The following is a 72,089-nucleotide window of genomic DNA, read 5'->3' on the forward strand; positions in this document are numbered from 1 at the left end:
TCTGGGGAGAGAGTGGGTTGTGGTTTCTGAGAAGCACCAATCTGATGCCTCCCTGTATGTTCTGATGCCAAGTTTTCTAAAAATGGGGCGACGGATCCTTTGTGGCTCACTTATTAATTTGGGGCAGCAACATAATAAGTGGAGCCAGGATTCCTTTTGGTAATTGCAAAGGTGGCAAGAGAAAGCACCATCTGCACATGCCCATTCTGGATTGAGGTCTGCTGTTCTTAGGGCTACTAGTCTCATAAAAAGGATTTTCCGACGGGCCTGGGACCCTAGTGCTTCACTTAGGTATGGTTGGGCTTTCCCCATGATATAAGATTCATTCAGTACCTTGGTGAGGGTGTTCTGGTGAAGAGCGTTTAGATCCAGTTCGAACGAAATATAGTGGACCTGCCGTCTCATGATATTTGACCAGGTCTTGTGCGGGATATCTGTTAGGTGCAGGCTTTGTGGTTCAATGTTAAGGGTCTCTATTGCTGTGCCCAGCTTGATGTGCCAGGGGGAATCCTTTCCTCTAAAGATTGATGCCAGATGATGTTTAAGAGAGTCATGGGGTGCTTTCAGGGCTCTGATGTAGTATTTGATTAGATCCCCCTGGAGTGCCAGTTCCGTTCCGCTGAGCCTTAATTCCAGCCGTAGCCTGATGTTCCTTGCATACCTGGGTGTTTGCAGCACGATTTTATGGGCTTTGACTTGTGCTGCTGATATGAGTTTGTCTAGATCTCCAGGAAATGCAAGATGCCCGTAGTTGATGTCCGGGATTAGTTTATCCTTGAGGACCTTCAGCATGGGCTCTGCTGTGGGGCTAGTTAAGCGTTCACTGAGGCTTCTCATAGATAAGACTACGCTCTTGGTTTTGGCAGTTAGATGTTTTGCTTGAGTTGCCGATGTTGCCCTCTCATGCAGCCAAACCCCAAGATAATTGTAAGCTGTGGTAGTGTCAATTTGGAGATCTCCAAGGTCCAGCGCGTTTGTTTTTTATGAGGATATCTGCCGAATACCATTATCTTTGTTTTGCTCTGGTTGACAGACAAGTGATTTTCCTTGTTATACTTTCGCAGCTCTTTTAATACTCTTTGGAGGCCCACCCTTGTGTGATCCATCACTACAGTGTTGTCTGCGTACTGAAGAATTGCCAGTCTTGCCATTCCCACTTTAGGTGGAACTAGACTTGCCTCTTTCAAGGCTCCCCCCATATCAGCTGTATAAAGATTGAATAGTAGGGGGGCTAAGACACAGCCCTGCTTCAGATAGTTGTTGGTTTGCAATCTTGCAGATAACGCTGTGGGGCTTAACTTGACTTGTACCCAGATCCCCTCATAAAGGGATATAATGGCTTTCAGTAGCTTTGATGGAACTCCCCAGTCTAACAGTTTCCCCCAAAGTTTGCCCCAGTCCACTCTATCTGTCTTTCACCGCTCCTTTTGAAAGGTAGGACAGGGTCATGATGTTGTCAATGGTTGCACTATTAGCCCTGAAGCCGGTCTGATAGAATGGTAGTATTTCGTTGTTGTTAGCCCAGTCCTATAATTCTCTCAATAGTAATTTGGCATAGGCTTTGGCTTTAACGCTCAGCAGGGCCACTAATCTATAGTTGGTGGTGTTGGAGTGGTCACCTTTCTTATGGATGGCAAAAAGAATTGAGCCTTTCCATGTTTGTGGAATTAATGCAGTTGAGTATGCATAAATGTAAAGAGGGGTGAGAATTGAGGTAAAGAATGTTTGAGCTGTTTTGAATACCAGGGCTGGTATGCCGTTTGGGCCTGGCGCCCCATCATTCCTCATATTCTTTATCTCCCTTGCTATTTCAAGTTCTGTGAAGCCTTTGCCCCAGGCATTGTTATTCCTGCTTTGTCTATATGCTCGGGGAGAGTATCTGCGTCTATCTTTGTTTCCCAGATGTTCTTAGGAGGTGCTTGCTCTGAAGTTGGTGTTTCTTTGTTATATAAGCCCCTTACATACACTTCCCATCTGTTGCTTCTAATGTTGTTCGCCTTGCCTCTGGGCTGAGAGCTCAGGTGGTTTATGTACCTCCATAATTTGGCGTTGTTCTTTTCCTTTAGCAGGGCAAATACTGTAAGCCATTTTTGTTCCATTTCTTTCCTCTTGTGTTCGCCTACTTCCCTCCTGTAGGCGGCTCTCAGTGCGCTTATGGAGGCCCCCTCTTCCAGTGAGCCTTGGTTTTTTCTGTTTTCTTAGTTCCTTCTTTAGGGCACCTTTGCATTGTCTCATGCTTCTTGGTATCTGTTGGTTCTTTGAGAAAGGGGCCTTGCAGGAAGGTCTTTTTTTGCCTGTTCTTTACCCAGCTTCTGCCACAGGTGATCCATTAGTACTTCCTAGTGCCCAAGAGTATCTTGGTTTATCGCCCACGGTCCTCTGGCTTCCTGCGTTGCTGCCCACTCCTGCATTTTCCCTTCAAGTTTGATTGTCCATTTTATTCTTTTGATGGCTCTGAATTGTTCCTCCTCTGTGGTTTCTCCCATCAATTTCTGGAGATCTGCTGTTTCCATTCCAATGTCGAATGTGGCACATAAAGGCCTATGATCGCTTTCTCCTCTATCGTCGACCTGAAAATCTTTCAACTTGTCAGGCAATTTCTCGTTGGTTAAAATATAGTCAATTGTAGATATATTTCGAAATGGTGGTTTAGGGCACCACAAGGGTGAGCGTAATTTCATCATGAGGTGGGTTGATTTGAGTTTAGCATTTTTGAGAAGACAGACGAGTGGACCCGCCTTGTGCCCTTTCTTTGGTGTGCTGGAACCTCCTTCCAGACTTCTCAGACTGAAATCTTCTGCAACGATTATGTGGTAATGTTCATATTTAAGTATTACATCTTCCAGCGTGTTGGTGAATGATTCAATGCTTGCAGCGGTGATTGCAGGGTTGATATAGCAGTTTATGAGCAGCAAGTTGAGCGATCGGTGGCCTTCCTTTAAACTGGTGATTGTCATTGCTTGCAGGTATGGGGAATTACTCTTATTTCTGTCATTCTAAGTTTATGCGCATGGCTTATGAAGATGGAAAGACCCCCAGATGGACGTCCAAAGATGGTTTTTTTGTTGTTGAATTTTGCCGATGTTCGTGGAAATCCTCTAAGGGTGTTGATGTTATTGATCATGTTTCTTGGCAGCATATTATATCCCCTTTAGCAAGGTATTCCTGTACTTCCTCGTTCCCTACTTTTTTGTTTAACCCTGCTATGTTCCATGATATAAGGGTTAATTCTTGAGGGAAGTCAGGGTTTTGCCCTTTGTGTTGCTCTGCCCGCACCAACTTTGCCCTTCCTCCGTTATTGAGTACTTGATTTTGGCTAGGGTTGCTGAAGCCAATTGACCCCGCTTATGGTCTGTTTTGGTTGCCCAATTAGTACTCGACGCAGATTGTTGCTTTGAAGGACAGAAATGTTTATTGGAGTATTAAGGCGTTCATTAATGTGTTCCCTTTGTTTTCTGTTATGACTGGTGCCTTTCAGAATTGATGTAGCTCCCTGGCCCCTGTTTTGTGGTTTAAGCACAAAGGGGTAGTTAGGTTGTCTAGGTTCTGATGCGTTTATGCCCCAAATTGCTAGTTGTTGTGCTTCTCCAAGAACAGCCCATTGCAGTGCTTGAACCTTGAAGCCCAGTAGCTTTGAGTCACCGTGGCTGTCACCTGGTGATCTTTTAAACTTTCCCCACTCTATGTTTTCAGATGTTATCTGGCACAAGGAATTGATTTGGGAAAAAGTCGGAGAACGTTATTTCTATTTAGGATATTGTGGGGGCCTTCCAAGTGGTACCTGGCAGTTAGCAAAACCTCGTAAACTGTAGGTGTTTCCACTGGATTTTTCGTTTGTGTGGCCCCTTCGTTGCACTGGCTGCATGCTCTCGAACTGTGTGGGGGGGTTTAATCGGTGATCGCCAATGTTGTTCGACTTCCGCCGTGTTGTTGGTTCCCAGCCGGCTTGCTATGTGTTTTTGCTCCTATGGTCGAGATGTGGTTTGCTCCGTGGTGCCTTTGTGATCCTCTTGTTCTATAAGGTCATTAGGCCTTATTTGTGTGCAGGCGTCCTCCTTGCCCCTTCCAACCCTGTTTGGTATCACCTGTGCGGTTGTTTATGGTAGCCCTGCTGGGTGTGATGTTGCTCCTGGGCCGCCTGGTTCTCCTTATCCTCGTGATCGGAGTCTTGTTGTGACGCGCCGTCTCTTGCCCTTTCCTCGTCCCTTTCTTTTTCTTTTTCCGTCAGTGAGCATTCATTCTTAGGCTTCTGTTTGAAATTAAAAATCGGATAGGGTGGCAGTGAGTTGCTTTTCTCGTTAGTTCTGTGACTATTTTGCATTGTTGCCAGAAGGGATCTGCTTTTCAGTTTTGCTCTCTTCTGCTGTTTCTTCAGTTTTTTCTTCGCCCTCCGTGTTAGAGGCGCTTCTGTTCTAGCTCCTGTTTCCCCTTCCGTGGTTGCTTTCGGCCCTTTGAGTCCCTTCGTCTCAGGGCTTGCTGAAAATTCTTTTGCTTCCCTATTTGCCAGGGCTGCCGGGGACTCCGGATTATTGGATTCATTCCGCGGTTTGAACTCCTGCCGTCCGCTACCCACTTGCTTACGCTGCTACTGCTTCTTTCTTTCACGCGCTCCTCACGCTCTCCGCAAAAAAACCCACCACATCCTGACATTGAAACAATGCCACCAGGAGACTTACTCATACACACAAAGATTTAATTAAACTCTATAGAAACATGACGCAATTCGTCATGAGGACATTTACAGTCCAACCAGCAATAGTTGCAACAATTGAACTCAATCTCAGGGTACAGCAACTAAAATCGTACCACAAATATTACACGCAGTGATGGGCAAAATGCCAACAAAATGCAAACAAATGCCATTCTGGGTAGCTCAGAAAATAACACAGTTAAAGACAGTATTCCCGAATACTACCCCGTATGGATAACACAGAATGCTAACAATCTGCTTGCCCATGAGGATAACACCAGAAGTAGAGAATTGTACCACTTCGGGTACAGTCTTTGCTGCCATTTATACCAGAACTCACGGTATTCCTTCATTAGCAGTGATACCCGATGTATTAAGACAAATACAGAACGAGTACGGAGCAGAGCTTGCTCTGAACTTAGGGATGAAGTAACTAGGCCCTGGCATCAGCCATAAATTTAGCTAATATTAAAGGGGAAGCAGCGTTAGTGGCTACCCGCCAACGCCTAAGGGAGTTCAGTCCTTTAGAACAGGAACATGAACAACCAAAAATAATTGAAACTGTGTATGCAGAATTGGGCAGAGAGAGTTTGGGTGGGAAAGCATTAAAACCACAGCTAATGGGCAGTCCTGAAAAGGACACTTCCAAGCAGACACCTGCTTCAACAAATAAGTAGGACAATAAAAAACAACAAACATTTAAGGGAACAGATCTCAACCCCAAGGTAGATCTCCTCCACAAGAGCCCTCTGAAAAGAGATATATTGTCAGGAATAACGAGAATATTAGGAAACCTGACATGTATCAGGACACTGATACATGTTTCTCTCGTTCCTTTCAGTGTTCATCAAAAAACTCTGAGAGGGAAGGACGCTCAGAAAGACAAGAAGAGCATACAAAGTCCAGAGACAAGCAGCACGCTCAAGATTACACTTCCAAAAACGAAGAGAAGCCAAAGCAAAAGCCACAGTTCAAAAAGAAGAAAGTTGCATGCCCAGAATTCTGAGGACTCGACTACTGAACGGGGAATGGGCTCAGACGATGCTAGACAGTGTGGCAAAAGTAACAATAGCTCACCAGAAGCTGATGGAATTTCTGGTAAAAGTGGACTTAAATGATTATACCAAGGTAGAAACACATGAGGGTGAGTATTCCACATAAAGTATATGCAATAACGCTCCAAATGGAGGGGGACAGGAGTAGAAAAGTTAGAGGTCTATTTTGGTAGAACCTTACTTTTGGCTATGACATTTTGTTTGCTGAACGAGATTGGCCCCGAGCATTCGTCTAGGATTGCCCTAAAGGAGACACAGTAATTCTACCAGCATTCTCAGACCATATTCCGAGGCATTTGCAATACACAAATGCGCGGAAGTGGGTGGTAGCCCAAGCTCCAGCATTATATTAAAACCATGTTGGATAGGATGAGGATTCAACCCACCACATAATTCCTTTAAAAAAATACTCCAATTGCACAGAGGCAGTATCCAATAAAACAAGAAGATAAACAGGTCAGGGAGATCTTAGATCAACTTGAGTACCAAGGGTTGATTGAAACATACACGTCTCCAATGTACAATCCTTTGTTTCCAGTCATGAAACCCGACAATTCATATTGTCCAGTTTTAGATTACAGACTTTTCAACACTTGCACTAACACATTTGCAGTTCAAAATGCAAACAGTGCTGCATTAATGAAAAATATTTTGCGGAAAAAATATAAAACAACACTTGATATCTCAAAGGGAATTTTTCTGCTAAAATATAGCACCTGGAAGCAGGTATTTAACAGCATTCTCAGTGCTAGGGTCCCAGTAGGCAAATTTTGTCGACTCCCCCAGGGGTATAAGAACAGCCCGGGGTTATTTTCGGCCAGAATAACTTTAGATGAAGAGGCATTGTCCTATGTGGATGCTATTTATCTGATGGACGATGACCTAGGTGAACACTTGAACAGGGTGAATACCATAATTTTGAGATTTGCATCTGAGGGCTACAAATGTAACTTTAAAAAATCTAAAATAGCGTACCTTAGTGTCCTATTTTTAGGATATGAGTTTTCAAGTAAAGGAAAAAGCCCAACAGCCAATTTTTTGGAAAAATGAGAGCTGCTCAATACTGGGATTCCTAAATGTTGATCAAACGTACATTTTGGATTACACAGAAAGAGTACAACCTGCCACAACTTAATTAAACCTGATTTCTCAGCAACAAATTGGACAAAGATATACTACGTTCCTTACAAGCTGACATGATAGCTTCAAAACACTTACAGACACGCATAAACGTACACAACCTGGTGATCCGTATAATTGCGGGTCAATCTGGGTGAACCTATGTAACATATAACGAAGGAGAAACAGTACCAATTGCATACAAATCACATTTGTACACAAATGTTGAGATGCGCTTCGCATCTACTGAAAAGATTCTGACAGTGGTACAGACTGCTGTAGTGAGCGAAAATTACATGTAAAGGGGTCCCAGTTGAAAAAAATGTGCCGTAACCAAAACGCCAGGTCTGTGCCGTAACCAAAAGACTTCAAAGTAGCAGACGCCCACCTTTCACTACTATTTAAGAAGTTCAAACAGTAAGACCCATCACGTTCGAAGAGTCACCTATATGGAATGAAGAACTATGAAGAATGCTATGGAACTCGTTCCCCTTGAACCAAAAGTTCAAATTCAGAATGATACTCAAAATTACACACAAGTTGCTATTTGACCAAATACAGACTTCTACGTCAACTTTCCTCGACAAGAGCATAGTACGATTTCGAAAAATCCTGATGCAATTCCAACAATTGATCGAACTGCTACTGGCTACTTCATAAACTTTGATACCTTTTCTTTAGATCCAAGTGAACCTGAAATGCCGACAGCCCAAAAAATATGCAAGCAGCAAGTTAAAGACTTTCTGAACTTTCTTAGAAAAACTTATCTGGTATCACCATGGGTAGAACTATGGGTAACTTCCTGGATTCTCTTCTTTCTTTTCTGGTTAAGCTTAGTGATAGTTTTTAACATGCTTATTAGTGGACAATACATTTGGCAAAGCTCTGCAGCCCAAGAAGTGAACTTAATTTTAATACCACATCAATCTTCTCATCAAGAACAAAGAGACTTGTCATCAGTGAACATTAGAGCAGTTCCTGTACCGGGTGGTATAGTTTGGGACAAGGTTGATTTCAATATATTTGTACCGACAGAAATTAAAAAAACTTCACATTTATTTTAAATAGTGTTAAGTGATATCATTACCTCAAGTACATTTTCCGATGATTGAGATTTTGAAACTGTTAACAACATGTTGTGTGATTTAGAAAAACTGCTGCATTTTCTAATAGTGAAACATTGGAGAGCTCAGCAGATTAAGAATCAATGTATTGTTATTAGCATTATGGTCATCATTTTTTGCATAAATCTGCTAATCCTAGAAATGTGTTCACATACCACCAGTGGGAACATTGTACAGCACCGCCGAAAGACAGTTCGAAAACATTTGCACACACTTTTCCATGTTTTGCAGGGTTTAATACATCCAACCCAGCCTCATATTATTATAAGGTTGCACCAACATCAGCACAGAAAAATATGTTAACAAATACCAAACAGATTTACTCTGCATCCTTTATTGCCCAGATGTTTGAACAAGGTTATGACTTATAGAAAGATACCATAGACTTAAAATCGGTCTGGGGTACTAGAGAATGGCAAGTGCAGGAAACAGAAGCGTTATTTAGAACGGGCGTTATCCCTCAACAGATCATGTGTTTGAACAAGACAGTGCAAAAGATGTCTTGCCTTAGACTAGCCAAGAACAAAGACTTGAACACACCTCGGCTGCCAACACCATCACTGACCGAGGGCAATGAAACATCACAAGAAGGGGTTACATTAGATGACATCATGCAATACAACAGGTCAGAACCCAATTGAAAGAAATGGTTGATTTGGCCCACAGGCACCAATAGTTGTCAAACTAGATTCATGGGTAGGACCGAAGGGTTCAGTATCCATAGGCCAGACCCACGCTATGTACAGGGAGAACATCCAAGGGTAGTGACATACTACAGTGTTGGGAAGTTGTGCCTTGATTGGCTAAAAACCTCAACACTCACAGAGGTGAAACAGTACTTATCCTTACTCACACAAGACATGGATCTTAGGGATTTTTTACTAGGTCTCAGGAAGCCACGTCAGAAACGTTTCATATATGCTGACATTTATGCTGCCTACACTGACATTTGGAAAATATCCCAACAAGAGGCCACAGAGAGAATGCGGAAAATAGACTGTATTAACGTAGAAGTGGTAAACAATGGGTTAACAACATTGACCTCCAGGATATATTTCTTAAGCAACATTGTATCTTCTGTGATAGACATACTGGAACAAGATTTGGCCATACTATAACACGGGCAATCTCAGTTACGTTCTATTATATTGTTGAGCTGGACGCTGCAATCTTTGCGTGCAAGCTATGTGCCTTGACGTTTTATCAACAGTACGTCTCTGTTTTCTGAATACAATCTAACAGCTAAATAGATAGAAATGACACAAAGGGGAGCAAAATAAACAATGCTGTGTATTAAAAAACTGGATGGATTACCATTTACAGTGGCAGAGTCACCGTCCACAAAATGGCTAATCCATGGCCACATAACTCTACCGATCACTACTTTTCAGTTTCAATATTGCCTTGAACAAAAGCAGGCAGGCAAATATGAAAAAAGTGGTAAGGAATACATTAAGGAATCTTGGGAATTACCATACAGATTATGATGCCGAAGTGGGGATTAAGAAGTCTTTCTGAGCGGTACAAACTGTGAGAATGCTTTAAGTGGATAGCTCGTATGTCAGGACATTATGCTGCACGGGGCTGTAATGGTTCTGTGGCAAACCTGTCCTGTCATCTGAGGGGTGCCCCAGCTGCCGTGATTACTCCAGCATTTGGGCTACTTTCGAATGGGAGTTACTTGATACTGAACAGTCAAGGCTGCTGTGAAATGCTCCCGGACATCAAATATCTGGTAACCGTGAATAATTATTTAATACGGTTTGATACTCTAGGCAGAATGAAAAGCCATGCTTTTACAGAACTGTGCCCTTAACCTCCGCTTAAGAGACTTTTGATCTCAAGATCGCAAGGGCTTCAGCTGAGATACAGGCACTTATCCATACAAACTGCCCTTTCCATTTCGTAGAAAGGATAAATCGTATCTTTAACATGTCTGATACAACTGGCATTGTCCACCTATTTAAGACCATAGGTTCTGGACTTCTAAGCACCTTTCAGACGGTACTTGGAGTTATACCAAACTTCATACACTCCGTATTCGGAAGCATCTTTGGGGGACTTCCACTGATCCTGTTTCTAAGAGCAGGGATCCTGATTGTCTTCTATCTGCTATGCAATGGACATCCCAGTCAGCAAGGAGATAGAAAAAGCACTCATGGAGCAGAAATACCATGACCAAATGGTACAACATCTAGGCACACCTCGTCTGAATGAACTCAGTGCATCTTGGTTCCTGTCATTTCGACCAGTCTGGATTGACTGTATCTTACCTGTCCTCTGATGCCTGTTTTGCGGAGAAGAATGCGTGTTAGACCTCTGTTTGACATTCCCATCATGTGCGCAACTGGGCGTGATTGCTCTACTGGACCAGATAGCCCATTTTCTGCTATGTTCTCAGCTTATTCCAATGTTGATGGAGGCATTCCTTGAGCCACCGCAGGAAGCAACTACACCTGTTGGTATGGACACCGGCTCCTCCACTGACACCCAGGCTTCGGACAGCTCACAGGCTGCCCCAGCACCGACTGTGGACAGCCTGCAACATCATCTGTGCTCAATTGACATACTCTGCGAGATGTTACAGGGGCCGTCTACTGCGGAAGCAAGCAACGAAAATGTTGTGTCTACCAGCCAGAAGAGATAAACAATTGCCGCACATTTGGCTCAGCGTGTGCTGGAAGAAATGTGCTCATATTTTAATAAGCTCAGTTTGGAACTCAGATACAAAATTGACAATCCTTTTTAACTATTTGGGCAAGAATGACTTTCTAATGCTTATAGTTGTTCGGACTATGACAACTGACTCTTTTTAGAGCTAGGGCCTGCAAAATTGTTTTTATTTTTTAATTTTTAAGTCTTTTGGACATTTTTAGATGTTTTTTAAACATTTTTAGCTAAAGAAATGTTTATAACACTTTGTGCGTACCAATGTCTAGTCAGAATGGTAGTACACCTATAGGTTACATATGTCGTCCAGTCAGAAGAGGAGTGGGTGTTACATTCCATATAGGTACCCTATATAGGCGCAGGTAACACTGCAAACTTTCACCTATATCCTTCCCTACATTTCATACCTAACGGTTCATATGGACTGACCTTTTACCTAGATACGACACTGCATTCAGAACGCAGGTTTTTCCCTAATTCGAAACTCATACATTATGCATGAGGCTTCTTGGAAGCACAGCAGGACTGACAGCAGGACGAACATATCCTGTATAATATCTATGTATAAAGTTCAAGCCTGACGTCATCCTTTAGGCAAGGTAGGACCCCTGGGGAGACCTGTGGGTATATATACATCATGTCTTGCTTAGACAGGCAGAGGAGACCGTGACTTCCCGGCTGTCACACTAACCAGAAACGCAGAGATTCCTGCATGCAGACACTCCAGCTAGCAGTGATCTTACTTCCCTCGTGGGGTGTCCAACTTGAGACCAGGAAGGGGTCCCATATTCTCTCCTTTCTCAGGTAATGGGGTTGGCTAGACCTTAGAGGGATTCTTGACATAATGCCTACACCAATGCTAGGTACGTTTAGGTACATCTAGTTAGGGAGCCATCGTAGGAGTACACACTTTCTTATCATGTGTTTAAGTACTTGTATATATTCATGATTACTGCAAAATGGTAGAACTGTACCATCCCTTTACTTATGTAGTACTGCTAATCATGTACTGCTGCTATCTAATGGTTGTTACAGCAAATCTATTCTATACTAGAATAATAACTGTTCAATGAATTCTTATTGACACACCCAGACTATTTATTCTGTGTACCTCTGAGACAAACAAAGGGAGCACGAGTGACTGAGCAAAAAGTAGTATATTGGTTTTTGGGTTTTTTCCAGCTGAACTTATCTTTTTTTCTCATTTTTCATTTTTTATTCTTTTGTTCCCAACAAAAACAGATGTACTGAAAGCAAAGTACAGGTCTAAATCTACATAGCATTACATTTTTGTTCAAAACATATCATAAGATACAAAGAAGCACGAAAAAAGAAAGCAGGCCATATCATCAAATACATAAAATTACGTTATAATAAAGTTATTGTTTCTCCTAGGTCACTCCTGAGTTACTCCATTGACCCAGTCTTTTAATGGATTCCAAATCTTCAAACCTAATTTTATACCTTTTTTACCTTTTTGTGCAGAGTGCCCTTTCAAGGTTGAATATATGAACCAGTCGTGCTTTCCATTGCAGAAAGTTGGAGGGAGGGGGGGGGGGCAAGCCATGCTGAGGCCACACATAATCTAAGCACAGACATAGCTATAAATAGGAACTCACTGTTGTGACTATCTTGCGTCGTTACCCCGAGTAACATTAGCTGAGGAGAAAGCAAAGTTTCTTCTTTCAACACAGTTCGCAAGAATGCGGAAATTTCTTTCCTTAATAAGTCTAAATTGGGACATGTTGCAAAAATGAGTTACATCCACATTGTAAACCTTGCACCTAAATCAGTGCGTTCCCTCTATTCCCCCCATTTGACAATTTTTTCGGGCGTTAAATACAAGTCAAACAAAGTCTTAAAATGCTGTGCCCACAAATTGGCAGTGCATAGTACCCAATTGCCCAATTCTATAGATTTTAAAAAGCATGAATCTGTTACACCCACACTAACTTGCCATTTCAGTGCATGTTTTTCTAAATCATCTGTTGCATCTTCCAGCAATAAGCTATAGAGAGAAGAAATTGAGAGTTTGGATGTATGACTTACGGCTTCCATCAATAATACTACTGAAAATCCTGTTGCACCACCAGCTTTTTTGAGAAGAAAATCTCATATTTGTAAAAACTTAAAAAAATTGCGGCGATCAATATTGAATTTTATCCTAAATTCTTCAAAAGAGGCAATGTGATCGCCTGTTAAGAGATCACCTATCCTATATACCCCTGCTTTCTCCCATCTCTGCAAAAGCTGATCTGATAATGCATCCGGTATCTGTGCATTTTGATTAATGGCGTGTGCCTATTGTATCTGCCAATCCCTCATTTTTTCCTAATCCCAGACCAGTTTTGAAATGCCACTATCAAAGTCTTAAAAAAAGCTTTATTGTAATAGCTAGGTTCATACATTTTTAAAAGACAACCATTGTTGCGTGAAACAATTAGGTACTCAAAGATTGATGGTACATAGTTAGAATCAGTTACTTCCTCCCTTTTAATACCAAACAGAGGCCAGTAATATTGTAAAGAAGCTGCTAAGTAGTAGAATTTAAAATTAGGTAATCCCAAACCCCCCCCTTTCCCCGGGAAGGTATAGGAAAGCATTTGATCTTCGTGTCCGCTTGTACGACCATATAAATCTGGAAACCTCCCTCTCAATCTGTGCAAACCAATCATTAGTAATTTCAAGCGGAATTGTGCAAAAAATGTATAACAATTTCAGCAGAATAGTCATTTTAATCAAGTTACATCTGCCAATGATTGAGAGTTTTAATTGTCCCATCGACACATATAATTTTTGATTTTACCAATCATAGGGGTGAGGTTTATGTCAATGATATCGTCGACCTTAGCTTTTATACGTATGCCTAAATATGTGGTCTCATCAACCAGCCTGCAATTGGCAACAGTAGTGTATCTGTTTGCTAAGATCTGGGTCTTGGCTCTGTTCAGCCGATAGCCTGAAAGTAAGCCAAAGCGATCAGCAAGTAATTCAACTTCAGCCATTGCTTTATCGGGTTCAGATGTGATTATTGCTACATCGTCGGCGTATGCCATAATTTTTACCTCTCAGCCATGCAGCGTAATAGGAGCGATATTGGGAGAAGACTCAAGACAATGCAGAATAGGATCTATATATAATGCGAACCACAGGGGAGAAGAGGGACAGCCTTGCCTAGTTCCTCTTTCTATAGAGAAGAATTCAGATTCCCCTCCCATCATTTGTAAACGGGCTCTAGGTTTAGCATATAAAACCTAAATGGCTGTAATAAAACCTGAACCCAACCCGTTAGCTTCCAGACACTGCCAGAGAAACTTCCATGACACACGGTCGAAGGCTTGATCAGCATCTGAAAAAGCTGCTGCTATGGGTTTCCTTAAAACATCTGCTGCATCAAATAGCGCAATAAGTTGTCTAATATGATCATCCGTCCCTCTCCCTTGAATGAAGCCATGTTGCCAAACTGTCACTAGTTGTGGCATAACCTTATTAAGATATGTATAAGAGACAATATCCCAACTGGTATTATTTGTAGACAATTAAGCAGAATATCTGTACAGTATTATCCAAATGGAAGCAAGGAGACTCAATTTGAATTTCGTATGTGCTCAAAGCATCATTTATATCAACATTTCAGAAAATCATGTAGGACAATTGCAATTAAAGTTAGTGTCGTCACTGCAATTAATAAATAACAAATGGTAGCCCAAAATTGTACAAGGTGCTCGAGTGCAAAGTGAGGGGCACTACGGCGACTCCAATCCCAACAAGGTTGATGGGTTTCTACTCCTGTTTCTTTACACAATAACCTTATTAAGGCAGGATGCAAATATTTTCGAGTATCGCTTTGTATCGCTGTTTAGCAATGTTATAGGTCTATAAGAGCCCAAATTCGGAGGATCCTTCCCATTCTTTACAAATATAATAATGTTGGCGGTCGCCCATGATGCTGGTGGTACTGCCCCATTTCTGACCTTCTTGAATAACTCCAAAACCTCAAGCCCCACCTCATTAATGAAGATCTTATAAAATTCTAATGGTAGACTATCCGTGCCAGTGGCCTTGCCTGATGGAAGATCTTGCAGAGCCGAATGAAGCTCCTCCTGCGAGATTTCAGTACCCAGGGGCAAAGCTTACTGCGGTATAGTTTTATCTTAGGTTGAAAATCACACTCATACATCGTCCCTGTCTCCTCTGATCTAGCTGCAGCTGAATATAATTCCTCATAGTACTCTTTAAAAGCTTCCCTGATTTCTATAGAATCCGTAACTAAATCTCCCTTGAGGTTCCTAATTTTCTTAATGTGTCCTAGAGCTATCTGTTGTCTTGTCTTAACAGCTAGTAATCGGCCAACCGTCTCACTATATTCATAGCATTGTTGCTTCTTGGCGAGATATTTCCCAGCTGTCTTGTCCAAGTATAAATCATTCAGAGCAGCTTTAGTAACCATTATCAAATGTGTAACCATAGAAAACTCCCCGCCTCTATTAACCATCTTGATTAATTCAGTCTCTAAAAAGGAGATTTTCTGATAGTAGCTTTTAATTTGTTCTGAGCTTTTTCATTGTTTAATCAAGCTATAGCGCAGTGTCTCCCCTCTCACGGAAGCTTTAAATGCATCCCAAATCATTCCAGGGGGTGCACTATCTTTATTAAAGCTGAAAACTCGGTAATCCAACCTTTCATATAACCCACATAATCCTGGTCAGTAAGTAATGCTCTCTCAAAGGTCCATTTATTCTGTGCACTTCTTGCTCCTGACATAGGAAATTCAAAAACCAATGGATTATGATCTGACATAACTCTAGGAAACTTCTCAATACTGGCATCCTTCAAGAGAGAGGGAGACACCAAGAAATAATCTAATCTAGCAAATTTAAGATGAGGTGCAGAAAAGTAGGTATATCCAGGCTCTGAACTTCTCAGCCTAGGCCAAGCGTCGACTAACGCTTGGGGCCTCATTTATGAAAAGTGCTGCATCGCTGCGTGAAAACAGCGATGCGTCCCTTTTCACTGTGCCCTCCTTGCGACACCAATGATTCGTCATATTTACAGTATGACGCATCATGGCGCAAGGAGTTACAGATACGTCAGTATTTCTGATGTATCTGTATGGCGCAAAAGTGACGCATTGCTGGAGTGTGCCACAAAAGTTGCGCAACTCCAGCAATGTGTCCTTTCACATGGGGCAAGCCCCATGTGAAAGGGCCTGTGTCAGTCTTAAACCTGCTGTGAGGCAGGCGTAAGAAATTGATGCATTTGTGTCCTATAAGTGGCGCAGTGAAATCTTATAGATTTCACTGCGTCACTTCCATGACCCTTTCTTGCGTCAAAACGCCCCCCTTGCATACATTATACCTGGCACAGGGTTTTACAAAGTGACGCATGTACCTAAATGCGTTACTTTGCAAATATGGGGCAACAAGGCGCATTTTTTACGCCACTGGTGAGTCACAAAAAGTGACGCACCGGCAGCGTAAATGTGACGCACAGCCTCATAAATGAGGCCCTATGTCTTTAATCAGGTTTTTAAGTGCCTTGGATGATTGGGGTTTCCCATTCTTACTTACACCCGCAGGTTTATCATACATACACTTTGATCCATTGATATTAACATCACCACAGATTATATAAGGCTCAGGCCAGGAAGGGAGCTCCCTAACTAAGAAGTTCAGCACAGAGGGATATTCTAGGACAGGGGCATAGATTGAGCAAAGAGTAAGCTGGCCACAGAACTGAATTTAATTTCCATCATTATCCATCTGCCATGTTTATCCACGTTTTATCTTACGCCCATGATTTTATTACTTTTGAGAAAAGCTGCCACCCCTTAAGTCCTAACATCCTGCGTGGTGTAAGCCGTTAAAGTGAAGCCTAAATTATCCAGTAGCTTGTAGTCTTTACAGGCTATGTTGGTCTCTTGAAGACAGAACAAGTCTGCATGCAAAACCTTAAGATCTTCTTGAATCCTTCTCTTACCCCCGTCATTCAAGCCACAAATATTTATAGTTGCAATACACAAATTAGCCATAATTCACTATTGTGTATCTCCCCAAGATTATCAAACAGTTCATGTGCAATCTAATAACCTCAAACATAAAATATCTGCATGACTCTGCTAACAACATTATATATATGTTTTCCTTCTTTCCCAGTATTTTTCATATTTTTCTTCCACATTGCTTTCTGATACCACAAACATCCAAAGAAAACATATCACTTTTTTTACCTGTAGTTTGCTTTCATCATAAAAAAACATCCCAACCACCCTTACCCCCTCCCTTGTACCCTGCACCCCACCCCCCCCCGCCCCCACCCTGTGAAAGCAGCCAGACCTCCCAGGTCTGCGTGATAGAGCGAGCGCGAAGCGTCACGGCACCTCCAAACCTCACCCCACACTATGTGTACTGTTTAACGTTTCCATTTTTTTTCTTCCCTTTCCTTTCCTTTATTTTAAACCTAACCAGGCACAAAAAGTCCCCAGTGCTGCTCCGAGTCACCTACCCCCTCAAATAAAATAAAATTGTTCCTTCCTTTCTCTACTTTGCCCCTTCCTATGCTTTTCTCTTCTCCCCCTGAGATTGCTCTTGATATTGTTTGGCCTGGATTTCTGAAGTGAAAAATCTAATCTAATTTTACGATCGTTTTTAGCCTTGCTGGAGCAAGCAGGAAAGCCTCAAACCCAGCATCCTGGAATGGCTTGATTAGCTGCTGTAGATGCCATCTACGCTCCACAGCTATGTGGCAGAAATCAGGACGTACGAAAAAGTTGCCCCTTTAAACTGTCGTCCAGTCTCTGGGCGGGCTTTCTCAAAAATACCCTGTCTCAGGGAAAAATTGCCAAAAAAACCAAAATTGCCCTCGGCTGACTAGTTTCTGTTACAACAAGGGGTGGTGAGGGACAGAGTCTCTGAATAAAGCAGAAAGCTCTCACCCAGTCAAGAGATCAGGGCTAGATCCAACACCGTTTTTTAGCTCACTGCACCATCCCAGTTTCAGAACCTGGCTGTATGCAAATTAGTCTGTTCCTGTCCCAGTGCATGATGGGAACAGGACAAACCAAACTACAAAAGCCAATTCTTACACTGGGAAGGAAACAAGCTCCCGGGGACCGGTTTCTGGCATTACAGCCGTCTTCGGCCCGGTTTGCTTGAATCCTGATGGTGCAATGAGCAAGGGTCTCACATCTGAGAATACCCTTCCACGCTTAGGGTGGACAAAAATATTTAAAACAAGGGGTGGTGAGGGACAGAGTCTCTGAATAAAGCAGAAAGCTCTCACCCAGTCAAGAGATCAGGGCTAGATCCAACACCGTTTTTTAGCTCACTGCACCATCCCAGTTTCAGAACCTGGCTGTATGCAAATTAGTCTGTTCCTGTCCCAGTGCATGATGGGAACAGGACAAACCAAACTACAAAAGCCAATTCTTACACTGGGAAGGAAACAAGCTCCCGGGGACCAGTTTCTGGCATAACAGCCGTCTTCGGCCCGGTTTGCTTGAATCCTGATGGTGCAATGAGCAAGGGTCTCACATCTGTCGTTTTTGGCCACTATAGGTGTGGCAGGGTATACTCAGACATGAGTCCCTTTCTCACTGCTCCATCAGGATTCAAGCAAGCCGGGCCGAAGAAGGCTGAAATGCCAGAAACCGGTCCCCGGTAGCTTGTCTCCTTTCTGGTGAAGAATTGGCTTGGTAGTTTAGTCTGCCCTGTTCCCATGATGCACTGGGCCAGGGACAGACTGATTTGCATATAGCCAGGTTCTGAGCTGGGATGGGGCAGTGAGATAAATAACGGTGATGGATCAAGCCCTGATCTTTGGACTGGGTAAGAGTGGTCTGTTTAACTCAGACACTCTGTTCATCACCACCCCCTTTTCTAAATCGTTTTTGGCCACTATAGGTGTGGCAGGGTATACTCAGACATGAGTCCCTTTCTCACTGCTCCATCAGGATTCAAGCAAGCCGGGCCGAAGACGGCTGAAATGCCAGAAACGGGTCCCCGGTAGCTTGTCTCCTTTCTGGTGAAGAATTGGCTTGGTAGTTTAGTCTGCCCTGTTCCCATGATGCACTGGGCCAGGGACAGACTGATTTGCATATAGCCAGGTTCTGAGCTGGGATGGGGCAGTGAGATAAATAACGGTGATGGATCAAGCCCTGATCTTTGGACTGGGTAAGAGTGGTCTGTTTAACTCAGACACTCTGTTCATCACCACCCCCTTTTCTAAATCGTTTTTGGCCAATATAGGTGTGGCAGGGTATACTCAGACATGAGTCCCTTTCTCACTGCTCCATCAGGATTCAAGCAAGCCGGGCCGAAGAAGGCTGAAATGCCAGAAACCGGTCCCCGGTAGCTTGTCTCCTTTCTGGTGAAGAATTGGCTTGGTAGTTTAGTCTGCCCTGTTCCCATGATGCACTGGGCCAGGGACAGACTGATTTGCATATAGCCAGGTTCTGAGCTGGGATGGGGCAGTGAGATAAATAACGGTGATGGATCAAGCCCTGATCTTTGGACTGGGTAAGAGTGGTCTGTTTAACTCAGACACTCTGTTCATCACCACCCCCTTTTCTAAATCGTTTTTGGCCACTATAGGTGTGGCAGGGTATACTCAGACATGAGTCCCTTTCTCACTGCTCCATCAGGATTCAAGCAAGCCGGGCCGAAGAAGGCTGAAATGCCAGAAACCGGTCCCCGGTAGCTTGTCTCCTTTCTGGTGAAGAATTGGCTTGGTAGTTTAGTCTGCCCTGTTCCCATGATGCACTGGGCCAGGGACAGACTGATTTGCATATAGCCAGGTTCTGAGCTGGGATGGGGCAGTGAGATAAATAACGGTGATGGATCAAGCCCTGATCTTTGGACTGGGTAAGAGTGGTCTGTTTAACTCAGACACTCTGTTCATCACCACCCCCTTTTCTAAATCGTTTTTGGCCACTATAGGTGTGGCAGGGTATACTCAGACATGAGTCCCTTTCTCACTGCTCCATCAGGATTCAAGCAAGCCGGGCCGAAGAAGGCTGAAATGCCAGAAACCGGTCCCCGGTAGCTTGTCTCCTTTCTGGTGAAGAATTGGCTTGGTAGTTTAGTCTGCCCTGTTCCCATGATGCACTGGGCCAGGGACAGACTGATTTGCATATAGCCAGGTTCTGAGCTGGGATGGGGCAGTGAGATAAATAACGGTGATGGATCAAGCCCTGATCTTTGGACTGGGTAAGAGTGGTCTGTTTAACTCAGACACTCTGTTCATCACCACCCCCTTTTCTAAATCGTTTTTCGCCACTATAGGTGTGGCAGGGTATACTCAGACATGAGTCCCTTTCTCACTGCTCCATCAGGATTCAAGCAAGCCGGGCCGAAGAAGGCTGAAATGCCAGAAACCGGTCCCCGGTAGCTTGTCTCCTTTCTGGAGAAGAATTGGCTTGGTAGTTTAGTCTGCCCTGTTCCCATGATGCACTGGGCCAGGGACAGACTGATTTGCATATAGCCAGGTTCTGAGCTGGGATGGGGCAGTGAGATAAATAACGGTGATGGATCAAGCCCTGATCTTTGGACTGGGTAAGAGTGGTCTGTTTAACTCAGACACTCTGTTCATCACCACCCCCTTTTCTAAATAGTTTCTGTTAGGTAGATTATGGCGGATAAAGGGGAACCAATGTACTCTCTGGATCTCTCGATCCCAGTCACACCCAATAAGCTCCGGGAAGGACTCCTTAAAAAGATCTAACACAAAACCCCAGATGTCCTCCCCCTTCAAGCCTTCCTTAATCCCAAGGACTCGAAAATTAATTATTCGCGGGCGGATTTCTAAATCCTCCAGTTTCCGCATTACGTCAGAAAGTTGAGCTTCATGAGCTTTCGTTTGCTCTCTTACAGCATTCAAATCTTTCTCAACAGGGACGTTCCTTAGTTCCATAGCATCCAGTCTTTCGCAGATTTCGCCGCAAGTACGCCCTACTTTCCGGATAGCTCCTTGCAGTTTTTTTGTACCCTATCTTGTCTTTTTTACGTCCTCTCTAGTCTCTGCTTGATGATCTTTAGTAGTCGCCAAAATGAGACTCGCCATCGATTTCCCATTTGTTTTGGCTCCCCAAGATGTTCAGAGAAGGAAGAGGTCCCACCCAAGGCCGAGGCTTGACCTAGAGGACCAATAATCCTGGTATCTGAATAATCCCATTTCAGACCTGAGGCACCATCATTTTTTTTCTGAGTCTCCTTGAGCCCTTTAGACCCTTTGGAAATCCTCTGTGAATCTTTATGGTATTTGCGAGCCGTTTTGGGGGCTTCATCTGTGCTAGACCCTGAAGTAGTGTCAACATGATCAGAATCACTACATGCTGCCTCTGAGTCCGAAGTACCTGACTGTGACTCTTCCGTCAAGGAGTAGAATTTATCCGGGCCATCCGAAGCAGCCTCAGATATAGCATCAGTTAAGGTTGGCTTATCAGAAGCCATGCCCCCCCTGGGCCCTCCTGTGAAAAATCAACCACCCCGTAGTTTTGAGGGTGTGACTCCTGAGCTTCATCGTGTAGAGATAGATGTGTTGAGACAGGGGTATTGAGACCACCAGCCTGAACCTGATCACAAGATATGCCTTTGCTGAGATGCCTAGCAGCCAGAGTCTCTTGTGGTTTCGGTGAAGCAGAGAGATGATCAATAACCACCAGGCTGTTAGGATTTATTTCCGAATCCGAATTCCCCAACGTAGGTTGTGGATTAACCAAGTTCAAGTCCACATTTATTTCTCCGTCCCGGGTTTAAAAAATGCAGTTATAGCCGGCTGGGGTAATGTTGAAGTAATATTTAAGTTGCTACCTTCTTGTGCTCCCCCTCCTTCTTCTACAGCTATTGGCATAGCACTTCTTTTGCCTGTGACTTGTTTTTTTTCCAGAAGAACCCTCCGCTTCACAGCGCCTGTGTCTAATTGCTTTTTAAGAGTACAACTCTCTTGGGGCTTACCTGCCGGTGCCTCGATGTTTGCTGGAGAGAGTAATGCAACATTAGTCCCAGCCACCTCTTTCTGCTCCCGTAGTTGTTGCATAGATTTAGGCGGCATTATGCCCAAAATAGAAAATCAGCAGAAAAAGGCTCTCTGTGCCTTCCAAATGATTTTGCCTCTTGCTGCAGCCAAAAGCTTAATACACTCCCGAACGGAGCACCAAAGGAAATTCGCCACTTGTATTCACGCAAAGTCTATTGCCGCTGCTCCGCATCTCAATGCTTCTGGCTCTGGCAGACCGCCTTATACCTCGCCGCTTCGCGGAGGTAGAGGATGCATGCCGGTGTCGGCAGCTGTTGAGGGCTATGCAACCCCGGGGGGGGGGGGGGGGAGCGCGATACTCCAAGCGATTTCACCTAGCATTGGCAACATCAAACAGGTAGGTTTTAGTCCCTCAAGGATATCTCATCCCGCAGCCAAAAATATGCGTTTGAGAGGACGGGTAGAGGGTCTGACACGAAGCCCTACGCCACCACCATCTTGCTTTCCACTCCGATGACGTCAGTAGTATATTGTTTTAACGATCCTGGGGGATCAGGGTTGTCATGTTCTGAGGTTGCCAGAAACTATTCTCTCCCCGATAAGAGGAGATTCTAATGGCATTGTGAGCTAGCTAATGCAAACAGGCTAATATATCCGGTGGGGGTGCTCGGGACCAGTCTGCCACCAAACCCACAGTTTATGTTATCTGAATGTGCAGATCCTGTATAGGATATATAGGAACTACACAACACCCAAAAAAGGTAAGTGTGCAAATGCAGGGCCGGCTTTAGCGCATAATAAAACGAAATAACAAGTCTTATAACATTTAAGAAAAAGCTTGTGATTCTGGTATTTACTAATATTTCAGAAAACAAAAGAAATATATGGATTTCCCCAAATGTCGATGCAAAATAGAAGTGTTAAAGTAAAAAGGGCAAACAAAGGACGATAGATTGTCTACGCAGGGAATAAAAAGTTTGGCTTCCGGCACTGTTTATTAAGGTAAGACACGAGAATACTGTGTGTATCTATCTGTAGTAAAAAGTATATCAGTTACATCGTTGTGCATCAAGAACAACTAAAATAATGTACAAAATGCCTTTTAGAAGCAACATACAGTCTTGAATAATATCAAAATAGAAATCTAAAAAGCTCAAATAATTCTACAAATAAGTTAAGAATTGCCCAATAAAAAGTCCTTATTTAAAAACATCTTAAATGCCTGTTAAAAAGTACGGCGGTTACCACAATAATTGGTTAAGTTGTTTCAACTCTAGGTCAGCATCTGTTTGCATCACCAAGAAGAATATGTTTTGAACTGCTTATGACCTTCGCTCCCTCCAAATTCTGTTTTGTACACATTTACAAACAACGGGGGACCCTAAAGTAAAGAATATCAGGTACCGTAACATAGGCTAATACTAATCTATGCCAATAAAGTCTAATTGTTACAAAAAGGCCTTCTGTGTTTACAATAAGATCATATTTGTTCTTTCAGTGTTCTATATTTTTCGACAATACCCAAAAGATAATCAAATTGTCTTTGGAAAATCAAATCGTGTACTCAACTAAAATAAGTGGAAGTGAGTAAACAATAAATTTAATACCAGAACCTTCTAATATAGGATTCTTGTTTTCTGTTTTATCTTTTTCTACATATCTGCTGGAATTTCTTCTATTTATCACGCTCTATGTCTTCCTTTAAAAGAAAAATATAAGGATCTTATAGGAAATCTAAGAGGTTAAGATAGGGATGATACAACTTAGAGTGCTTTGAATAAAATGTTACAAACGATTGTCTTTTTGACATTATAACGAATGAGCTTAGAAGATATCATGCGAAAAAAGTGACAAAACTGCTAATGTATTTTTTGATAACATACAATGTTATAATTTCTGAAATGAGAAACATGCGACCCTAAATGAATATAAATAAAATTGTCATAAAAATGAATTGTTTTTCGACCTTGCAAAAAATGCCTAGAAAGTATATATCATGAAATGAAATATATTCTCTCACATACTCATATTTGTATTCTATGTATATTTTCTCACTTTTCTCCATATAATCAATCAATCAATCAATCAGTGACACTTATAGAGCGCGCTACATACCGTAGGGTCTCAAGGCGCTGGGGGAGGGGGGGTGCCGCTACTGCTCGAACAGCCAGGTCTTCAGCTTCTTCCTGAAGGAGAGGTGGTCTTGGGTCAGGCGCAGGTCGGCCGGGAGGGAGTTCCAGGTCTTGGCGGCCAGGTAGGAGAAGGACCTTCCTCCTGTAGTCGCTCTTCGGATGCGGGGGACGGCGGCGAGGGCGTGGTTGGCTGATCGGAGGTGGCGTTTGGGTGCGTAGAAGTTGAGGTTACATATAACATATAGGTTATGTTATATGTAATATACCAATGACGGTCACCTGACGAAGGCCCTTTGGCCGAAACGCGTTGTGTTCCATTCTACCGCATTGCCTTCTTCATTATTTTCCATCGACTGAATATAGCGTATAGCACACTTTTTTCTTTTTGCACTGTTGTTGATATTGCTCAGTTTGTGTTTGTATGTACATTATATGTCACTGAATGTTAAATTATATGAAGTACATGTGTTTTTTATAAACTAATCGAGATAAAAAAGATAAAGATTTTTCTTTCAAAAAAATAACAAAAGTTAACAAACAGAAATAAAATAATCAAATAATTTTGATACATCACTGTCTCAGCAAATTATTATCAGTTAACATACAGCATGTGATATAAGGTCGATACAAGGGCGATATAATTATCATTAGTTTGCTATATACTGTCCTTTTCCCCAAATATGTTTATGTATTCCCTACAAATAGCAAACTGAACAGAACGTAGGGGTCCCCATTTTTTCCATACATATAGGAACTACACAACACCCAAAAAAGGTAAGTGTGCAAATGCAGGGCCGGCTTTAGCGCTGGTGGCGCCCTGTGCGACATTGTCTGTTGGCGCCACCCCATGACCACCTCTGCCACGGATTCCCTCACTAGCACCCTTTAACAGTGCCTCTCAAGTCTACATAACTACTGTCTGTTAGATTTGTTTAGTTTTATAGCGCCACTCATACCAGTGTAAGGTGTCAGAGCACTTTACACCACACACACATTGCACAGAGACAATCGTATGTGTGTAAATCAGTGTATAGGGAATGTTACATCAGGCAGTACTACAAGGTGTATTGTGGTGTTGTGTGGAAATGACATTTCATCAATACTGGTAGGCAATATAGTTTATGTTCTTATTCAGGAAAAGCACAAATTCAGAACTTAAAACGTAACATCATTGTTAGGGGTTCTCTTTCATAATAAGAATTGTTTTCTACCCAAATGAACCCTTTTCACAAGATTAGGATGATGAAAAACTGGGCAAAAAAAACATGTATCTCCAAAGTATATCTGGCAGTTTGCATGCAGCTCTAGGTAGACAGTTAATAGCTCAATGTTCTATATTAGGATACTGACTTATAAACAACATGTAACAAAAGGGGCTCTCTTACAGAAGCAGTAACCCACTGACCTCTTTACGTTATATGTACTTCCTTATCTGCATTCTACACGTTCTTAGCAGCAGACATTTTAACCCTCTGCGTTACCTTAGGATGAGTCAAAACTTCAACTAGACAAACCTCTGGTCCCTTTCCAGGAAGACGATTAATCACCGAACTTCTCTTGAAATTTTAACGGATGTCTCAAAGTTGCTGGAGGCCAGGAACGAGGCATCTGGTGCTTTTAAAATGATAATATCCATTTTCAAAAAAGACATGCACAAATTACCATCAACTTGAAGTTGATGGTAATGAGCATTTCCTAAATGCACAGTTCGCATTTAGGAAAGTCTACATGCATCAGCAAATAGGTATTCACAAATTGCGATTCCCTAAATGCATTTGCAATTTAGGTAATCTCACAAAAGTGTGATTATCTAAATTGCGAATGACAAAAGGGACATGCATCTGAAAAGGCCTTTTTCCATTCGAATTGGGCCGATTGCGAACGGAAAAAGGCTTGATGCATGTGCTCCTTAGGGCCTGATTTGTAATTTGGCAGACAGCCTGTCCTCCGCAAGGGTGACAGAGTACGTTACTCCATTGCCCTGACAGTGATGTTGCTAACCAAATTATGAAATGTATGCTGGCCAAGCAGGCATTTCAATCATTGGCAGCAACTGCGGTCAGAGCGGTTCCTGCCAATCCATAATACCTTTGTAGGATGGTGCCATCCAACATAATGGAGCCGCACGTCATAGTTACATTCTTTTTAACTTTCAAAAAGAAAATCCCAAAGTGGGATTTAAACAATGACGCCCTAACTATAGGAGTGTCCTCCCATGGCCAGGGGGGCATTAAGCACTTTTCAGTGCCCCTAACTGCTAGTTTTGTTTTAGCTGTGATGGGAATTGAAAAACGGCTTTATATCTACCCATCTAATTTAAGCAGGCAAACATTAAGCCAAACCTCCAATGGCCCTTACTCCATCGAGCCGTCAGGAGAGTTTGACAACAGCGGAGATGGAGTAGTCCCTGCTGTCATCAAACTGTGGTCCGTCAGAATTTTAATAGGGAAGGTAGAGCATAGTCGTGGCAGGAAAGAACTCAGTCACAAAGGAATTCCCACTGCGCCAAGATATAAATCAGGCCCTTACTCTATTCAGGTACATGGTGGGAACGACAGTGAAGATCTAAAATTTGGCGCTGTTAAATTAGCTGACTTTTAATGCCTTACATGTCGCTACTCTCTAATGTCAGGCCTACGTTTTACATTGACATATGTGATTTAATGGAATAAAGAATAATGAGAAACTGCATGGAGGAAACCAAATCACGGAAAAAACATTTTTATGGAAAGACAATTTAAGGTAATACAAATACATCCAAAATGAACAGAAACATTTTAAAGGAAAGAGAGCTTTAAGGAAAACCCTACAATTACATTATACTTGGGTGGAGTTTAGGGGTAGTGAGGAGTTTTTGGGTTCAGGGGTGGGTGATGTTTAGAGGTGATGATGGGTTTTGAGGGGTCACATATGTGTGGAGTTCAGGCATAGAAAGGGTTTTTTAGGGGCAGTGAGGGTTTTTTAGGCTCAGGAATGGTTGGAGTTTACGGGTGGTGAAGGTTTTTTGGGGTTCACGGATGAGTGGAGTGTAGGGGGTGGTGAGGGGTTTTAGGGTTCAGAGACGGATGGAGTGTAGGGGTTATTGATGGACAGAGTTTAGAACTGGTGACAGTTTTTAAGGGTCAGTGACGGATAGAGTTTAGGGGTGGTGAAAGTTTTTTAGAGTTCAGCAATAAGTGTGTTTAGGGATCAGGAATGGGTGATGTTTATGGGCTGAAAGAATTTCAGGGTTCAGGATTGGGTGGAGTTTACGGGGTGTTAAGCATTCAGTTATCAGTGGAGTTTAGATGTGGGAAGGTGTTTTTTAGGTTGAAGGATGAGTGCAGTTAAGGGGCGGTGAGGGATTTTTAGAAGCCCGTGGTGGGTAGTGTTTATGGGTGGTGAGGGTGTTTTTAGGGTTCAGGAATGGGTAGAGTTTCGAGGTAGAAAGGACTTTTAGGGCTTAGGAATTAGTGGAGTTTAAGGGTCAGGGATGATTGGAGTTTATGGATACAAAGCTCTTTTAAGGTTCAGGGCCATGTGGAAATTAGTGGTCAGGGATGGTGTCGTTTATGGATGATGAATGGTTTTTAGGGGCAGGGTTAGATGGAGTTAAGGGATCAGGGATGACTGTTGTTAAGGGGAGGTGAGTGAAAGGTTAACAACATAAAAGCATTTGAAGTAATTGATAATGTAAAAGACATACATCTGAAATAATGCCCTCTGAAATAAAGCACTGAAATATGCACTTCAGGCAAAATGTTTCTGAAAGTAATACCTGCAACCAATGCATTTACAATTTAAAATGTAAGCGTGCAAAAGCCAATTTCAAACACAAAAATATTCTGTCAAATAATTTCTATGAAATGGAAAATCCCATTCACCTGCAAATTTCCATTAAACAGTTTAGGGGAAGTGGTTTCTCAGTGAGGGAGTTGCATAAAATCTTTTTTCTAAGAAATCATAAGCAAACATTTTACATTGTTTTTACATACTGGGAGTGTGGAGTACTGACTCTATGATCTCCCTGAGATAGCTACGAGATAAGCAACACAAAAGCAAAGTGGTGGGAGAGTATAGATATTAGAAAGTCTGCTATGGTTTCCACTTGAACAGGGCATGGCAGGGATGAAGTAAATGTAACCCTAGGTCTGAGCATTGTTTTGAGTTCAGGCTTCCCTATTTGTCTTGGACATTTTAATTCATGTGGTTGATCTATCCTATGTATGAGCTAGTTATGCAATAGAAGCAGTGTAAAGTCATGGGTCGCTCTGACATTTTGGGTTTGTATGGTTACTCCCCTGCATGAGGAACATAAGATTAAGTCTGCACCTCTGACGATTTAGTTATTTCCAGTTTTTAAGATCATGCGGTAGTTGTATTTATCACCATGAGTTCTTTAGATTTAGACCCACACCCTTACCCCAATTCTTCACTAACTCCTTATGCCATTCAGTAGATATCAAAGGAAGCGACCCCAACTGATTACCTACATGTGGGAGGACCACAGTCCTCCCTCCTGCTCCGAGGAGTAACTCGATGGTCACCACATGCCCTCAACAACCCACTCACCACACCCTCCAGTCTAAACAGTGGTGGCTAGACTCATAATGAGGAGACTGTAGAGACTTGATACTCAAAGGAACGAGACAAGCATCCACTGAGTTCAACCAGCTGGTTCACTTAATTGCAAAAATCATGCAGAGACTCACTCCAGCCTCACAGAGCGAAAAGTAATATACCAATGTTAATAAATTGCTTCATTTGCACGTTCCTCATGTGAAAGTGCAATTTACATACCTTTCCATTACTCAATGCCAAATGATAAAATTCTTCAGCCCTAAATGTTCTTTTCCCTGTGACTATTAGGCAGACCTGCATTGCTTGTACTGTTGAGCAGGATGGCTTAGCATCCAATGGAACACCTGGAATACAAATCTTTTCATGCATCCAACATAGTACAGATACATTTTCCAAAAGGCTATCATGGTACTCCCAATAATACTTAACTGTAGCTTTGCATACTGTTGAACATAGTATATGAGATAAAGTACCACCTGCCATACATTATAAGGATATTAAAATTCACTTAGGTGTTCTATGACCATATAGAACAATAAGGCCCAAAGCAGAGTTTCTTTAGAAGCTGATGGAACTTCGTGGTGACTTGCATTAACCTTATCATGTACGACAGGGGGTATTTTATTCCTTATGATCTTGGTCATACCATCACCTTTCCCATGCACCACTTACATTCTTAGTGGATAGCTCTTTCATATGAAAGAGAGAGCATGTTTCCAACCATGAAGAATAGCAATAGAATCTTTAGTGCAAAATTAAGCACATCGAAAAGATAGCTGTTGCAAAAAGATGTCAGTTTGATACAAGTCAGTTTAAAAAAATAAGGCACAGTAGCTCAGCTTGTGTAGAAAGATGCTGAAAGATTCTAACTTTTTCATCCCAAGTCTCCTCCTATTGCTATGACCTCTCCCCCAAAAATATTTTAAATCCTTCACTCTGCTATCCCTCCACTAGTATTTTCAATAAGAATAACAAGACTAACATGTCTACTTCTCAAATTTCACTACACTAATTCATCACTAATCCTTTATGGGTTCCAGAGTAGAGTGCTCCTCGCTGAAAAAAGTGGTTCAACACCTCATCAGGGTTAGCATGCACTATATAAATGCAAACCTTTTTTCCCTCTGCTATCCCTCTGCTACCCTTCTCTATCCAAATAACTGAATAACATATCCACCACTCAAATTACTTTAATATTTCACTATACTAATTCACCACTAATCCTTGATGGGTACCGGAGTAGCGTGCTACTCGCCCAAAAAATCGATTTAACACCCCATCAGGGGTAACAAGCACTATATAAATGCAAATCTTTTTCTCTCTTCTATCCCTCCACTATCGTACGCAATCCAAATAACTGACTTACAAATCCACCACTCAAATTACTTTCATATTTCACTATACTAATTCACCACTAATCCTTTATGCCTTTTGACGCCTCGTCAGGGATAGTAAGCACTATATAAATGCAATTACAATACGATCATTACCTAAGCAGTGCAATAAACAAACATATTGCCACAAATATCTCCTTTCTGCTCTTCACTTTACAGCTAGAAAAATAGAGCAAGAGAAAGAAAAGCAACGCTTCCTTTGCTTTAATCATTCTCCGTAACCACACTTGCCTTTCCTCTTAGCATTGTGACATTAGAACCCAACAGTAATAAGTTATTGGAGTTCTGACATCTTTTCTGTTTAATAGACAACTGGGAGCATCACAAGTCTCCTCTTATAAAAAAAATTAGAGTTGTGCTTTTATAATGGGATTGTAGAATCCTATTTATTATATACAGAATACTGTATATGCATACAACACAGCACATGCATTCTCACAACAGTATTCCCCACTAAAAGCAAGACACACAAATGTATCCAACACATTAGAATGTGCCTTCTTCCCACTTCCAATCCTCCTCAAATATGCCATATAATTGAGTGGCAAGTGTTTATACCTAGAAACATCACACACAAAACATACAATGCAACATATTAGGCGTAACCCTCTAAACACATCGAACACAACTCATAATTTGCATAACTGTACTCACAGCAGCTAATTTCCTACCTAATATTTCACATGCCACCCACTCAACAGAACATAGTAATTCAACCAATTACAACCATTCAACTAAGCTTAGATAAGCTAAGAGAGGGATATCATGGCTTCCAATCACCAATGCATGCTTACTTAGTCATACTCACATACTCATGCCAGGCAATGACCAAGCCAGTTAGCCTAGAGAGCAATTAGACTTGTTCAACAAGGCCTCTGGGCACACACACAAACACAACTTTATAACTTGTCGCTATTTTAATTATTACAACAATGCTGAACAACGGTTAGTTGTTAATCAAAAAATACACAACTGAGGTATACAACTCATAGGTTTTTACATTTTTAAAGGGGCCATTAAGTAAAGAGAGAAAACACGTTATTTTTGCCTAGATCGGTATCACTATAATCACCAACGATAAGTATTCTTGAATGTTCCTTTGCTTAATGACTCTTGCTAGGGTTTTGAGACATATTGTAAAAACATTCACCATACGGCCCTTTTAATAAATGAAAAAGGCTTAAAGAAATTTTAGGCTTAAGACATGGTCATCATGCAGTTCTTGCTTCTTGTAGGGGCAGAGGGGCTGGGGAGCCTTCTACATTATTTCAGGTCACCCTATTCAATGACAAGTGCCCTTTATTCCAGTGCTTAATTAAAAACAAAAAGTAGCAGGACTCTCTTCGGGAGGCCACTGCAGCTTGCACCACTCATTGCCTCTGCCAGAACTGCCAATGACATCACAAACACAACTACTAACCATCACACCCCTACAAGCATGACAATCCTGACAATTCCAGGCCCTCAAAGCAACAAGAATGGCTTGGATGGCAGGAATTAGTCGTTTTTCATTTATATTGAAATAATCAGCAACTGTTGTGCTTATCTCTAAATTAGATAGACAGGCCACCGTGTGGCAGACTGTCATAAGGGCCATTGTTGACAATTGAGTGCAGGTGCCAAGCACGGGAAACCAGTGGCTCAAATAAGCAATGCTTTAATCTCATTATTGCGGACACACCGGTTGGGAGAGAAAATTTAATTAAGAGTTATAAGGGCGATTTGGATCCTTAAATACATTAGCAAATGACCTAATTCCCCAGTTGAGCTGCATTTGGATTTTTTTTAAATGGAAATCCATCTTTAATTCAGAGTAGCTACATAGATTATCTTGCAATGATATACATTATCCCTCGCCTCACAAAGCATAACATAAGTTATCTTTGAATTTCATGACTGATGGAGTGCAATGGTGCTCTTTTATTTGTAGGGGAACTTCATATTCACGAGTAGGCTGCCCCTACATTTATTCCTTTGTCGCGCTAACATTTGGTCATTGGATGTACTTGTAATAACATGTGAAAGTGAAATGTTAGAATCATTACGTGCCATGTAAAGAAAAAAGCGTGGCAGCTGTGTTTTGAATAATGTAATCTTTCTGCAATTGCTTAGCTAAGTTGCTCATTTATGAGGTATTGAATAGAGATAAACGTGCACTGTATTCAAGTTGTACAAGGATGTGGCAACTCGAGTTTAAATGTGTTTAAGTTATAAGCTGCTTACAATGATTTGCGCATTTAAAGTATTTATGTAACATGAAATGCTTACGTAAAACTGTTCATTTATGTGCATTTCCATAGGGCCTATGTGTTTCATTCTTAAGTTAGCCGATTTCTGTAGGCCTGAAATGTATTCTCCCTGACAGCTCTCCTAGTGGGGTAAAGAAATGAATTTAATGTGTATGCTGGATTTGTTCTGTTCTCACGTTTCTGTTGCAGGTGGAGAAAGTCATCTTTGTTAGTTAGAATAAGGTCTTTTGTTTTAGGAGTTAGGCTCAGGGAGGAGAAGAAACTTTTATGCAACAATGCTGATAATTGGGAGTCAGTGCTCTTTCTCACCAAAGAAGGCCTGGGAATCAAGTTCACCGAGCCAGAAGCTGGGAGTGAAACTAAATGGAAAATCACCTATGAGAAGGGCTCGGCAGGATTTGGTGCTCGAGATGCAAGCAGTAGGCATGTTTTGTGTTTTGAATTAGGGACAGTGCCCCCGGAGTTGTGTCAGGAGAGGAGGTGAGGAGATCGATGAAGAGGGAAGGGGCATCTTAGAACGAACTCTGTAGCTTTGGCTACTTGACCCATACAATGTGAGTGCACTTCTTAAGAAGTCTTCACGTGTAGACACCTTTTCCTTATCTTGCCTGGGGAATGCTCAGTAGGGACGTCACAATAGTAGCAGTGTAGGGATAGACTAATGCTTTTCACTTATTATTTCCAGATAAAGACTGATCTTGATGTGGGGGCAAACATTGCCTGTGTTTTGGTTTCTGGAATTTGTCATTCTTTCTATGATCCAGCTTCTTCGTCTTGTTCGTAGATTCGGATTAGTATTAGTTGCAATGTACTTCTACAACATCATCTTGAGGTATTTGTATGTCCAGTTATTTTTGGCTTTGTAATAAACCCACAACTCAGAAGTCTGTGATTCTTCAGAGTGAGGGTTCTTTAAAATCGTTGAGTTCGCTTCAATGAGTTATTTCTCCCCTTTACACTTCTCAGCAGGCAAAAAAGATTCATTGCCCAAGGGTTCCAGAGAATACTTGTAGAGAGGAACCCGGCCCCATCATGAGTACAGCATGAGAATCGTTAAATGCTGGATTAGCAAACTATGCTTTGATACCGGGGTCCTTTTAGTCTAAGCAAGAAGAGTTTACTTTGGTTCAATTGAAGCAAAAACAGAAACTATGAAAGTGAATGTACCGAACTGCCGATATATAGGTCCGCATATCTCCTCTCCGTGTGGTGGGACGCAGTGCTCATGGACTTGACTTCCATACGGCTGTTGAGTTGGTTGACACATAAATACGGAATCTGCAAAAATATCCTGTCAGAATGGGATAGTTGCATAATGCGCAGGAGCTGAATGAGCTGTGCACTCCAGGGTAGTGCTGCTACTTACAGGAGTTATTTGTCACCACTAGGCAGTTATAGTTAGGACCACTATCCATTTGACGAATCAGAACAAAGCAACTAGAAAATCTGTTTCCTTTGTCGAATAACAAGCTTAATGCACAGTATATGCTTGGTTGTCAAAAGTGTGCCTCCAAGTATCTAATAGTATATTGAATCATATACAAAATATCATATCAGAACTATTAATCAAAAGTCATTATTTTAATTACATCATAACTATAACACAAATTGCAAAACATCACCAAGTGTTAATCAAGCCCTACATTCTCATGGACAATATGTCATTGGGGGCCATATGTATCAACATCCTGATTTGCGATTCTGAAATAGCGATTTTTAGAAATCGCTATTTGAGAATTGCAAATAGGAATGTATGTAAAAAATCGCAATTTTTTAGCGATTTCTTAATATTCCCTAATTGCGATTTGCAAATTGCGAATCGCAATTAAGGAATACTTTCCCATTCATTTCTATGGGCCAGGAGGCCCATAGGAATGAATGGGAAGTTATTCTCAATTTGCGATTCGCAAATTGAGAATCGCAAATTGAGAATCATTTCAAGGGTGCAGGGGTGTCAAAAGGACACCCTGATGCACCCCTGAAATAAGCATGGGTACACATGATGTGGCGCACATACATGCCCTAAGGGCATGTGTGTGCTTCACATAGCACTTTGAAAAATGCAAAAAGTGCATTTTTCAAACAAATCGCAAATTACCTCCAACTCGAAGTTGGTGGTAATTTGCAATTTCTTAAGGCGAAATTGCAATTTTTTGGTGCTTACATTGCATTTAAGGAATCACAAATTTTACGATTCCCTATTTTGCATGCACATTTGCTACATACCTACCATTCAGCACAAATGCGTTCTCAAACTACGAAATTCTGCGAATTTCGGCGTTTGTGAACACACTTTTGCTTGATTCATATGGCCCTAAGTCTTTCGTCAATATTAAAAACACAGTCCCTGGTGTCTCGCAACTGTCAGGAAGTTGAAGGAGATACAAGTCATATTTCCATATTCTCCTTAGAAGTAGTACAACAGTGGACAATAGATAGATAGATAGATAGATAGATAGATAGATAGATAGATAGATAGATAGATAGATAGATAGATAGATAGATTATTCTGTTATATAACTAAAAAACATGAATAAATAAAAACATGTAAAATATACTAAACAGTACAAATATATAATATAAAATACATTGTGTGTGCAACTTGAGACATAAATAACTAGGTGGCACAATTAATGCAATGAATCCAGTTGCCACATAAACGTATGAGGGATAAATACAGTGCATACATATGTTATAAAAACAAGTAAAAATACAAAGGGTTAAGGCTATGTCCCTTGGATCTTAACAATATTACTTAAAAAGTTACCCAAACAGTGCACAAAAAAACGGTGACGGTCCTATCGGTGGAACAAACCTTTACATGACCCCTCTTCATTAGGACTCTTCATGAACAAGAAACACATCGAAATGGACAACTTGAATCACATAGATTTGTTTCAGGGAAAACTACGAAAACTTATCCCAGCTTGGCCTCTCACATAAGGGATATGAAATTGTTCCATGTCCTCAGCTTTTGCAACTCCTGGGAGTAGCCAAGATTAAAACCGTACTCAGATATGCTGACAGAACCCCCTTCAATATCACCAGAATCTGGTAGCATAATCGTCATCATCTGCAGCCATTTTACGAATCTTTACAAAACTTTCTCTCCAAATTTTTTTATTTCCTCAGCTTCTTCCTGGAAAGGTTCACGTTGATACATTAAGTGGGGACTCAGGGAAAGGGTCCCAAAACGTGTTTTAGCCATGGAATTTTCCATAGCAAAAATAGTCACAGCTAAAGCCCAAAAGGCCTGATGAAGCGAGATTAAAAAATAAAATGCGTTTTCACTCGCTGAGTTATACTTCCATAATGAATTAATAATATTAATGGGTTTATGCATGATTTGTACTAATTCAACCTAGTTTAAAAATGCATTTACACGGACATGAGGGGATTAATATTATGTGCTCTTTCTTGCATTTGCTTGTGGGTTGAATTAATAAACTAACCTTGTCTATTTGTTTTGTCCACATTAATTACGGCTGTTTTAATAATGGCATGTGCTTATTTCAAATGTGCTTTCGTCTATGTTGTGTCTTTTATGTGGCAGAGACTCGTGGAGAATCCTGAGGCCCATGTCAAAAAGGTTTCAATAACTGCTGCTTAATTGTGCTTAAAAAGCTAGGTAACATAAACTAATGGGTTAACATTAGTAAAGGGGGTGGGTAACAGAAAGACTTTCATTATTCAAATAATTAATGTTTTGTGTTTCTTTGCATACTAGTTCTTCGGAAAAAAGGCTTGAGGCCTAGCTTTTAAATGGGTGTTTTTGGAATCCTGTCATGGTGAGCCGAGCACAGCAAAAGAATGAAAAAAGAATCTGTCATATTCATAATCGTCAGTAAACAAAATATGTGGAACTGTGCAGGATGTGCTCCGTGTTGTATATATTCCAAGGACAGGATGCTGCAGAAAAGCCAAGCTGAGGAAGCAGTGAACTGTTATTTAATAAGTTGTTGCAAATACCTCGGAAGCCAATGTCGCTTGTGGACAATAGACAAAGACGCTTACGAAAAGCACGATTTTGGAATGAGAAAAGGATGATCTAATATGGACTGACGGCTGTCAGCCAATCAAATCGTTGGATGTATTTTTAAAAGTATTCTTTTAGTTAGTTTTAGATAGAGAAAAGGTATAAAACTTGGCCCCTTGGTAGGAGCTGGGCTGGCTCGTTCCTGATTCCTGAAGAGCGTGAGATGCCAACAGACTTTTGACTCACGTAAGAGAAATCTGAACTAATGTCTTTCCTTTTAGGTTTTATTAAGTTTAGTTAGGGAAATAGGGAATGAGATTCTTTCTGCTTAAGTATTTTCCGTGCTGATTTGTTTGAGACTGACAGTCTAATGTGCATTTACTTAATAAAATGATGCTTATTAAATACTAATAAAAGATTTATTAATTAAAATGCTCTTTATTTGAAAATAAAGTAAATAAAATAGATTCTAAATTGACAAGCTGGTCTTGGTTATTTTGAGTCTAGTTACCATCAGTTAATCCATTGCCTAGGTGACTTAATTAAATGTCTTAATTATAAACATGATAATGACAAACTGCAGTTGTATATAATTATAAATAGTTTTGTGAATAGTTCCGATTAATTAGGTCAGATGGTTCAGTTGGCCAATTCTTGTCTCAGACATTTATGGGCCTTGTGAGGAGTTTTTGATTAATGGTGAGTATCGTGGTGTAGGGTTGTGCTTATGAGACAGAATTTCTTTAGGACCGCTGGATCAATTCTCTGGTAGCAGAATTTGATGGTTACTATGGTAACTAACATGCTACATGTAAGATACATAGGATACATGTCTAAAACATGTTAAGTTTGTCTAGTTGTTATATATAGTCGAAAGGTTTTTCCCAGCAGTGTGAAAATACCTGGTTAAGTTGCCAGCAGAGTAGTGTGGCAGGTGAAGTTACACAGTTCATTTGTTCTGTTTCAAATTAGTGATATTATATCACTAGTGTTGTGGACGTACAGCAGAAGTTTAGGGATTTTAGGTATGACAGGTTAAATGTATAGTGAGGATTGCCTATGAAATCGTAGCTTTGGGTATAGGGACTAGGAGCCTGTTTTAAAACTCGCTGTGAAAAAAGTAGTAGGATTTTTCTAAGCTTGAATGAAGGGTTAGGAAGTGTCGTCTATTCTTATTGGCGATTGAGGATTTCTATTGGTAGGTTGAAGCCCTGCTGAAGATTTCACGTATACATGGTCAGGGTTTTTCCGTTTGAAATGTGTAAAAATGATTTTGTGAAAATAGCGTCGTCTATTTCACGAGAGTGAGTACTCGAATGATTGATAAAAACTATCACTTTATTTAGAGAAACAGACAAACGGTTTGTTTTTCTGTAGTTACTAACTGAAATTCATTGAAAAGAATTGTTTTAAAATGGCGCTGTGAAAATATTTTGTAAAGGAGGGGTGAGTTTGCAAGCGGAGACAGCGAAGCTGCAGCGGCAGTATACGTCACAGGGTTCGCACTGCGATTGGTTGACATACGTCACAGCTAGTGCACTGATTGGTTCATGTGACCGTAACGAGCTGTTAGCTGATTGGTTCTTTCTGAAAACAGTACTTCTATTGGTGGAGCAAGGTAGTGACGTGACCTAACCTGATTGGCTTGTTGGTGAGTTTCGCGCATGGATTGGCTAGAGTAGCGGAACAACAAAGAAATACTTACGATCTTTTCCAAATTAAACGGAATAGTTTTAAAACATGAGTTATTGGTACGGAAAGGAGGAAAAGAAGCCTTCATGGTTTCAGAAATTAAAAAATGTATTTAGCCCCGATAAGAAAATTGAAACGCGTGGTGGAAAATTACTTCATAAGTATAAAACACCCGCAGCATATATGGAAGGTGAATATGGTTATCATACTGTCCTTTGGTTTGAAAATTGGATGCAATATACCAAAGATGATGGTGTAGTAGCGTGGCCGGAAGATGGATCATTAAATGTTAAAGTTTTGAAAAACCTCAGAGAAAAAATGATGGCTCTTTTGCCAAAGCCTAGACCTACTCAATTTGAAGCTTTAGTTGAATGGGACATTGAAATGATGGAACTTGAGAGAGAAAACAGAGGAATATCAAGAGGCCCAAAATAAGACATAATTAGGGAAACTCATCAGGATAGATTGTGTGTCGTTGGAGAAAGGCAGACATGTATGATGGCTTGTACCCAGTAAGAGAGATGGGTACTGAAACATCAGGTCAAAAGATTACCCAAAAAAGAGGTGATCTTGATGAAGAATTATATGATGCGGTTTTAGAAGAAATTTTTATTAATCCACCACCCTATCAGCCAAGTTGTTCATAGTCTACCCCGAGAGTTTCTACAGGAACCTCTCCTAGTGCACCTCCTAGAGAGTCTAATGAAAATTCACCCAGATTTTTAAGATTACCTGAAAGAGCAAGGTCAAGAAGTAAATCTAATACTCCAAGAGATAACAGAAATTATCCAGAGATTCCAGAGCAGAGAAATGAATTCCTGAGAAATGAAAAGAGAGCAGAGGGACCTGAAAATGTACCAAATATTTCAGAATATTATAAAGCAAAAGAAGAATTAATACAGCAATTAACGAAAGGGATGGAAGCAGTAACAGTACCAGTAACAATTGGTCCTGTTGTACTAGTTTTTGAACAAGGAGAAAATAGACACTCAGCTCTGAATGTTCCATTAAATGCGGAAATTCAGAAAGTAGCTGAACATTTTTATTCAGAATTATCAGAAATACATCGAGAAAAACAATGCCAAATTTAATTTTTAATCAAAGTTTGTCAAATGGTCAGATACCATCAGTTGCAGGTTCTGATTCTGGATCTTCAGAAAAGAGCATGAATAAAACAGATTTAATACAGACTCCATTAACCCCACAAGTTCCTGAATCTGAACAACTTGATGTCGCAAAATTGAAAGCAGATTTAGAAGAATTAATTATTGGCACAATTGGGACTGACTGTTTGAAACAATATCAGGATGATGAATTGTTATTTATCTGTAAGAGCATACAATGGAAAACGAAAAACAAATATGATCAATTTGAAGAAGTGGCTGCTGAATTAGATATAGATTTGAGTAGACAAACAATTGCAAAAACATTACAGAGTGGATTTTTCTGAAAAGGACATTGAAAACCTAAATACTACAGGTAGAATAACCCATGTAAAAGAATTAATTGTGTTTCTAAAAAGATTAGGTGAATTAAGCAAATGGAGAGTGAAATGGACAAAGAAAAGAGAAGAAGAAAAAAGAGAAAGAGGGGAAGTTGTTGCAACTGAATTTCCTATGAGGGAAATAGCTGGCGGAGGTTATGTTCATGTCCCATGGACAAGGCAAGACATTTTGCTTTTTACAAATGATTTTCCTCGGCTGAGAGAAAAGTCAGTAGAATGGTATCGTCAGGTAGACAGATTCATTAAGGTGTCAAAAGTTCTGTGGATTGATCTTGATGGATTCTTTGACATTGTTGTCCCATCAGATCTTTGGACAGAATGTAAAATCTCTGTAGGTTGGCCCAGAGAAGAACCAGCTCGAAATAAAATAACAGGTGCTCCTTCAGCTGATGTCATGGATTTCTATGACAAGGTAATTGTGTGGCTGAAAAACAAGATTCTTCCAAAAGAAGTAGATTGGGTTAAAATTGGTGGAACAAATCAAGAACCAAAAGAGTCAGTACAGTCATTTTATGAAAGATTACTGCTGGTATTTAAACAATACAGTGGCTATGAAAAATTAAGTGAAAAGGATATGAGCCACTTCATATACAGATTAGTTTATGGCTTGAGACCTGAAATTGGTGAGATGATTAGGAACGGAATTGTTAGCTGGCAATCACTTACAGTTGATGACATCCTGAGAAAAGCAAAATACTGCAGTGATGAGATAGATGCAAAGCAGAAAAAGCTTAAGGAAAAGGCAATATGGGCACAAGTGAAGGTAGCTGAACAGCAAATAGCAACCTTAGAAAATAAAAATGTTCAGCAGAATCAAGGCAAGTTTAAGGGGAATTTCACCAAACCAAAATGTTATGTAAATATTGAAGAGCTTAAACAGAAGCTCCCATGTTTTAATTGCGGTGAGATTGGACACTGGAAGCGTGAGTGTAAGAATCAGCCCAGAAATTTTAAAAATTCATCATTAAATCCACAGATGCAGAATGAGATAAATCAGCAGCAACAGCTACAGCGACAGTTAAATGAAATAAGTCAGCAGCAACAGCTACAGCGACAGTTAGTGAATCACCAGAGCCAATTGAATCAGCAGAGCCAAATTCCACAGCCACCACTTCCAAATTGTGTGAATGTGCAAAGGTTCAGTCCTGAGACGGGATTCTGTGGAGGTGACCAGGAAAACTGATCACAAAGAGTGAATGTGCCAAATGTTTCTCAGCAATTTTGGTTGAATGGAGGGAGTGACTCAGAAGATTACTCATGACGGTGCCTGAGAGAGGAAGAAGAGTGTGTGCTTGGAGCGACTCTTGAGGAGATCAGTCAGGTCCATTTGTAAATGGTAAAGTGAATGATGTAGAAATCACTTTTCTTGTGGACACTGGTGCTACCCGTTCTACTGTTAGATCAGTGGAAATTGAAAACCTTCCGCTCTCTGGTGAGTCCATCCAAGTAGTAGGTGTAGCAAATCAACAGATTAAAACAGATTTAACAGAACCAGTTAATATTGAGATTGGAAATTACAAAGATAAACACAGATTTGTAGTCTGTAATAGCAGTCCAGTTAATCTGTTAGGTAGGGACATTTTGTGCAAAATGAACTGCAAGATATATTGTTCACCGGATGGTATTGAGCTCAAAACTTTAGAAGAAGATGGTCTATACAAATTAACAATGCTAATGGTTGAAGGGGAAAATAAACTGTTTCCTGCTTTTGATAAAAACAATTTACCTGAAGAACTGAAAGAGGCAGTTAATCCAAAAATTTAGGATTTAACTAGAGATGAAATGGGTTTAATGAAACATGTGGACCCAGTAAAAATTACTGTAAAGCAAGGAATAGATTTTCCAAACATTCCTCAGTACAAAATGAAAGCTGAAACTATTGAGGGTATCATTCCTGTGATTGAGAAATTCCTAAAACAAGGTGTTCTGAAAAAGAAATCGAGAGCAGTCCATATAGTTCACCGATAATGGGAATCAAAAAGCCAAACGGAACTTACAGAATAGTTCAGGACCTGAGAAAGGTTAATCAAATAGTTGTTCCTTGTTGCCCAGTTGTACCAAACCCAGCGGTAATTTTATATCAGATTCTGCATGATGCAGAATGGTACATGGTCATAGACCTGTGTAATGCCTTCTTTACAGTTCCACTGCATCCAGAGAGCCAACAAATTTTTGTGTTCAGATTCCAAGATCGTATCTTAGCATGGTGTCGTATTCCTCAAGGGTATACTGAGAGTCCATCTATCTTTAATCAGTTGTTAAAGAAATCTGTGGAAGATCTGGATTTGCCTGGTGAATCAACATTGGTCCAGTACATTGATGATCTCCTAGTGGCTGCAAAAACATGACACCATTACACTTTTGAATCGTTTGGCAGATGAGGGATATAAAGTGTCACCTGAAAAATTACAGTTTTGCAAGCAAGAAGTAAAATACCTTGGTCACAGAATTGCGAAGGGAATCAGACAAGTGACAGTTGAAAGAATAAAAATGATTCGAGCAATACGACCTCCAACAACACAGAGACAGGTCAGAATCTTTCTAGGAAGGGTAGGTTATTGTCGCCAATGGATTAGTGGATTTTCAGTAATTGCGAAACCACTACAAAGACTGACAAAAGCAGACATAAAAGACCCGATTACCTTGACAAAAACTGAGTTAGAGGCTTTTGAGCAGCTAAAAAAGAGTCTGTGTGAAGCTCCAGCTTTGGGCATGCCAGACTATGACAGGGAATTTGAGCTGTACTGCAGTGAAAGGGAAGGTTGTGCATTATCAGTTCTGATTCAGAGACATGGAAAACTGAGAAAACCAATAGCTTACTTTTCAGCGGTTCTTGATCCTGTTGCAAAAGCATTGCCAGGTTGCTTAAAAGCAGTGGCTGCAACAAGTGTAAGCCTTGAGCAAAGTGAAGGAATCATAATGGGGTTTCCTGTAAAAGTGTATATACCTCATTCAGTTGAAACTCTCCTTACCAGAAGTAAGACACAACACTTATCGAGTAACAGATTGACCAAATATGAAAAGGTTATTCTGGGATCAGATAATGTCTCGATTGCAAGATGTGTGAATTTAAACCCGTCCACATTATTGCCTGATGGATTTATTACTGAAATTAAAAATGAAACTGATGTTGATCACGAGTGCTTGGATGTTTTGGAATACTGTACCAAATCTAGAAAGGACATAAAAGATGTGCCCTTACCAGAGTCAGACATTGTTTACTTTGTTGATGGCTCCTGCCTAAGAACAGATGAAGGCATTCTGAGAGCAGCATATTCAGTTTGCACAGTTGCAGAAGTAGTTGAAGGCTCAACTCTTGAAGGAATTCGATCAGCTCAAGTGGTAGAATTAATTGCTTTAATTTGTGCATGTGAAAGAGCTGAAGGGAAAAAGGTTACCATAGTGACTGATAGTCAGTATGGATATGGCGTAGTCCATGACTATGGCCAGCTCTGGTCTCAAAGAGGTTATTTAACTTCTGCGGGAACTCCAATCAGGAATGCTAAATTGATCAAAAGATTAATTGATGGCATACAGTTACCAGAAAGAAAAATGCTGTTGTGAAATGTTCAGCTCATAAAAAGGGTGAAGACTATATTACTAAAGGTAATTCTTTTGCTGATGAAATGGCACGTTACTGTGCAAATTTTTTTTTCAATTAATCGGGAAAAAGACAATGAACATATTTTGAACTCTCTCATGCTAATATCTGTAGTTGAAACATGACAGGGAGTAAAAGATCCACAAGATGAGGCAGATGATGAGGAGAAAAACATGTGGTTGAAAGATGGTTGCAGACAAAGGGAGGAAGATGAAGTTTGGGTATACAAAGATGACAGACCTGCGATGCCAAATTGCATGATTGCTGACATGGCACGGATGTACCATGGTCCAGGACATTTAGGAAGAGACTCTATGATCAGGACATTTAGACAGACATGGTATAATCCAAAGTTTAGGTTTATTGCAGAATCACTTTGCCAGAGATGCTTGATCTGCCAACAGATCAATCCAAACAGAAAAACAGTTGTCAGCATGGGAACTATAGGACGGGAGCGTGGTCCTTTTACCAGGTTACAAATGGATTTCATTGACATGCCACCACATAATAAACTAATATATGTCCTTGTGATTGTTTGTCTGTTTTCAAGATGGGTGGAAGCGTCCCCAACTCGTCCCAATGACTCATTTACTGTGGCAAAATTGCTCTTAAGGGAGATCATACCAAAGTATGGATTTCCAGTCACTGTTGAAAGTGATCATGGCACACACTTTGAAAACAGATTGCTACAATTGATTTGTGAAGCCCTGAACATAAAGCAAAAATTACACTGTGCATACAGAGCAGAGGCATCAGGTGTTGTTGAGCAAATTAATGGGACAATTAAAAATAGATTAGCGAAAATGTGTCTAGCTACAGGAATGAAGTGGACAGATGCACTTCCACTTGTCTTAATGTCTTTGAGAAGCACACCAGATAAAAAGACAGGTCTAAGTCCCCATGATATACTTACGGGGAGAGTAATGAGACAAGAATTTATACCCGTTGGAAAAGTTCTGAGTATCAATGAAAGTGCAATTATGGAATATTGCAAACATTTATCTGATGTGGTGACTTCAGCATTTAATCAGGTGGGAACTGATGTGATTTCAAAAGAAAAGGAGCAAGCTCATGATCTGTTACCAGGTGACTGGGTGAGGACAAAAGTTCACAGAAGAAGAAACTGTTTAGTTCCCAGGTGGCAAAAAGCAAGACAGCTGATACTAGTCACAACAAATGCAGTTAAATGTAAAGGTTTGAAAAGGTGGGTGCATGCAAGTCACACCATTCGTGCACCACCTCCTGATAATCCTGACGAGGATAGCAACAGATTCAGACTCTGAAGAAGAACCTGAGAAGAATCCAGATTCTGAAGATCGACAAGAAAGTCGGCATCTGAAAGATTCAGATGCGGATCAGGCACTGAATGAAAAAGATCTAGAGATTGTGATTCTAGATTCAGAAAATGATGTAAATGTTCTAGAAAAAGAAGCAGAAAAAGAATCTGAGTCAGAAGAGATTCAAGATCAGGAAAGTATTGAAAAGCGGATTAAAAGCTCTGAAAGCAGGAATACGAATTCTGAAACTGGGAAGTTAGAAGTAATTCCAGAAGAAAAAGAAGATGAATTACTGAGTACCAGCTACAAGGATGAAGCTGCTGAGTAAGAAGATCCTAGTCATACATTTGAAATCTCTGAAACAGATTCGTATGAGAGTGATGAAGACTCTGAAATAAGAAAATTCAGAAAAAGGGCTTGGAAAGCTGAATGTAACCAAACTGAGCCTAAAAAGAAATCCCTAAGAAAAGGAGATAATTGGCCAAGAGAAAATATAAAATTCAAACTGGTGAACAAGTCAACGAAACATATTAATGAGATATCAAGTCAAAAAGGTGACTCTGAAAAGAAAAATCAAGCAGGAAAGAAAAAGTGATTAGCAGTAGGGGCAAAAGACCGTTAAGGCCAAATCAAAAGTACAAGTCCCCTGAATGGACCTATATGATTATTCCACCAGTAGTGGAAATAAGTAGTAGTAGTCATGAAGATTTGGAAGAAACCAGTGACATTGATTAGAATAGCTTTCTTTTTGGTTGAGATTTATTTTTGGCATAATGCTGAAGAAATTGTGGTAGGTTACACAAGGTCGAAGAAATTGTGTTAGTTGGAAAAACATATTGATGTAAGACGCAAGGTCGAAGAAAAGCTGTTAGAAGGTTACTAAAAAAAATTTTTTAAAGGGGAGGTGTATATAAGTACTATTTTTACATTTTTGTTTTTGAATTAGATTTGAGTAAAAACTTTGTAAAAAGAAAAAAGATGCCTAACACTGACTATTCAAGGTGTGCTATTTTTAGAAGATATTGTAAAATGTCTTCTATTTGTGTGATCCTAATAATCTTGGTTTGGTTAATTTTGGCAGTCATTTTTCCCTTTGGCATAGATAAGGAGGATTACAAAGCTAACATGACAAGCAAAGCTGAATCTAAACTAGCTGTTCATGATGTTGCATGCAAAACGAATAGGGTTATTGAGCACAAACCAGAGATCCACCAAGATAGATCTGTTGATGATTTTTCTACTAATTCTTTTTCAAGACTCTTGACTGAGTATGTAAAAGTCATGGATGTAAAGGATTGCTATGTCTGTGTGAAGCTTCCTGCTTCAGTTTCAGAGGGGGTTAAGTATAATATGCTTCCTCTTACTTACGGCATTACATGTAGTGTTATAGCTAGCTTGTTCTATCAAACAGGTCGTCTGGAGTACTATTACTCAGATTACGACAAAATTTTTGCTAACCTGAAAGTTGTAAATAGCTTAAACAAAGTTAGACCTGCTAAACAGATGAGGGAATTATTTTTGGTGACTAATGAACTTACCTATAAATACGCTTATAAGAACAATCTAACCTGCAAAATGAGAGATGAAGAAAAATCTTTTCTTGACTTGGTTGAGGAGAGAAGGGCGATTTATAAAAGAAATGAGATGTTGAAACAGACTAAATCCAAATTTTGGCAGCTCGAGGATGAGAAACTCAATGATGGAAATAGAAAGGCTGCTATTCACATAGATGATCCTGTTAGTGGAAAATTCTGTATTAGAAGAGACAACACATTGTACGACAATTATTTTGTGGGAGCTAGTCAATGTGAGGATACTTATCGTATCATAGGGGGATGGGGATTTAAAGGTGGCAAAGATCCAATTTTTCCTGGAATTTATTTTGTTTGTGGGAACAAAGCTTACTTTACCCTCCCAGACCATTGGTATGGGACGTGCTACCTTGGATTAGTTTTTCCAAACATTTTTCATGTGGACAGAAATACAGAAGGTTCATTTGAAATTAGCAAACATCTGAACAGGTACAGGAGGGAGAGTTTTTCAGAAGTCATGGGTGACATATTTGGTGCAATAATTCCTATGGTGGGAATTACCCTAAATGCAATCAAAATTAGAAAGGTTTCCACAATTGTAGATAGATTGTCCACAGACACTGCAAGCGGTTTCCAATTAGTTAACACTGAACTTGTCGCCACCAGAAGCATGGTTATGCAGAACCGTCTTGCATTAGACATTCTGCTAGCAAAAGAAGGAGGAGTTTGCGGGATTTTACATGTTCAGCACTGCTGTACTTATATCCCAAATAAGAGCCAGAATATTGAGATGCTTATCAAAAATATCACTGAATTTCACTCAGAAATAGAACCCATGGAAAGGGACAATTTTTCAGAACGACTGAGCAAAAGAATTGCAGCAATTGGAAATTGGTTTAGAGAAATTGGCAGTTCAATCATTGGCAAAGTACTTTATCCTGTAATAATCATAGTTATAGTGACACTTTTGTTAAAAATTAGTTGCATGATTCACAAGAGGAAAAAGCATGTGAGGGAAAAGAGAAGGATTTACAGACTCAAAAAGGCACAGGAGAAGGAGTTAGAAATGGAAGAGTTTTGTAGAGCTCAATATGAGAGTTCAAGACAAACTGCTGAGACAGGGGTTTAGAAATAGAAACACTAACACAGAGAGTATTCAAAATATGTTGTCTTCAAAAAGTTCACATTTTGGTAAAATTTTTGGGTATTGTTTGGTGATTTTAAAATCACCAGATGAGGGAGTTGATGAAGCGAGATTGAGAAATTAAATGCGTTTTCAGTCGCTGAGTTATACTTCCATAATGAATTAATAATATTAATGGGTTTATGCATGATTTGTACTAATTCAACCTAGTTTAAAAATGCATTTACACGAACATGAGGGGATTAATATTATGTGCTCTTTCTTACATTTGCGTGTGCGTTGAATTAATAAACTAACCTTGTCTATTTGTTTTGTCAACATTAATTGCGGCTGTTTTAATAATGGCATGTGCTTATTTCAAATGTGCTTTCGTCTATGTCCTGTCTTTTATGTGGCAGAGACTCGTGGAGATTCCTGAGGCCCATGTGAAAAAGGTTTCTATAACTGTTGCTTAATTGTGCTTAAAAAGCTAGGTAACATAAACTAATGGGTTAACATTAGTAAAGGGGGTGGGTAACAGAACGACTTTCATTATTCAAATTAATTAATGTTTTGTGTTTCTTTGCAAACTAGTTCTTCGGAAAAGAGGCTTGAGGCCTAGCTTTTAAAATAAGTGTTTTTGGAATCCTGTCATGGTGAGCCGAGCACAGCAAAAGAATGAAAAAAGAATCTGTCATATTCATAATCGTCAGTAAATAAAATATGTGGAACTGTGCAGGATGTGCTCCATCTTGTATATATTCCAAGGACAGGATGCGGCAGAAAAGCCAAGCTGAGGAAGCAGTGAACTGTTATTTAATAAGTTGTTGCAAATACCTCGGAAGCCAATGTCGCTTGTGGACAATAGACAAAGACGCTTATGAAAAGCACGATTTTGGAATGAGAAAAGGATGATCTAATATGGACTGAGGCTGTCAGCCAATCGAATCGCTGGATGTTTTTTTAAAAGTATTCTTTTAGTTAGTTTTAGATAGAGAAAAGGTATAAAACTTGGCCCCTTGGGAGAAGCTGGGCTGGCTCGTTCCTGATTCCTGAAGAGCGTGAGATGCCGACAGACTTTTGACTCACGTAAGAGAAATCTGAACGGGGAACCTCCTTTACCACGCGGATTTTACTCCGCAGTACCTTTACAACGCGTCTTTTACAAAGCAAGTCGTAACCAGGACTTGCACTGGAGGGCGCTACAACAAGGAATAATTTAATTTACTATCCAACACCTTCCCTACTTGTAAAGAACGCCTTGTAAAGGTACGCGTGGTAAAACCATGCGTGGTAACGTTGTACATCCAATCTGAACTAATGTCTTTCCTTTTAGGTTTTATTAAGTTTAGTTAGGGAAATAGGGAATGAGATTCTTTCTGGTTAAGTATTTTCTGTGCTGATTTGTTTGAGACTGACAGTCTAATGTGCCTATACTTAATAAAATGATGCTTATTAAATGCTAAGAAAAGATTTGTTAATTAAAATGCTCTTTATTTGAAAATAAAGTAAATAAAATATATTCTAAATTGACAAGCTGGTCTTGGTTATTTTGAGTCTAGTTACCATCAGTTAATCCATTGCCTAGGTGACTTAATTAAATGGCCTAATTATAAACATGATAATGACAAACTGCAGTTGTATATAATTATAAATAGTTTTGTGAATAGCTCCGATTAATTAGGTCACATGGTTCAGTTGGGCAATTCTTGTCTCAGACATTTATGGGCCTTGTGAGGAGTTTATGATTAATGGTGAGTATCATGGTGTAGGGTTGTGCTTATGAGACAGAATTTCTTTAGGCCCGCTGGATCAGGCCGAACAGAATTGCACCAAATTTGGCATACTTGTCCTTGATATTTGTCCAGAAACCATGCTTTTTGTAATTTGACGTAAACCCGTCCAGTAGTTTTTGAGAAATGAAAGTTCAAAATGTATGTTTCTATCATGCCTCTGAGGATCAGTGGAGCCAACAGATCTAATGAGAAGATCTGATTGGTTGCCACAACATCAGCAAAAATGTGGCAACACCCATTTTAGGAATCGCGGGCTCATTCACTGGAAAAAATAAGTTAAAAAGCATATGGGGGCACACTAGGAATACCCTGCCCCCCAAGACTGGTGGAGGGAGGATCCGGAGGAAACCCCATTGGGCTAAAAAATGTTTTTAAAAATTCAGCAAAGTGGAGCAGAGAAAAAAACATGGTGGACTCCCCCACGGCCTAAACATACATGGATTTGTGGGTGTCCCTGGTGGACACTAGGGAACCCATTAAAACATAAAAGTGGCCTGCTCCCACAAGGGGAGCCAGCATGGGCTGCAGCTGCCATGAAGCTTTTCGTGTGGCCCCCAACATGCATGCATATGTGGGTGCCCCAGATGGGGACCTACCAAAATAAAAAGGGTCCGGCTCCTGCTAGGGAAGCCATCAGGGGCCCTGGAGCTCTCCCCACAGCCCCCAATGTACATGGTATATGTGGACACCCTTAACAAAAATGTTCCAGGCTCCCACTGGCACCTGTAATGGGTGCTGGCAGGGGAGCAAGTGGGGAGCAGGGCCCCTAACAAAAAAAGCTGTGGGTGATTATTTAAATACTTATTGACTGACATTGCAATGACCCCCAAAACAAAACCAATTGGACTGCCATGTATTGCTTTTTCTAATTTGGCAGAGAATGTTAAGTTTCACAGTTATTGGTCAGTAGGAGCAAATATAAAAGGGGGGGGGGTCCCAAAACAGTTTTTTGCACCAGTGGACTTTTCCATAAATGTTGTAGTAACACACAGCCGCAAAACACTGAGTCGGATTTCCACAAAATATGGCAGGGTTGTAGATTACGGTGTGCAGATGATCCTTTTTGATGTTACAGGTAAGAAGGGTAAGTCTTTTTACCATTATTAGGCATTTGAACTTCATGGTATTTCACAAACCTGCCTTAGTACATAGTGATGATAAGGCATTAAGTGATTGGCTAATGGCGGCTCTTACAAAGATTAAAGGTAGCCATGTTGTTTTAAGGCCACTTTCCTGTGTTCAGAGTTTGGGTCTTAGATATGGGTAAGTACTAGGATTGCTGCTCGTAGTCGGATTCTGAACTCTGCTAATCCCTTGCTGACTGTGGATTTTTGGGAAGAAGGAAGGAGATTTGAAACCGGACCCTTGTCACTGCAGGAGACCGGGACTGCGAGGCCCACCAGGCTGTGCGTTCAACATCTAGCACACCTGCCGCCTCTTCCTGTGTCTCCTCCCCTCTGCTGCTTCAACTCACCGGCCCTTTAAAACGCGACTCGCGGCCCCCGCTCCGCGGGAGCCGCTCGTAGTCGGATTCTGAACTCTGTTAATCCCTTGCTGACTGTGGATTTTTGGGAAGAAGGAAGGAGATTTGAAACCGGACCCTTGTCACCGCAGGAGACCGGGACTGCGAGGCCCACCAGGCTGTGCGTTCAACATCTAGCACACCTGCCGCCTCTTCCCGTGTCTCCTCCCCTCTGCTGCTTCAACTCACCGGCCCTTTAAAACGCGACTCGCGGCCCCCGCTCCGCGGGAGCCGCTCGTAGTCGGATTCTGAACTCTGCTAATCCCTTGCTGACTGTGGATTTTTGGGAAGAAGGAAGGAGATTTGAAACCGGACCCTTGTCACCGCAGGAGACCGAGACTGCGAGGCCCACCAGGCTGTGCGTTCAACATCTAGCACACCTGCCGCCTCTTCCCGTGTCTCCTCCCCTCTGCTGCTTCAACTCACCGGCCCTTTAAAACGCGACTCGCAGCCCCCGATCCGCGGGAGCCGCTCGTAGTCAGATTCTGAACTCTGCTAATCCCTTGCTGACTGTGGATTTTTGGGAAGAAGGAAGGAGATTTGAAACCGGACCCTTGTCACCGCAGGAGACCAGGACTGCGAGGCCCACCAGGCTGTGCGTTCAACATCTAGCACACCTGCCGCCTCTTCCCGTGCCTCCTCCCCTCTGCTGCTTCAACTCACCTGCCCTTTAAAACTTGACTCGCGGCCACCGCTCCGCGGGAGCCGCTCGTAGTCGGATTCTGAACTCTGCTAATCCCTTGCTGACTGTGGATTTTTGGGAAGAAGGAAGGAGATTTGAAACCGGACCCTTGTCACCGCAGGAGACCGGGACTGCTAGGCCCACCAGGCTGTGCATTCAACATCTAGCACACCTGCCGCCTCTTCCCATGTCTCCTCCCCTTCAGCTAGTTCCTTCCCTTATAAGTAACTTCACAATACGCGAGAGCGGGACAGAGGCCGGGACGAAGCCCGGACAAAGGGCGGACAGTCTTAGACAGTCCGAGACAGGCCGTGACTGGACTGGGCATAACATACTGCCCGTGCTGAAAACAAGCTACCCGGCCAAAGTAAGACATTTTGTACCTGGTTATACTCACTTTGTGGTTCACTATTGTACCATCTTTGTTTTATTCTGTCCAATCCAATTGTATGGTAAAGATCTTGCGCTGTAACTAACATTATTTAGGATGCCAAAAAAGATTCCTGTTGCTGCGGCAAACACCAAGGATAATTATATGGTACATGTAGTATCTAAGATCAACAGTGAAAGAAGACAGTCACTAGGATTAAGTCAATCCCCCATCCCCCCCCCCTGAGCCCACCACCAAATTCTCCATTGGTAGATATACCATCTCAGGACGTTGGAAATGAAGTCCCAGATACTGAGATACGCGATAGTGAGACTCTTAATCACAGTGTACACTTAGAGTCTGACCAAGATTCAGTTTACGATAACGACACTGAGACTCAGGTTGATGATACAGTACAAGATCCTCCTACACAGGAGGGTACACAGGCGGACACCGTAGCTGAAGATCCCCCTGTTCTTGTGCTGGTTACACGGGCGATCAGAAAATGTTGAAAAGCGCAGATAAATCGTGGAGGGTCTCGCCCAGGGAGAAAAAGGGTTGCATCGCCACTGAAAATTCGGGACAAAAGTAGGGGGCAAGGAGATGATAATAACAAACAAAATGTGGATGATGAGCTTCTCAATAGGATAGAAGATATGATTGGTTGTAAGTTTAAGGCACTCATTAAACTGGTGGTGGCTAAATTAGACAAGCTCTCTGCTGATGTAAAGAAACTAGGCTCGGTCCAGAAAAAGTTAGCGGAAGAGGTGACAAATATATCAACCATAGTCACAAATCTAGCTAACACCACCAAAGAGCTTACCGCGAGAGGGATAGAGGGAGGTGCAAATGTAGCACAGGCCAACCCCCCCGGACACGCACCAGCAATAGAGCATAACCATTCAATGACAAGAGAAGATCCGCTTCCAAAACCATCTGAATCGACCACATTAAGCATAGAAAAAGACTCATTACAATTCATAGAAGATGCCTCACCCCTACTGTTGGTACTGGCAAATGCTCCCCCTCTGGTTACAGGCCAAATAGAATCCCCCACAGCATTGACAAGTAAGGCCCTGCACTGGTTGTCCGGTAATATGCAGATGGCCCCTTGGGGGAAACAACAGCTAGCAGGAGAGCTTAAGTCAGCCAGAAGGGTACCTTGGATAGGGCAAAATCCAAAAAAGTTTAACGATGACTGTATAGTTTTTGTAGCGCTTCTGACCTATAGAGGTAGGGGCAGAGTAGCGCCATGTAGACATCACCGTTGCACTACAACTCCCAGAATGACCTGGGGTCTGGCCAACCGGAACTCGCATACGGGAACAGCGATATAAGCTCCTCCCTGACAATGCCAGGTGCTTGTCAATCGTTTCACGAGACCTGCTAGTGTTTCCTTGAGTACTTTGTATCCTGTAAACTGCGGACGCTTTCCTTCCCGCTTGGAGGAAGCCGAGACCAGCCTGCAGCGGACGCTTTCCTTCCCGCTTGGAGGACGCCGAGACCAGCCTGCAGCGGACACTTTCCTTCCCGCTTGGAGGATGCCGAGACCAGCCTGCAGCGGACGCTTTCCTTCCCGCTTGGAGGACGCCGAGACCAGCCTGCAGCGGACGCTTTCCTTCCCGCTAGGAGGTAGGCAATGATATCAGCACGGCTGTGCTAGGTAAACTATATTGCTATCTCGGACCTGTACCTTAGACCCCGTGGTGGTGTCAAGTTCCGAATTTCTTTGAACTGTGTTAATTCTCCCACCCTTAGTGACTGTAACTTAAGGTGCTTGGAGACGCATTCTGATACTTCCAGTTTCTTTCGTTATCCCTGACTTGTGGGTGAACATTGTAAAGCGATAGCTTATCCTCCCACGGGCACAGTTAATAGAATCCTGTTGGACACGCACAGAGTGCGGTTTCTTGTAAGTACATACCCTTCCTTTCTGATAGACATGATATGGGTACGTAGGATTCCAGTCTAAACATTCTGTCCTTTTACTTTTGTGGTTACGTTGTGACCAGAAGACCTCCTCGCCTTCTGACCAGACCTAGAGGGGTGCCTTCACAACAACCTCCACCATCCGTTGTCCCTTCCCTTTTTCTTGGAGTGCCATCTGTCCCTTGTGTGTATCTCATGCTGGGAGAGTGGGCGTTTCTGGGAACTGGGAAGATTGTCAGTACGCTGTGGTCCCCGCTGGCTAGATTACTACGGTTAGTGGCTTGTGTGTTTCTCTTCTTGGGGTATCTCTCTGCTGCTAACCGTAACAGATTGACAAGCCCAAGTGGAAAAGCCGAGCCTGGACCATGGACACGGGTGAGGCGATTGCCTCGCTGCTAGAGAGTTGTAACACACTTCAGCATGAAGTCCATGCTTCTTGTGTAGAGAATCAAGATATGAAAAGAGAAATGAATACCATGCGTAGAGAAGTCGCTGGCATGGCGCGCAAAAATCCTGGAACTGGGTCCTACATTAGGGAAGCCACGCTCCCTCCACCAGGGCAGACAGTATCCCAGCCCTCTCCCTCGGTCACGGCAGGGGGTGGGTTCTTTCCCCCAACAGCCATACCTCAGTCCTCCACCGACCATACCCCCACGGTACATGTGATACAGAACAAGGGTATACCTCTTGCCCCGCCTGAAAGGTTTTTTGGGGATCCCAAGAAATTTGAGACATTTTTGAATCAGTGCCGACTCCACTTTTTGTGCAAACCAGCGGTGTTTCAAGATGATGCAGCCAAAACCGCCTTTATGATGTCTTTCATGAGTGGGAATGCGGTTAGCTGGACAATACCCCTTATGGAAAGGAATGATCCAGTCTTACACCAATTCAATGACTTTTGTACTGCCCTAAGGAGATTGTTTGACCGCAAGACTCACATGCTGTCCTTGGATAAAGAGCTTCTTACGTTGCGTCAGGGGTCACAGGACCTATTATCTTATATCACGGCGTTCAACAGGCTAGTGGTGGAAACTGATTGGCCTCAAGTGAAGCGCATCTCCCTGTTCTACCAAGGCCTCAGAAGCGAATTAAAGGACGTTCTGTCGCAAGTTGTCCAGATGCCAGCCACATGCGAGGAACTAATAGATCTCACTGTGCAATTAGATCATCGCTTATTGGAAAGACGTGGAGATCGCACCAAGAGTGAGGCGAGGGGATGGTTTCCCAGACAAAAACCCCAGACCGACGAAGGCACTAAAAGCACAGACTTGACCGAACCAATGCAGATTGGTGGGATTAGAGGTCCTCTTACAACGGAAGAACGTGAATGCCGATGGAAATTGAAGCTCTGCCTGTATTGCGGCAAAGGGGGGCACTTTATAAGAGAGTGTAGGGCAAGGGCCCAACAACCCGAAAGAAACCTGGCTCCTCGAAAACCTGCCGTTATGAGAATCAAAGAAACGTCGGAAAACTAAAAAGTTCGAACCAGACGGAGATCACTGGGTCGGACAGAAGACATACATCGATCTCCTCCCTCCTTGCCAATACGATGATGCCCGCGGTGGCTCAGATAAACATACCGGTCACTCTGCATATAACGAGTGACAATGTTACTCACGTGGAAGCCCTGTTGGATTCAGGAGCCACAGGAAACTACATGGATATTGACTATGCTGCTTCACTAGGGGTCGCGTGGGAGAAGAAGGGCGAGCCCGAAAATGTCAAAGCTGTGGATGGTTCCGCTTTGACCTCAGGACCCGTAACCACACATACGTTGCCCCTTAGTATGCAGCACGAAGAACATATGGAGTATATCCAATTCGATTTGATTGCGGCCCCTCAATTCCGCCTCATATTGGGTATGCCCTGGCTAACGCTACATGACCCTGTTGTGAGCTGGTCGGCTCGTACAGTGTCGCTGAATTCGACTTATTGCAAGGAACATTGTTGCACCCTCTCCCACGTGACGTCAGAAGACAAGGAGATCCCTTGTGCGCATCACTTGGCGATGTCATGTACGGATGGGCAGAAGGGTAGCGCCACCGCTTTACCTGAAGAATATGAAGCATTTCGTTCGCTCTTTGACAAACAGAGAGCTACCCGGTTACCACCTCATCGGGTATACGACTGTTGCATAGACCTGCTGCCAGGGGCGGCGATACCATGTAGTCGCGTCTATGCACTGGCGGAAAAAGAAAACCTGTACTTACAAAACTATATTGATGAAAACCTGGCTTCAGGGTTTATCCGTCATTCCACCTCTCCTGCTTCTTCACCCTTGTTTTTTATCCCAACGAAGGACTGTGCTGAATTGAGACACTGTATTGATTACAGAGCCCTGAATAACATCACGATAAAAAACCGATACCCTCTCCCGTTAATATCGGTTTTGATGGACCAAATCAAGGGAGCCCGCTATTTCACAAAGTTGGACCTTCGTGGAGCCTACCATTTAGTCCGGGTAAAGCAGGGTGATGAATGGAAGACGGCTTTCCGAACCAAGTTTGGTCTCTTTGAGTATCGGGTAATGCCTTTTGGGCTCTGCAACGCCCCTGCTGCCTTCCAGTATTTCATGGATGAGGTACTACGGGGATTGCTGGATACCACAGAACACGAACCTAATGTCCAAAACGAACCGCCTTCTATCCTGTCTGAAGGGGCGTTTCCCGAAAGCACTATTGCATTGCTCACGACCACAGACTTTATCGAGGACATCAAAGTGTCGTTGACGGATGTCGATGCCCAGGCCTGGCTTCAGGAAGAACCCCAAGGGCGGTCACAGAACGATGATCTTTTGTATTATCGCTATGCCCTGTACATCCCGGATCCTGGCTTACAGATGCAAGTACTCAATTGGGCTCACGACTCTGTGTTAGGTGGACATTGGGGAGTGTACAAAACCATCGCCACCATAGAGAGATCCTTTTGGTGGCCCACCCTAAGAAATGATGTCAAGAAATACGTCAGGAACTGTTCTGTGTGCGCCCAGAGCAAAGCGAGACATAACAGACCTACGGGGCTGCTCCGTCCAATACCCATTTCCCCCAAACCATGGCATACTGTTTCCATGGACTTTATTGTGGAAATGCCTTCTTGTCAGGAGAAGACGGCAATCCTGGTACTCGTTGACCACTTAACCAATATGGGCCATTTCGTGCCATTGGATGGCTTACCGACCTCAGCAGAACTAGCTGTAGTAATTCTGCAACATCTCGTTAGAGCTCATGGCATCCCAAACATCTTTATAACGGACAGAGGGTCACAATTTACATCCCGTTTTTGGAAGGCCCTTTGCAAAACCTTGGCCATCGATGCCAGGCTCTCAACGAGCTACCATCCTCAAACGAATGGCAAAACGGAATGCCTCAATCAAACTATAGAACAATATTTGCGTTGCTTCACCTTGCAGAATTCTGCGGACTGGGTCACCCTCCTGTGGATGGAGGAGTTCACCTATAACAATACGGAACACTCCACGTTGGGGTGCTCCCCGTTCTTTTGTCTTTTGGGATATCATCCGAACATTCTTCCCTTCGACTGGCCTTTGTCCTCATCCCTGCCCAGCATTCAAGAACACCATGCACATCTGCAGGCGGTCAGAATCGATGCCATACATCACTTGTCAGCAGCTCAGGCATCTCAAAAACTGTTTGCTGACAGGAAACGCAGTCCGGAGCCGGTATACAAGGTGGGGGACAAGGTATGGCTCTCCACTAAATATGTCCATCTCCGGGGTATTAACAAACTGAAGCCTAAGTATATCGGTCCTTACAGTATAGAGGAGGTTATCAACCCCGTTGCTATGAGGTTAGCCATTCCCCGTTCTTGGCACATCCACCCTGTTTTTCATGTGTCTCTTCTTCAGCCCTGTCCCTTGGACACTAGATTGCCCGATCATCCCCCTCCTGTGCTAGTGGATGGTTTGGAGGAGTATGAGGTTCAGGAATTACTGGACTCTAGGTTGCACAGGGGTAGGGTCCAGTACTTGGTGGGGTGGAAAGGTTTTGGTGTCGAGGAGAGGACATGGGAACCTGAGCAGAATCTCCATTGTCCCGAGTTGGTGGCTCGTTTCCATCAGGAGCATCCTGGGAAGCCGGGTCGACCGCCGAGTCGGGAGTCCTTGAGAGGGGGCTCTGTAGCGCTTCTGACCTATAGAGGTAGGGGCAGAGTAGCACCATGTAGACATCACCGTTGCACTACAACTCCCAGAATGACCTGGGGTCTGGCGAACCGGAACTCGCATACGGGAACAGCGATATAAGCTCCTCCCTGACAATGCCAGGTGCTTGTCAATCGTTTCACGAGACCTGCTAGTGTTTCCTTGAGTACTTTGTATCCTGTAAACTGCGGACGCTTTCCTTCCCGCTTGGAGGACGCCGAGACCAGCCTGCATCAGATGCTTTCCTTCCCGCTTGGAGGACGCCGAGACCAGCCTGCAGCGGACGCTTTCCTTCCCGCTTGGAGGACGCCGAGACCAGCCTGCAGCGGACGCTTTCCTTCCCGCTTGGAGGACGCCGAGACCAGCCTGCAGCGGACGCTTTCCTTCCCGCTTGGAGGTAGGCAATGATATCGGCACGGGCGTGCTAGGTAAACTATATTGCTATCTCGGACCTGTACCTTAGACCCCCTGGTGGTGTCAAGTTCCGAATTTCTTTGAACTGTGTTAATTCTCCCGCCCTTAGTGACTGTAACTTAAGGTGCTTGGAGACGCATTCTGATACTTCCTGTTTCTTTCGTTATCCCTGACTTGTGGGTGAACATTGTAAAGCGATAGCTTATCCTCCCACGGGCACAGTTAATAGAATCCTGTTGGACACGCACAGAGTGCGGTTTCTTGTAAGTACATACCCTTCCTTTCTGATAGACATGATATGGGTACGTAGGATTCCAGTCTAAACATTCTGTCCTTTTAATTTTGTAGTTACGTTGTGACCAGAAGACCTCCTCGCCTTCTGACCAGACCTAGAGGCATGCCTTCACAACAACCTCCACCATCCGTTGTCCCTTCCCTTTTTCTTGGAGTGCCATCTGTCCCTTGTGTGTATCTCATGCTGGGAGAGTGGGCGTTTCTGGGAACTGGGAAGATTGTCAGCACGCTGTGGTCCCCGCTGGCTAGATTACTAAGGTTAGTGGCTTGTGTGTTTCTCTTCTTGGGGTATCTCTCTGCTTCTAACCGTAACAGTTTTAAACTTCACGATTTCAGCTGTACTACCTAATATTCTATCAAACATACTCCCCCCTCAACGCAGGAGAGGCACTATCGTCCCACTTACCCTAGAATTTTTTGGCAAGAAACAGCGAAGTATGACTTACCCCAAGACAACCCATACTTTCACCAGGCCAGTATGGACTGGAACAACAAATGGATGGGGCTTAGGTGCATCAGCTAACAATTGGGGGCACAGTTTAGATAGGTGGGAAGGGCCACAACAGATACACCAACACGAATACCAATACCCTACCCATTTTAACAACCAGTACAACATTCCCATTTCCAACAGGTTTGATGCCTTTTATGGACAGGGAGGGTTGGAAGGGGTGGAATGACTACCCGATACACTCTTTTTTCCTGCCCATAGCAACTGCATACAACAAGGTGTAGGACTAGGGTACGAGGATAACACACTTGCGCTGCACAGACTTAATGCCGAGATGACAGCTTTATCAGCCCAGATAAATCGACCTAGAAATCTATCAAACATGCAAAACCCTGCTTCTACCCAAGTTGACACAACACATAACTTTGTGAAAGTACAGGTAGACAGATGTACAGGTCCAACGCTTCCTATCCCAGTTGAAAAGGCTAATACAGACACAGATACCAAAGCTTTGTGCTCATCATCACCTTGCAATGAAAGTTTAATATCATGGAATATCGCAGGGCTTTTTGATAAATCTAGTGATATTGGTTGGCTGTCTTTAGTCAAACAACATGCGGTAATATGTCTCCAAGAAACATGGCTGGTGGACAAAAATGTACATATTGAGGGATTTCAAAGCTTTTTCATCCCAGCAGAACCCTCAGTTAGTGGCAGAGCAAAGGGGGGACTGGCAATTTATGTTAACTTGGCTCTTACATGTCTTAAAGCTGAGTATCACACTGGAAACAGAAACATTCAGGTTCTACAGCTAAAGAGGGGTAAAACTAGGTTCACCCTGATTACCTTTTATAATGCAGTGAATCAGACAGGTGACTGTAATATACAGCCTTTATGTGATTTCTTGAGAGACAATGTTGGGCACTTGCCCCGCCAAATACTGATCGCAGGTGATTTTAATACACATCCGTGTGGAAACCCTGGAGAGACCGCTATCGACCAACTGGGTTGTAACAGCCTGGAAGGTTTCCACTTTGATCACTCGCGGCGTGGAACAGAATTAAACACGCTAATGAATGAAAATAACTTAATCACAGCAATGTCTACAGTGTCGGACCAAACTCTCTTTCCCATTCCTACGTTCAAAGGCCATGCAACAGGATCATACATAGACCACATTTTCTTGTCTGCTGATCTCGCCAATATTGTTCTGGACTTCTGCATCCAAATGAGCATTTACAGTGATCACAACCCTATATGTATCAAAATGGGTGGGAGAATCTTTGAACAACGAAAGCCATGTGTGGATCGTGGGTCCATAAAATGTATAAACGGAAAGCGTCGCTTAAAATGGTCAATGGTGAACTATGAAAATCTGTATACTTCTATTAATAACATGTGCAGTTCTGAACTTTCATCATGTATATCACCTGTACCATTACCGTAACAAATTCTGGCATCCTTTGAGGGTGTTGCTTTAACAGTAGGGTCGATGTTAATGGTGTCAGTTAAAGGGAATGTAAGTAGTAATCCAAAATGGTTTGACAATGTCTGCTCTAAGGCCAGCCGTGAGCTCAAGATAGCATTGAAAACCAAACCTAGAGACTCGGTGCACATCAAGGTCATGCGTGCTAGGTATAAAAAGTCCCTTGCTATTCGAAAGAGAGAGGTAAAGAAAAGTGTTTGGGAGTCTCTCCTAGATCCTGAAACATTGAGAAACAGCTCCAAGTTTTGTGATATTATAAATAAACCCCTGTTTGATCATTCAAGAAACTCTACCATGGGTACAAATATCCCAGAGGAAGAGTGGTTTAATCATTTTAGTTCTATTTTAAAAGTAATGAGTTGCAGGCAGAATATATTTCGGTTAAACCTAAAGAGAATTCATTGCTCTTCTCAACAAATGAAGTTGAAAAGGGAATTGAAGGGCTGACAAGTAATAAGGCTCCAGGACCGGAGGTCTTCCACCGGACCTTTTTAAATCCTGTATACCGCTATGGGCACCAGTTCTTATCGCCGTACTTAATGCGGCCGTGGCCTGTGGTTGCCCAAAGTCATGGGGGGTATCCACCATCGTACCCGTGTTCAAAAAAGGAGACCGTAATAGCCCCCTCTGCTACAGACCAATATCTTTAATTAACTCTGTTGTCAAAGTAGTGGGGGGAGTAATTTTAAACAGACTGGTCACATGGGCAGATGAAAATAACGTAATATCCCCAATTCAATATGGATTCAGGCCCGGTCATTCTACGATTACCCAGTGTCTGAATTTGTACCTAATTATAGGGAAGTACACCAAGGCCCGACAAGGTACAATTCACATGGCGTTCATGGATCTTTCGTCGGCTTTCGACTGTGTAAGCCGTAGAAAGCTCTGGGACGCCATGGTGAAAATGGGCGTAGAGCAGAACTTAATTAACTTGTTAGAAGATATGCATTCCGATACGAGAGCAAATGTCCGGTACACACAAGATTTAAATGTGACAAAAGACTTTGGAGTGTACCGCGGAGTTCGACAAGGGTGCATTTTAGCCTCGTTCCTTCTTAATTTATATATAAACGATTTGGAGGAGCACCTTTTAAGAACAGAAGCAGACTATCCTTATATTGGACGAAAGGGACTGCCGGTTCTGCTATACGCGGATGACGCAGTCCTTTTATCCAGAATTGCTAACGGTCTTCAAACTTTATTAAATTCCTTTTTCACATTTATGAAATCCCAAGATTTGAGTATAAACAATTCCAAATCTTTCGTAATGAAGGTTGGCCAAGGTAACAAAAAGCCAAATCGCTTAACCGTTAATGGGGTATCAATTCCCGTAACAAATACATTCTCCTATCTCGGAGTCCTGTTCGATCACCAACTGAACTGGGGACCCGTAATACAAAAAAAAAAGGGAGAGGTAATCAGGGCAAATGCGGCAATATTTGATTTTGCAAGAAAAAGGGGCCACAGCCCAGTGGCTGCATTACTCCAACTTTACCAGGCCAATAGTGTTACTACTGCATGCTATGGCAGTGAGATATGGGTATATGCCCCATTAGGAGCCTTGAAGATAGTTGAAAACAACTTTCTTAAGCAGATACTAAGAGTTCCTAGGGGAACAGCACATTTTTCTGTACATGAAGAGCTGGGTATGCCATTTTTATGTGACAAAATGGCAGTAAACCCTCTAGTATGTTGGCTAAATTGTTGGTTAAATAACGACGTACCTCTTACTCAGCTCATATTGAGCGAAGCGCTAACATGGGAAAATAGGCTGAAGGTTCCTTGGATAAAGTATTTAAGTAACTGCTTTAATGAAATAGGGCGCCCCGAACTCTTTCTAACGCCAAACTCCATTACGAAATTTATTTATTTATTTATTTATTTATTTTTAATATTTATAAAGCGCAGCAAATACCCTTGGGCGTCTTGGCGCTAATAAATCATTTGTTTACATACGGAGCATGATGCTTTGGACCGGATGAAGAAGCAAGCTGGCAAGGTGATATAGTTATTGAATAAACAACCAGGTCTTCAGGAGTTTACGGAACTGAAGGAGAGTGGTGCTTTGCCTGATGTTGAGCGGCAAGGTGTTCCAGAGTCTGGGTGCCGCCACCAGAAACCGACGGTCTCCCCAGGTAACGGTTTTGGTGCGAGGTACAACCAATTGATGAAGAGTGGCTGATCGTAAAGCTCTGGTGGGTTTGTGGAGTTGCAATTGTTCCTTGAGAAAGTGTGGTCCTTGATTGTTGAGAGCTTTAAACACAATGCAGAGGGATTTAAAGTGAATTCTTTTTTGTACGGTGAGCCAGTGAAAGTCTGTTATATTTTTGGAGATGGATTCGAACTTTGTTTTACCTGAGAGCAGGCGTGCCGCTGCGTTTTGTATTGTTTGTAGTTTTGTGATTACTCTGGTTTGAGCATTAAGAAATAGCCCATTGCAATAGTCCAGGGATGAGAGGACAAGGGCAGTGACTAGTGTCTTAATGGCAGAATCAGGGAGAAAAGGACGTATCTTCCTGATCATTTTTAATTTCAGGTGTGCCGTAGACACTGTTTTATTAGCATGGTCCAGAAAAATAAGACCGTCATCGAAGATGACTCCGAGGTTCCTAACCTTGGTAGTAGGTGTGGGAGGGGTACCAAAGGTTTCAGGCCACCAACTGGTTGGCCAGGCTGGTGACAGGGGTCCAAAAATGAGTACCTCGGTCTTTTCTGAATTTAACTTTAGGCAGTTGGTAGCCATCCATTCTCCTATGTCTAGGAGCCCCTTCTTAAATTTATCGGCTATTTGTTCTCCGTTCCCTTTGATTGCCAACACTAGTTGGGTGTCGTCGGCATAGGAAGTTAGGCTCATCCCATGTGCCTTGATGGTATTGGCAAGGTCCGACACATAGATGTTAAAAAGTGTCGGACTCAGGGATGAGCCTTGGGGAACTCCACAGGGAGCGGAGAGTTGGGCCGATTGAAAGGGACCTAGAATGACAGCCTGTGTTCTTTTGTCAAGGAAGGACGCAATTAGGTCTTTGGCAGTGTGGCCAATGCCACATCCCTGGACACGGTCGACCAAGGTGTTGTGGTCGACCGTGTCGAAGGCCGCCGATAGATCTAGCAGAACCAGTATGGCAGTGCCTCCTTGGTCCCTGATTACCCTGATGTCGTCGGCGGCTTTGATCAGGGCTGTTTCTGTGCCATGGTGTTTCCTGAACCCAAACTGCGTGCTGTCAAGGAGCTGGTGTTTTTCGATAAATTCAGAAATCTGGATGTTCATGATTTTTTCGGTCACTTTTGCCATGAAAGGGAGGCTAGCAATGGGACGATAGTTTTTTAGCTCACTTTTGTCTAGGGAGGGTTTTTTTAACAGGGGTTTTAGTAGGGTGTTTTTGAGGGGATCCGGGTAATTGCCTGACAAAAGAATCAAATTGCAGACCTGCGTGATTGCTGGTATGATAGAGTCCATGACCGGTCGAAGTACGGAGAGAGGGCAGGGGTCCAAAGAAGATCCTGATTTGATGGTGGATAATATATTTTTTATTTGGTCAGGGGTGACTGGTTGAAAAGTGAGAAACATATTAGCAGAGGAAATAGTAGGTGTAGTTACAATTGGAGATGATTTGGTGGAGAAAGCCTGGTAAATATCATCTACTTTAGTGAAGAAAAAGGAAGCAAGAGAGTCACACATAAGTTGCGACGGAGGGGGGGTAAGGTCGGGGGAATTCCCTGAAAGTGCTTTGGTGATTTGGAAAAGTTGTTTACTGGAGTTCTTAGCTCTCTCAATTTGGTCACTGTAATATTGTTTTTTGGCTTTTGCTATCATGACTTTGTAAAGTGCCAGGGCTTCCTTGTAGACTAGTCTACTGGCAGTGTCGTAGTCTTTTCTCCAATTTCGTTCCTTGCTACGATTAATCTGTTTTTGTGCCCTTAGTTGTTCGTTATACCAGGGGGCTGTAGGTTTAGATCTATTTTTGTAGTGTTCTTTGGAGGGGGCAGATTGATCCGTAGCCTGGCTCAACCAGTCGTAGAGTTGCTGGAGAGCTAAGTTAGGGTCCGAGGCAAACGCGGGACGGGTTTGTTCCAATATAAATTGCAGTTCATCATGATTTATGTTTTTCCAGTCTTTAAAAGACTGTTTGGGCGTGGGACATGGATTGATGCTGGCCAGGTTATTGATGGGTATATTTGCGAAAATTGCAAAATGGTCAGTCCACGTCATAGGGAGGATGTTGGTAATTTGTAGGCCTTCTAAATTAGAAAAGATGGGGTCCAGGATATGGCCCGCTTGATGAGTGGAGGACGTTACAAATTGTCTTAGCCCTAGGGTATCTAAATCAGAGATGAGGGCAGCGGAGTCGGTAAGGTGACCTTGATCTAGGTGGAAGTTTAGGTCACCTAGAACCGTAAAGGTGCTTTCCGTTGCTACGGATTCCATCATGGTGTTAATACTGGATAGGAAAGCCGTCTTGGATCCTGGAGGGCGATATATTAGTATTCCCTTAAAATTGAACAAAGGGGAAACGTTAATGGCAAATTGCATAGCCTCACAGGAGGTTGATGGAATGGAGGTTGTTCTGACAGGATACAAGTCTCTGGCAATAATGGCCAGCCCACCCCCTCTTTGTTTGGGCCTGTTTGGATGTTATTCTTGTGAAGAAGGCTTTTATCTCTTCTAGGCACTTAGCCGGGGAGACTGGTGAAATGAGGAAAGGTAGTGTACGAAAACATGTGCTACTAAAAACAACCTTGCTCATGGAACCGTACCTGTCATGGCCGATGTCAAGTTATGATCGTTTTTTGCTGACAAGGTTTACGCTGGATTTATTTCACTTACTTCTGGCTGTGCCTAAGGGATCCTATCGTGGACAAGTGTTGCCGGCTTGCGGCTGCGACAAAAAGTCTCCGCAAGACCTGGCACACTTTTTATTTTTTTGTTCATTTTACAACATACCAAGGAGGCTATATTTAAAACCCTGTCTTAAAAAATTTAACTTTTCTCAATTTAGACCAGCACTTTATTATCTTCAGATGCTAAGCTGTGACTGTACTTTGTTTGTATGCAGTTTTTTAAAATTAGCACTCAAATTCAGGAAAAGTATGGAAGGATAATAGCGCTGTTAACTGAATAGATAAATATTAACCTTTTTACATTCTCAGAACATTCCTTTTTAATATTTTGAATGTATAATCTGCCTGTAACTTTCTGCGATCGTTTTTTTTTGTTAAGCCGTTTTTAACTTCTTTATGTAAGTATGAGTCAATATATGTATAGTGTGTAATGCTTTTATGGTTGTTATTTTAAATAACCGAATAAAGTTATTTGACTTGACTACTAGGATTGATAAGATTTCTCTATCTATTACTATCTAATTAAAGTGTTAATAGATAGGGAGAATTATTTATACATTTTAATGTATTTAAAACAAATGCACAGAGTTCTGCAGTACTGCCTTGGAAGCACTGCAATACTTAAAACAATAAAAAAAACATAAACAAATTAAAAATACACTGTACTACACAATGGTTTACAACTATAGTATACTACAGTATATTTATAATGTTAACATATTTAAATCCTTACAAAAAAGTCCTGCAGTAATATCTATAAATTACTGCACTACTATTAAAAAACAAATGTTAAAAAAATGCAAGATTCTCTGTAAAGTGGTTTAAAAATATAGAAAATATAAATACATTTCTCTACCTATTACAACTTTAACAAAGAGGTAATAGGTAGGGAACAACAATAAAACCTACTACTTACCTGTTTCTAAGCCCTAACGCAGAACTCAGCGAAAGTGCGCTGAAAACTACATTGATGCCTTTTACATTTTAAAAACATAGCCATTAGCCAATCAGATACTGCCTTCTCATCGGCATGCACCATGCTATATGATGATATTACCATTACAGCACAACATATAATTATTTTAACACTGATAACTTTTACAACACTTACACTATTTACACCTACTACCATAATTAATATTTACACTTTATGATATTTATTCCTGCCACATTACATCTACATCCATTCACCCACCTACATGCTACATCTGTTTCAAGTACCACACTCCACTCTACGCCACTCCAATCTGCACCACTCCACTCTATGCCACTTCACCATGCACAATTGCATGATATTTCACTGTGCTCTATTTCAATCCACTTTACTCCACTTCACTCTGCTCACTCCACTGTACTCATAACCACTATACACTACTCCACTCTACACTTTTAAACTCTATGCCACTCCATTCTATGACACTTCAGTCTACACCACTTCACTGTACACCCCTCCACTCTATGCCAATCCACTCTATGTTATTCCACTACATGCAACTCCACTGTACGCCACGTCAGCCTGTGACACTCCACTGTATGCTATTCCACTGTACCCCAATCCACCCTAAGCCACTCCACTGTATGCAAATTCACTCTACGCTAATCCACTCTATGCTATTCAATGATACTGTATGCAACTCCAGTCTATGCCATTGCACTGTACGGTACTCCACCCCGCGCTATTCCCTTGTTCGCCACTCCACTCCACTCCATGCTATTACACTGTATGCTACATCACTGCATGCTATACCACTGTATGCCACTACTTTGTATGCTACTTCACTCCTTTGTATGTTATTTCACTCTAACCGACTCCACTGTATTCTACTCCAATCCAGGCCATTCCATTGTACGCCACTCCCTTTTACGGTACTCCACTCTAGGCTATTCGGCGCCATGCTACCGCACTCTATGCAATGACACTCTATGCCCTGATTCTCTACTCCACTCTACGACACTCTACGCCCCTCCACTCTACCGAATTCTACTGCACTCTATGCTACTCCACTGTACAACACTGTACTCCAGTCTACGTCTCTGTACAGCACTGTTTTCCACTATATGCCAGTCAACCACACTCTACACCACTCTAAACTACTCGCTCTATGACACTCCAAAACAATTTACTCCACTCAATAACAAAATATTTAACTCGAATCCACTGTATTCTGCTACTCGACACTATGCCACTCCACTCATTGACATGTTATACCATTCGACTCTATAACACTCTATGCCACACCATTGTGCCACACACTGCCACACTCTACTGAACTCTAACTCACTCCACTCTAAAACATTGTACTCCCCTCTATGCTACTCAACTCTACTCTACTGTACAACATTTTCGCATGACAACTCATACCACTCCACTGGACAACACTCCACTCCACTCTATGACATTTTACTGCAGTGTATGCTACACAACTACACTCTACTCCACAGCACTGCACTGTATCACACATCACTCCACTCTATAATACTTTACTATACTGTATGCTACGCCACTCCACTCAACTTTACTGTTTGATATTTTACCCCACTCAATGCCACTATACTAAACTCCACTCGATGCCGCCCAACTCTGCAACACTCTACTTTACTCTATACAAGTCCACTCTACAACACTCTACTAGATTGTATCCCACTGTACAACACTATATTCCATTCGAAGCCCATACACTCTACTTTACTACACTCTACAAGACTTTCCAACAGGCTACAACACAGTATTCCACTTTAGGGTACGAGACACCACTACAATTTATGACACTATACTCAACTGTACGCGACACCACTCCACTCTACTCCACTCCATCCCACTCAACTCTACGACATGGAAATGTAATTTACTATACTTCACCCCACACTATGTTATGCCACTCCATTTTTCTCTATTCCATTTTAATCCACTGCGCGCCACTTTTCCTCACTCTATGCCACTGTACGACAATCCACTCTACACCGCTCCACTGTGCGATATCCTACTCTATTCTTTGCAAATCCACTCTACAAGTCTTTAATACATTGTACGCCACTCTTTGACACTATGCTCCAAAGTATGCCCATCCACCTTATGCCACTGTACTGCGTGGTATGACAATATAGGACACGCCACTCAACTCCTCTCTATAACATGCCTCTCCACTATATGAAACAACACTCTAATGTACGACACTCTCCTCCACTGTACGGCACTGTATTTCAGTCCACTGTATGGCATACCACTCTACAGCCCTACACTATATGGCACTACTGTGTACAAGACTCTCCACCACTTTACTGTATGACAGTTCACTGGACAACACTGAACTATACAACACTGTACCCACTGAACTCCACTTTATGCCACTACATTGTATAACACTCTATTCCACTTTTTTCATTTCTGGCCTGCCTCACTGTACCGGATCTGCAAGCTGTTCGAGTCCGGTGTTTGATTCTCTGTACTAATCTAGAGAAGAGGAAATAATAACGACAAGTCTTGGTGTTTTGGCCTGCATCGCTATGCCAAGTCTGCGGGCTGTTGGTTGGAGGCACAATCAATTGTTTGACTCTGTCCAAGTCGGGAAAAAAAAGTAAAACGAGTCAAGTGTTTGGTTTGCAGCACCTGACATATTTCGTTAACAGTGCCTGAAATCAGATGTACTTTTGTTATTTCACACTCTGGGACACGAGGGTGTGACTTTGAATAACTTTCTCAATTTCGTTACGGTGACTGTTAACCATTGTAGGGAGTTTTGAATTGAAGTGCATAGCTCGCGCACTAACCTGTCTCTCCATGGATCCTCGAGACATTCAAGACTGTGCGCGAGGCGATGCGCTTTGCTACGTAACTTGCATGCAGTAATATGCCGAGAGCCACCGGACGTACCTTCACTTACATGCCACCATTTTGGATTGGATTGCTGGATTTTCTGTCCGATTCTCCGTTTTCAAGATGCGCTGCTACGTTATTTTCTGGGACATCGCACTTTTCTCAAGTTTATCGGTGGCATCTTTCCAGCTGCAGCGTTATGGCAGAACTCATTTAGAGTTTTATTGGAGCAACATTAAGTGTCCACGTTACCAAGAATAACCAGAGACACTTGGGCACTTGCCTTTTCCTTTTTGTGTTATTAAAGGGGGCTGGCGAGACTTGCATGTAAAGTTGATCACTTTAAACCAGAGTTCTTCAATCTGTGGGGCGTGCCCCCCTGGGGGGGGCGCGACACCAACTCAGGGGGGGCGCGCATTCCTGCCTAAACTCTTCCCTTTGTTGTAATCTTTTTCCTCTACTGTCCCACGGCGCAAGTCTTCACCCATTCCTAATGGTGATGTTTGATTCGCTGCTGCTCGGCTTTCTCCAATCAGCATGTTAATGAGAGGGACAGCAGCTAAAATTGCCGGAAATGCCGCGAAATGTTCGTGCATAAAACTCCGGCATACATTACTTGCTGCCTTTTTTCGTGTTTCTTGTGGAGGCTTTCCTACGGCACCACGCTCTAAAAAACTGCTGAAATCTGAAACAGGTGAGAGGGCTTTTCCGAATTCCGGTGGGGGTTGGGGTGTTGATTGTTCTGCAGAGGTTCCGCCATAACATAGGGTTGGAGGGGGCGGAAGAAGGAGAAATCGGGCCCATGCTCCTGCACTTTCACAAGGTTAATGACTAGAGCTGAAATACTTTATGTGGGAGGCAAGGAGACTCCTCTGTTGAAACCGAAAGCGAACGAACTGACAGTCCACAGTGAACTGTCTGTTCATTAGCTTTCGGTTTTAGCAGAGGAGTCTCCTTGCCTCCCCTGCTGAAGCATTTCACCTGTATGAATTTAACCCCCTCCTGGGAGTATTAGCTTTTCCCAGAACGGAAACAACGTTTTGTTTTATAATTATCGTCAGTAAAGTATCTATTAGCTTCCTAAACTGTATTGCTCTGGCAATTATAGTGCGTTTTTTGCTTACTGTGAGGGCTGAAGTACTTTTGGGGGTTAAGAGGTACCATAGCTGCCAAGGTTTCAGATTGCTGTGTGTGACATTTTCATAAAATCAGTGTAATTATGAGTGACATTTCAGCCACTATGAGTGACACTTTTACACAAGCAAAATCCAGCAGTAAAGACGAGGGAATCTTATATAAATATCAGAATGACAACCATTTAAGCAACAAGAAACTCTAAGAAAATCTTAAAACTGCTGCTAATCATCAGAAATCTAATGGAAATAACCTAGTGCCTTACAAACGGATCGTAGTTTTGGGAATATGGAATGTAACATTCAAATGCTTTCCACAGTGGTAGACTTAATTTAATAATACCTTGTGTCTGCTGCTGTATAGTGGCCAAGTTAGTCTGTCCCCAGTCACAACGCTGGTTTTGAGGAGATCTCTATGCAGAACTGGTCATAGTGGCACTTTTCGGGTAATGTGAGAGGCAGGCCTGCCCTAAACACCTGCTCAGCCTCTCCTGGACTCAGGAAGTCCTAGTGAACGAGAGTTCTAGTGTTGTCAGGCGACAGCAATACTTGGGGGCCCGGGCTGGGGCTCAGGCTGAGGGTGGCGGATATCCTGTGCTATACATAAGCTACAATGCACGTTAGTTAAGGCCCAGAGTGCCTTTCAAGTTCAACAACATATTACGTCTTTTTAACAGTGTGTCCAACTAAAGTTTATATTATATTCATCATTTTTTTCAAAGATACATATTTTAACGTTGTTACCACTTATTTGTCGTAATGTAATTTGTACAACACTGCAAAGCACACTCACAGACACAGACCCTGCACTCAAAGCATCTGAGCTATTTTCTTTTCAAGCATTAGGACCGAGGTGATGATCCGTCATGGTGGGGTGGAGTTAAAAGATGCAGAGGAGATGGACTGCAGTTATCAAGTGCAGCAGGTGTAGTTGCATGGGTGTCGACGAGTGTGAGGGGCTCACAACCTCCCAATTATGGGGAGCAGTTTCTTTGGGATGAAATCAGTTTTTGTTTGATGCAATTGCTGTTTTATAAGTCTCATATTTAGTGCAGTTCATAAGCTATAGAAAAAGTATTCCTGATATCCTCTCATAGCCCCGCTCCCTGCACGCAGCCATGTCCCCCCAATGCTTGCCAAAAAGTTTTGGAGGGGGGCCCGACCTCAAAACATTTTGCTTAGGGGGGGCTCAGTGTAAAAAAGTTTGAAGACCTCTGCTTTAAACTGTTTTGACAATTTCATTGGTTGTTACATCTATGTTTGTGCCTTAATGTGGTATTGTTTTCAGGCTATTGTGGTAAATATTTTACCGTATACTATTTTTCCATATAATTCCGGACAGGTTACAAAAGAATAGCTCAATCAAATGAGAGGCAGAGTCCGTGGTGTCTGAGTCGTAAGGGCTTTAATCATAAAATGACTAAATGACTCGAGTCAATGGAGATCTAGTCCATCAATACAAGGGTTCGGGTATGCAATGATGGCAGGAAAAGATGTCAACGATTTATTCACAGTACATGACATATATAGTAAAATGACACAATGGCATTGAATACAGTAGGCGTGACAAGTGAAATGTATATGATAAGAACACATGTGCGTAGCAAAAAGGCGTGAACATGGGTGTGCACAGAGGCGTGAACTAGAAACGTCACAGTAAAGTGTCATAAGTGGGTGGATGCTTGGAGAATTCTTGCAGAGTCAGCTGAAACCTATGGCCTGGATGGCGCGCGCGCAGCTAATATGACGTGTGATTGACGTGCAACGGGAGGAAGCTAAGAGTCTGACTTTTAACACTAGTAGAAGAGACAGAAGTCTGGCATGTCAGATCGACCTGTCCCTAAACATATCTGATATCTAGTATTTAGAGGATGTTTAATCTAGAGGAAAAGGTCTCTTGGGCAGAGGCTACTCTATACTGAATGTTAGTGCGTGCATAGGTGTCTGCGTGTCTACGTGCGGATGCTCGAAGCCAGGGGCCTACCATGGTAACGGGAACTGTAAATTACTTGCACGGAGACAGGGAGACTTGCTCTTTGCTCTGCAGCCGGGGATATGTTTTTGTATTTCACTAGACAGGAATGTGTTTTCGAGGAGCTGAGCTGGCTATGCTGATAACTTGAAGGCAAAATACTGTTTTTGGCAGGCAGACCAGGCCGAGCCGGGCACCGCTCGGTTGGCAGGAAGTAAGGCAGAGGTCAGGGATGCGTCTCCATGCTGCAGCTTTCAGAGGCAGAGGGAGAAGTGGCTTGAAGACAGAAATCAGGGCCTAGCTCGGCAGAGCCAGGAAAACGTGAAAGTGCACCACATAAAGACGGTGGCACGGCATACTTAGGAACGGAATTATCGATCCATTCATGGTGGATCTGATAGAGGACATGTTAACGTTGGACGCAAATGTATTTGCGTCTTCAGATTCAGTTGTGGAGGGAAATTACATATACTTGAAGTGTGTACATGGAGCCGTTGGGGTCTACGTTAGGGGACACAATTGACCATAAAAATTCCAATTACCTCATTCCCTC

This window comes from Lissotriton vulgaris, chromosome 3_1 (genome assembly GCF_964263255.1).
Source record: "Lissotriton vulgaris chromosome 3_1, aLisVul1.2, whole genome shotgun sequence".
NCBI classification, from domain to species: Eukaryota; Metazoa; Chordata; class Amphibia; order Caudata; family Salamandridae; genus Lissotriton; species Lissotriton vulgaris.